We start from the raw sequence: 72,089 nt of genomic DNA, 5'->3' as shown, positions 1-72,089 counted from the left end.
CATGGTGCGTAGATGTTTGTTGGGTCGCCGGTCACACGACGAGATAGTTGAAATTTTGTGGAATAAGCGGAAAAAATGTATCAGATCTCCAAAACCAATCAATATTAACTTTGATTTTTTAAGAATCAAAATTAACTTCAATATGAATATATATATTTCTCAATGACTTCAATTGTGTTTAGTTTTCTTATTTATTGTTTTTAGTGTCAATAATAAATATATATATATATTTATTTATAAGATATATTGTCTAATATAGAGCTTATTTCCTTTCCTTGAAATAATTATAATATGGATAAGAGCTTCGTTTAATTCCTTTTCATTTTTTTCTTTAAAAAATTGTAATACGGTAATAAGAGCATTGTGATCATGAGAATGACATAATTAAATTTGAAAAACTTGCTAAATGTGGGTATCATGAATAGAGTTGAGCATATAATCGTTTAATTAGCCTAACCTAAACCCAAATTACTAATTTGGAATTATTTCGGTTTGAGTTATACTCGGGTTGGGTTTACTCAAATTACCGAAACAAAATAGATAGATTTGTGTTCTTTCACCAATTTTTATTCTTCACGACTCAAAATTCGTTTGGATTGTTGAGAAGATAGATACTCAAACTGGGTGAATTAACCAATCAACGACCTGATTTTGTTCTTCATCTATTGAGTTATTTTTTTATTTTATCAAATTTGTGTATGAGTTAAATAATAAGCTCACTGTTCACCATAATTATGAAGATACATTTTTCTTTACTATTTTTCTTAAAGTCACAATTTTAAAGAAATATTAAAAAAATATGAGTAAGTTGTATAGAATAATATAGATTGAAGTTTATTGTAAAATAGTTGAGGTATACAAGTTGAAACTAAATTTCCGAATATCCTGATGTCACAACAAAAATAATTAAGCATTTTAAAATACAATGAATCAACTACTTTTTAATTTTTAAATTAAGAGTAGTATACAAGCTCATATTTGAAATAAATATTCAAGCATTCATATAAAATATTTAAAAGTACAAACATTTAATAAGAGTGACCACCAAATATATATATTTACATTAATTTCCCAAAATTATTTAAAATTTATTTATAATACCAACCATAGGAGTAATCTTAAGAGCGAGCCATTCAAAAAAAAAATTATGAACATGGATAGTTATTTTTTAAATTAAATAAAAAATAATTTTATGGGCAATTCAATAGTTAATGCCCATAGGTGTAATGGGTTTGTATTATAAATATTATTGGATGAAAAAATAAGTTTTTTTTTGAAGCATATATAATCTGATTGAAATAGTCAAAATTTGGTATGTTAACATTATTTGAAGGCATGTAGGGAAATGACATAATCAAGATTAGCTGGATTATAAGAGGATCCCATATATGTATATATAAATGAAGGTATTGATATTAAATATCTTAATTTGAATATAGAAATAGAAATTAAATATCCCTAAAATTAAAAGAAAATATAGATAATTGTTCTTATCTAATCTGTTTGGATTCGTTATCTTCTCTCCTTATCATCTTTCAAATCCAACCACAAAGCTGTCTGTCTGGGTTTATGCAATATAAAGCAACATAATAATATTAATATTAATAATTATAAAATATAAATAAATTTAAAAAAAATGAGCTACACACAAATTAAACATCTTTTTAGGGCCATAAGTTTTGTACTAACAAAATGACAAATTCAACTAAACGTGTGATTGAATTTAACTCCCCCTTTCACTCTTTCTCTCTATCTCTTTCATTTTATATTATTATTAAAAATAATTAAATTTGATTTAAAAGGCAACCACGATCTATAAACTTTAGCTAGTTTCCCCAAAAACTTCAATAAATTAGTATTGATGCCATGTTAAAAAGAAAATTTCATCAAAATAAAATAATTCATATTAAAAATATATATATATTCTGATGTTGAAAGTAACATATGCATGCTTCCCGTCCGCTACCTGCTAATGTTTGTATTTTCTCTCTTATTTTGAATTTATTTATTCATTTACAGCTAATATTTATTAAAATATTATTTCCTTTTAGATCACGTCATGACCTCAATGTCAGGAGCAATATAAATATATATATATGCCCTTTTATTAAATGGACCATTTTAATATATATATATCAAAATAAATTTTAGGGTTAAAAAATTAATTAGATTATGATATATAGTTTAAAATTTAGTTTGTGATTAATAGGAAATTATAAATAAAACCTAATATATATAATTACAAATGTAATATAATGTTTTTTTTTTAATTTTTTAATGAATTTTAAAAAAATAACATAAATTTTAAATAGACTTTCTCTTTCCCGGTCCCATTTCCATGGAATACATTCCATTTAGACCAGTTATTTGTAATCTATTTTGTACATATAGTCAACATTCATTAAATTTATTTAAATATATCAACTTGCATATATACTTAATTTTCCTAAAAATTAATTGCAAGGTGCATCTTACAAAATATATTCATTTTTCTACAGGAATATATATATATATATATATATATATATATATATATATATATATTATAACTATGTTAGGATAATATTACCGTTCCTTTGATTTTATACGTAGGGTAAATTAGGGCTGCAAATGAGTCGAGTCGAGCTCGAATTTGCTTGAGCTCGAACTCGACTCGATTTAGTATTTATTAGCTCGACTTAAACTCGAGCTCGAACGAGTTTATAAATTTGAGCTCGAGCTTGACTCGATCATTTACCTATAAGCTCGGCTTGACTCGAAAAACTCGAACTCAAGCTCGAATTCAAGATCGAGTTCGAGCTCAAACTCAAGCTCGAGCTCGAATTAAAGCTCGAACTCAAACTAAAATATCAAACTTTCATACATATTCAACATTTAAAACATAATATTTAAAATTGAAAATATGAAAAAATTATAATTATTTAAAATTCCAAAATCATAATAATCCAAAAAACATTCAACCACAATTACTAGTCAAAATTCTAAAATATAAAATTCTAAAATTAAAGTACAATACAGTACTATATAAATTGTTTGAACATTCAATATATTAATATTTTTTAAGTCACGTTCTTCCAGCATAGCACAAGTACACCTACCTGCATTTAAGCTTAAAAATAATTAATATAAAAAATACATGTTAAAAAAAATAACTAAAATTTAACTTAATTTAAGCTTTAAGGGTAAATACGGACAAAAACAAATTCAACCTATTTTTTATTAAATATTATTATATATAACTAAATTATTTGGGTACAAATATAACAAGAATTTATTGACTTATTTATAAAAAGAATCTATTAATTTATTTATATATTACAATATATTATTAATATTATAAATTTATTTTTTCTCTCAGCATATTATATATAATATATACTAACCTTTTTTATCTCTTCATAATATATACAAAATATATACTAACATTTTTTTATCTTTTATTATATATAATATATTAATATTTCTTTATTATATATAATATAATATATAATATTGTTTACGCATAATAGTGTTTTTCTATATAGATCTATGATCAATATATATTAAAAAATATTTTTCTATATAGATCTATGAACACTATTAATATATAATAGTGTTTTTCTATATAGATCTATGAACAATTAATATATATAATAGTGTTTTTTCATATAGAGCTATGAACAATTAATATATATCATAGTGTTTTTCCATATAGATCTATGAACATGAACGATCTATATAAGCACAAATTTCTCATAATACTAAAAAAAATCAAAGTTATTTAAAAGTATGAGAAATAACTATAGTAGAAATGAAAATGCATTTTAATTTACCTGTAGGTTTCTTGTGAATTAATGAGAGAAATAGTGTAGATGAGAGATAACATAAAAAATGTATTAGCCTATTATAAATGAGTGAAAGTAATGATGAAGACGAAAGAAGAAGAAATAGTGAAGAAGGAAGAAGAAGAAATGGTGAAGATAGAGGAAGAACAAGAAGAAATGGTGAAGACGAGGAAGAAGAAGAAGAAACGGTGAAGACAGAAGAAAGAAAGAAAGAAAGAAGAAGATGAAGAGTCACTTATGAATGATACATTAGAAATTAGGGTTATTTTTATGATAATATAATATAATAATGTGGATTATGGCCTTCTATATGGGCTTTGAAAATAGAGAGAAAAAAAATTATTTTAAATTTTAAGTTTTTTTATATTAAATAAATAAATAAATATATTATATATTATCGGGCTCGAAAAAGCTCGACAAGCCGTCGAACAAGCATTATATGAGCTCGAGTTCGGCTCGAATATTAAACGAGTCGGCTCGAGCTCGGCTCGAACTCGATCAAAGTCAAGCTCAAGCCGAACTTTGATCGAGCGGCTTGCGAGCAGCTCACGAGCGGCTTGACTCATTTGCAACCCTAGGATAAATAGACTTAATTATTTTATTTGATTGTGATTCAAGTTTAGCCTTCCAATATTGAGGTGTCCTAAACAATTTTTTTAAAATATTTTTTTAGACTAACTAAATATAATAACTTTGTATTATTTTTAGCAAAAGTAATATAATTAAGTTAGTTAAATGACATGAACACATATAGTGATGTAGTGATATTATTATTATGTTCTCATTTTAGGTACAAGTGTGAGAGAGGCTAGACAAACCGCCTAGTTGGCCTTACCCTATGGCTGACACCTCTCGAATACATATATTTTTAGTACCTGAATTAATCTCTGTTTTTTAGGCAATTAAATTTTTTGTCACATAATTTATCATAAAATTTTACCATGTACCTAAAGAATTATTAAATTTAAAATCAGATAATTAATTAAAATGGAACTCATGTAAATGAACTTTGTGACAATATATAGATTATTTAAGATTTATATTAATAAATTTGGAAAAAAGCTATAATATCAGTTCCTTCTCCAGAGATAGTTGTTGTCGTGAATAAGGATGGGCTATATTTTAATTCTCAAAGCTTTTGATGCAAAAGAATTAAGGAAACTTAATGAAGTGTAGACCGAGTTAACACGATACTGAATAGTAATGGTCGGCTCCTCACTCCAATTTAAACCATTCTTATAGTGGAAGTCAAATTAAATTTTGTAGTCTCTTAAGCTAATTTTTTTTCTATTTAATCTATCATAATGAATTAATTTTAAAGTCTAGACATTGACTTCATTTGTGTTAAATTAACCATATGATATAATGTGCATGCACATGATAATGTGTGAATGGACACTTTACAAGTCATAGACATCTCGAATATAACGTATTCCTAATTAATTATTGATCAAACATAGAGGTTAAAGTAATTAATTAAACATACAGACAACGCCATACATATATAAATACAAATCTTCACTAATGGGGAGCATATATACAAATATACGTTACAATCTAGCTAATTACGAGCTAGACATGTGTAGTACTGTTTTTATTTTTTTGCTAATAATAGAATGCATTAAAATAATCACTAAACTTACCTAGTTAAATTTGTTATATAAAATATTTGAGTCAAAGTATAAGATAGGGAAAAAATAAAAGTATGATACGTAGAAAAAAAAGAAGTAACAATATATAAAATATAAATAAAGTATAAAAAAATTATAGTTTTCAAAATAATATATCAGAAAATAAGATATACTTTAGCTCAACATTTCTACTGTACAGTTTTGGTTGAAACACTTAATGACATTTAAAAAAAAAAATGATGAACTTAAAATAGGTCGGTCAATTTAATTTATAGCAATCTTATGAATTTTGTAAGATATATACGGTACATATAAATCATGTGGCATAATAATTAAATATATATTTTTTAATTTAGAAGTTAAGGTGTCTTCACACCACAACGCATAAATCTTGTGGGTAACATGTCGTAGTTAATTTCGGGATTAACTCATCCACGGAAATTGTAACGTTTAAATTGAAAAATATTATTTTGTATGACTAAAATAAAAATTAATAAAAGCATCTCAAATTTATTACTATACATTTTTTGTACAACAATGTTCATTGAGATAATAGATTTTATATTTTTAATTCAATCAAAATGCTTTAAAAATATAATTGAATACATATATTATGTATTTTTTATACAATTTATAGAACTTTTTATTTATTAATTTCCTATAAATTTTTATTTTTTAAGATCACAAAGTTTGTTTAATTTATGAAGTAGGTTAACCGTCGTTAACCCATTATAATTTCATATTTACATTCTTTTATTTTAATTAATGTACTTCTAGTGGTAAGAAATTAAATACTCACATTTATTTAGTTGACCTAATTAAGCTCTCACTTTCATTTTGTGAAGATTAATTAATGTGATTAACAAGTGTATTGATATTGTTGTGTTCAACATTGACAATTGTATTTTTATAAGACTAGCTAATTAATGTAATAGACAAGTGTACTTTCAGTGAGAATTAATTTATATTTTTGATTGATTTCATAATATGTATTGTTTTCAATAAAATAAATAATCACACATTGAGATTTAAAAAATATTAAATAAAATTTAAATTATGTGGGCAAGTAGAGGATATATAAGTGATGTATCCTCTTGGATTTTATGAGTTTTGACATTAAATTTAATTATTTGAATTGCATATAAAAATGTTAGGTTACATAGATAGATAAATACAGATAATAACTTAATAAAAAAAAAATACAATTACAAACTTAACATTGTTACACATGAAATAACGATAATTTTCTTAATATGTTACCTTAGTACTAATAATTAAAATGAATAACATGATAGTAATTAAGCCCCTTAGCATTGATCAACCATTGCTCCATTTAGCCTTTGGAAGCCTTTATATTTTAATTATTACTACTTAGAAATAACAAAGAACAAATTAAAGGGGTTGATAAATATTTTATTTTTTTTATTTAATAGTTTTAAAATGCTTTGTAAGTTTGAAATGAATTATTTATATATATTGTAAGATTATTTATATAAATTTAATTTATATTTGAGTAAATGGTTTAATTTTATATTAATATAACTTTCCATTTAATTAATAATAACTTTAGGTTAAAATGTCAATGAGAAAAATAAAAATAGTTTGTGCAATTGGTATATATGTCGTCGTGTATGGTTCATGCTGTACGTTTTTTTTAAAATCTATAGCTAGCATATATATTTATATATTAAATATATATAAAATAAAGGGTAGATGATATAATTAGAAAGAATGGCTTAAAGGTTTCACGAAAGGGCATGGTCATTTTCTTCTTGTATGTAAAATAGCCTTTTCCCTACCTCTATTAGCCGCCTCCACCCCCCAACTCGTGGCGCCTAGTTTGTTTCTCTCTAGCTAATATTAGCAGCAGACAAACAAACAAACCCTAGCTAGGTTTTCTTCCTTTGTTTTTGTATTAGTGTCACAACAAGCTAGGGGTCATCTCATCATCCAACTGTCTAAACAGACCAATTTATCTTAAACAACCGATTTGTAGATTTGTTTTTGATATCTATATTGCTTTCTAAACATAAATCCTTTTGAAATGATAAAAACCATATTAATTGTTGGTTTAAGGAGATCTGAGTTGGGCCATCAAACCCGATTGTTGTCGTGTGGTGGGCGATATGATTGGAGTCGGAATAATATTAGAGTTTTCAAAGAACAACTATCAAACCATTTCGGTCTTTAATTAGTTTACTTATACTTAATCTTTTATATAGTAGAGAACTTCGTATCGTATTAATTCAGAACAACTAGTACATTGCTCTCGAGTATTTTTTTTTTCAGCATATTTTATGTGTATTGAGCTTGTATTTTATTCTTTTGCTCAACAATTGTTTATTTATATTTTCATAATCTGGCACTTTGTAAAATTAAAATAAATAATAACATTGAATGTGTTTCTCGTTATGGTGGTGTTTTCGATAATTAATCAACATTTATGACCCGTGCTAATTACTTTATTTGTATTATTGGAAACACAATTTGTGATTATAATTTTGAAGGTGTTATATATATATATTGCACCAATGGTTAGTTGTTAATTTTTATACTAATTGATAATTAATTAGCTCAATTTCAAAAGGAAGGAATAACTATTATGAGATTTTAAATTCGATTATTACTAAAATCATATTGTTGAAGTCAATTGTTATGACGGTTAATGTTCATCATGTGTTAATTAATCTTTTTCATGGATTAGAGTAACTAACAAGATTAATAGATATTTACAAATAATTTATTCTATATTATGGACAATGACATTATCAATCATATATGTTGTCTATGCATATGTTATTGCTTTTCCATATATAAATTTGGCTTTTTATTTTATTTTGACTACTTTTTGAATTGAAATAGTAGGAAGTCTTATAACATACTTATATATAGTTTCTAAACATTAATTCGAAAATTTTGCCAAATTATTCTCAATTTGGAATGGTCCCTTAAGATTTTACAATTTCTCCATAATAGCCAAACTTATGCAAAATTAGTCCATTCACTATCTTAATATATATAAATATAAAGTTTCAACATTTAATATATATTTTTTTTTAAATTTGATTTTTAAAATTAAAATGACGTGATTTTGTGAAGCATATGTCTTTACGACTCTACTATATATTAATCCAATTCATACCAACATCAAATCACTTTTGTCTAGTTAGAGGCTATAATTATATATAGTTTCGAAGCAACAACACTATTTTGAGAGGAGAGGAGAGTTTCGTCGAAGACAGTCAATCCCTTTGAGACGAGTGTGAACAAGCTCCATCGATCGAACCAAGTAATAAGAAGCCTTAGCAAAATAGATTTTTTGGTGTTAAAGAAGATACCAAAACAATTGATATATATCATAATCAACATGTATATGTATGCATATGCCACCTTTGACATATATAACACACATATAAATATATAAATTTGCCTCTAAATCATTTCTAGCTTGAACTAGTAATGTTATAATAATGTCATTTATCCTTAATTACAACTTCATCTAATGTGGTAGTTGGAGATATCATATATTGTTAGAATATAAAATAATTTATTGAATTATATAGATTATATCTATTATATAGACATTACATTAAACTTATAAGGAAATTAATATAATATAATTAACTAATAATATTATCACAATTTATAATATTATGATAATATCTTACATATATATTATCTTATATTCTAACATCCCTCATCAAACTTAAGATGGAAAACGCTTGAACAACTTGAGGTTGAAAAAGAGATGTTGAAATATTGACGATATATTCTTCAAACTTCATAAACTATTAAGCTTCATCCAGTTACAGGGTGACAGTGTGTTGACTGATAAACCAGTGAAGATGTATAATCCCATGGACATTGAATGTTGGGGTGAAACAGCAACTGAATGAACTCCGAAGTTATTTGCGAGTCTCAAAATCCATCCAACGACGGGATGACAGTGTGTTGCATTAAAAAAACTAGCGAAGAAGGTAGAATCCCATGGGAATATAATACTGGGATGAAACAACACCTGTAAAATCCATTCTAACGAGAGAATAACAATGTATGACTAAATAACCAGTAAAGAAGCACATATGATTGGATTAACACCAATACAAATATGACATTAACTGGAATAAATCAACAACTGAAAACAAACTCAGAAAATATAATTATCGAAGAAAATAAGAACATCAAAATAATTATTTGAAAGAAAAAAATATTATTAAAAAGTATATAATAATAATAATGATTAGAGCACTCCATCAATGACTAAAGTAACCATTAATGGAGGCAGCGGAAGACTAAATTTTGTGCTCAAAAACAAAATTTTAGCTCTGATACCATGTTAGAATAAAAAGAAGGAAGATTTTATTAGAATGTTATATTGAATTATATAAGTTATGTCTATTATATAGACATTACATTATGCTTATAAGGAAATTAATATAATATAATATAATAATGATATAATATTAATAATATAATTAAATAATGATAATATTGTGAGAATATCTTACATATATATTATCTTATATTCTAACACATACTATTTCGGGTCGGTTCCGGGTTAGCCATGCCTCTGACTAAAATTTTTTTTCTGTCACTCTTTATTTGAAAATAAAAAATAACTCTAGATCCGGTAACTTTGTCTCTTTTACTATTAAAAAGAGGATAGACACAAACTCGAAAAAGCATCACCAACACAATCCGAGGATATGAGCAGCAACAATCCACCGAACATTGAGAGAATTATTCGGATCACAAAAATCCGAGATCAAAAATTCGATTCGACTAATTTATAAATAAGACGTCGAATCGAACAAAATATAACACCAACTCAAATCTGAATGGTGAAAAAAAAAGACATCATCCCAATTTAAAAAAATCTCCGAGAAGCCAAGAAAGAATATGTTTACAACTTCTCCATCATTTTTTAAACTAAAGATAAGAGAAGAAGACAATTTGCTCAGTTCCTTCTATCATCCCTTTTTTTTTCTCTATAACACATATTTCCCTATATATATATATATATATATATATATATATATATATATATATATATATATATTCTTAACATTTACACCAAATGAGAATCCATATGCATGTATAGTACTATTAATTTTATCACTAATAATTGTTAATTATAAGTATCTATATATTGATACTTTGTTATATTTAATTTATTTGTGCACTATATAACTAAATGTTTTAACTCTCTCATGCATATTTTATGTGATATATATAATGGAAGAAAATATTGACATATAATTAATTGTATATAGTATATACTTATTTAAAATCTTTGTTACTAATTATAATTATTGTTGACAATTTCCAAATATCACACCATGCGAGGTACAAGAGAACTCACATATGATGAGCTTAATTAACTTTGTAATCTTTAATTTGTAAATAAATGAAAAAACAAAACTGTTTAAAAAATAGACAAGAGTGAAATTAATAAGACTTGGGACCCATAAACTTTAAAATATGGTGGCTAGTGGCGCAGTCAATTCAACACATTATCGCAGTAACAAAAAAGTACTTTTATTTTTATATTTATTTTATAAAATAAAAATAAAAATAAAATAATATTGACTAGTGATTAAATGAGCTCCCCCTCGTTTGAGGGGGTTGATTGGCCATTGGAGTTTCGATGCGTCACTTTTCGCCCCTTCACATGCAATTCCAACGTTTCCTCATTCTTTCCTACCCATTTTTTTTTAAAAATAAAAAATAATAATATTTTTTTAAGGGTCCAAATTAAAACTCAAAAGCATGGCCCTTCCTTTCACTCTCATTCAATTTTCTCAGATCTATATCTCATTTTTTTATTTTTCTCATTTCATTTTATTTAATAGGTTGTTGCCAAATTGCCAGACCTAGGGTTTTTTTAATAATTAATTAATAATGTTAATTAATGAATCCGGAATATTCTGATACCACTTAAAACCATTTACGGCTCTTAATAAAGTAATTAATTAACAAACCTTGACCATCAAAAAGTTGTCTACATTAATGTAATATATATATATTTTACTTTAATAATTCTTCTAATTAATTTTTGTTCCAAATGGCCGGGTTAGTAGTTTTGTATCTAGTGTACTTAATTAATCCATTCAAAGATACACAAATATCTTTTGTTTTAAAAACACTTTTTTTTTTAAATAATTTTTAAGACAATGATTTATTCCATTAAGAAGGATAATATGACCTTCCGTTTTAGTGACTCCACTTTAGTTAATGTGTCTTATAATGAAAGTTGAAACAATAGAAGTTGGTGAATTGATCGGATTATAAAAAAAACTATATATTAAAAATCAAGTATCAATAGTTTGTTTTATTTCACAATCACCCATTTTAATGTTAAGGTGCCTTTTAAATGATCGATATCTTTACTATCACACATTTAAGTTTGTGAAAAAATTTAATATTTTATTTTGGATGAATCTTTTATTTGCTTTTATAACGCAGCCATTCAAATATTTAGAGTTTATGCTCTCTATTAGTATATAATCATTATTTTGCATTGGTTACATATATTTTTAATAATTCATTTTGTTGATTACATAAAGAAAAAACATATATCACAATAATACAACTTTAAGAACAAACATGAAACAAACCATAAGAAAGATATATATCGTGTAACAAATGAGAAGTATAAAAGAAAAGATTCCCTCGTTTAAACAAAGCATGATTCGCCCAAATTTCAAACAAAAATTCACATTTCCTTTCATTTTACTTTTCTATTTTCTTTAGTATAAGGTGTCCACAACATCTCAATCATAGTATTTTTAATCAAAATCGAAGTCTTCTCATTGTCAAGATATTAAAGAGGTCCATTCTTATGGCCACAATCTTTAAAATCATTATGTTAGAGTCATGCATTAAAAAAAAACCATCAATTCAGGTGATATGGAATCCCCACCCCAATATTGAACATCCCAAGAAAGGCATATACATTATTCTAAAAACCCTCACATAATTCATCCAAATTTCATTCTGAAAATTAATGAATCTTTGCCATCATTTTTTAAATAACATTACTTTTCAGACCAAGTTTAATTCTTTGGAAAAGGCTATCACAACATTTGACTATGCACTTCAATTGAACCAGCATCACTTTTGATCAAATTCCATTTGTATGTATATACATCCAATTTATAAAAAAGAGAGTAAAAAATAGCTTACCAGTCCTATACTACAAAGTCATTATAATATTATTATTTTCAATTTAACCCAATATATTAAATTTTTTGATTAGTCAATATTTTTGTTCTATGGTTCCTAGGTCGTTGGGTTTCTATAAAGTCTTACAATATGACTACCATTTTCTTAAATTTTAATATTAGTAATGGAATAAGACAATATTAATATTAATACTAATACCGTGATATTTTTAAGAGTGCGCCTACATGATGGATAATATTGACAAATTGGGGAATATGATATTTCACCAAATAATCAAATTATTAGCAATTTTTTCTCTTGTTAATTTCCTACCTCCTTTGATCAAATGGTTTTTTAGTTTTTTTTAATAATGTGTTTTATCATATCACTAATCTTTTCAATTTTTAAATCCCTTAATTTTTTAATTAAAATACTTTTAAAAACTTATTTTCTAATCAAATATTTGCTACTAGTTAGTTTGCATAGTCCTACATTTATTTCTTTTAAATGTTACTATCAATAAACCTGTCTGATGAGATATTTTTAAAGTTAGTTTATCATCAAGTTGACAGAGATTTTAAGAAACAAATGAAATATCTCATCGAGGTATATAGCTAACGATTTTTTGATGTGATAATGTTGGACGGTGATTTCAAATCTTATTTTAGTTGTTATTTATCTTTGATGCATTTGTTTATCTTATCGTCTTGTATATTATTTGCACTTTTTTTCCTCTTATTTTTTTCGATATTTCTTTTTTGCACTTCTTACACCTACAAACATATCTCGTTTTCGATATTTTTTTTTTCTTTTGATTTTTTTTCTTTTTCAAACAAATATGTAAAAAAAAGATATTCTTCAAAGATATCAGTTATTTATTGATAGCACAAAATAAGATTTTTTTATCGAACTCTCTCATTTTTTTACATTTAAAATAAACATAATATTTTTTTATTTAAAAAAATAAATAGATGTGTACCTTAGGAAGGGTTTAAGGGTCAAGATAAACTGTCCCAACCCCACAATCATTTCATCTGATCTGCCTCAACAAAAATTAAACAATTGAGTAGATTTTCTGTCTTTGGTTCAGTTTTTGAGTAACTTTCTCGAGTGGCCACATGCTAAGGATAGATTCGTTATTTATTTTTTATTATTAAGTTTTTGCTGATATTTTATATAATTTAATTAGTTTACGCGACAAATTGTAAAACCAACTATTTTCTATTTTAGGTAAAAGTTAAAACATCGATATGCACAATTAGTTAAACAATCATAACTTAAAATTCACATCATATTTAGATTAAATGGAATTGTTTTTACAAGTGGGGTGATAACAATACACCTTATTTTTTTTTGCAAGACTTAATGATCGATCTTATAATAAACAAACATGTAATATCAATATATGCAGTTATATTTGTGCTTATTGTGATTATTAATATCATTTTGTTGCTAAAAATTATTATTGAATAGATAAGAGATCGATGTTGCATTCATTTTTTATAGTTTGACATTTGAAACTTGTTAATATTGATTGAAGAGAAAGTTAATTAAAAATAATAATTTTGATGGATTAATTAAAGCTTTTTATCAAATACAATTATTAGCGCCTGACAAATATAAAATATCTTTAATAAGCACATGCAAATTTTAATTTTGGGGAATAGTATAAATTTTGAACCATTTAATAAGATATATACCATGTCCATTTTTGACCATACTAGTAATAATAATATATTGTTGGAACACACAACTATACTTTTTCCATATAAAACCTAATTTATCAAATAAAATATCTCTTATCTCGTTTGATCTTAGTATTACAATTTTGTTTTTGTTAAATTTCGGACTATGTTTTTAAATTCAGTATTTCCATATAATTTATAGTTTTTTTAATTTTTATTTTACTAAAATAATTCAAGTGTCAATTATTTTATATAAAAAAGCAAATCTCAAATTTAACTAAAAACGTAAAAATATTATTTTTTCTCAAAACACAAACTACAACTCTCCTTTGTGTGTGTTCTAGTCTCAAATGTTATTGTTTTCTTCCTTATGATAACAAGTATCCCATAAAACTATATATAACTTTAAATTCTATCTAGTATTTTAAACATTTCTTTATTTGAATTATATTTAAATAAGAAAATCATCATAATCTAAAAGTAAATATCATCTCCTCTTCTAGCCTAGCGGCAAAAAGAGTTGGATACCAACCCTAAGTTCCTGGGTTCGAGCCCGTGTACATAATTTATATAACCACGTTTTAAAGGAGACAAAAACACAATATAGTCTGAATCAAATTAAAGACAATTATACTAAATTATCTTTGATCACATTTTAATGGAATAACGTGAGAAAACAGTAATTTTAAATAGGCTCAATATTACATTATTTTCTAATTTGTATTATCATATAAAATATTAAAGTATTCTTTTTCTATGGTAATATTAAAATGAGAGTCGGTAATAAATACAAGTGGTATAGATTAGACTATAGAGTATAAGAAGAAGACAAGCCGCCAGCTTGTCCCACAGAAAGAGGAGAATTAAAAAAAAGAAAAGAAAAGGAAAAGTACATTTAAAAAAATGAGTGAGCCATAAAATTCGACAAAAAGAAATTAAAAAAGAAAAAGAAAAAAATAGATTTTTTTTATAGACATTTAGGATTGATGGATTCTATAAATGTCTGGTTTCCGGTTCAATGAAAAACAAGTTGTAGAGAGAGAAGAAGAAGAAGAAGTAAAAGATTGATTCTTTTTTCTCCATCCGCTTCCCTTCTCTGACTTACTTTCCACCCAATGGCGACCTCTGTCGAGAACCGGCAGTTACTCGGTCGTCTCGACCCGGGTTTAAACGGTGTCAGACCATTCATACCCGGTCACCGGTCTGATTCCCCTGTCCGAGGTTACCATTTTCAACCAAACCAAGATACTATTGTCACTTTACCGGTTCAAGCAACCAAGCCGCCGGTGGTGGTTTACGATGACTCGTCCTCCGACGATGAAGACGACGACAATAACTACACCGAATTGATTAAAAAGGGAAAGCTTGAAATCGAACCGTCGGTTCTCGATTCTCGCGATGAAGCAACCGCGGATAATTGGATCGAACGTAACCCATCTATGATCCGTTTAACCGGCAAACACCCTTTCAATTCCGAAGCCCCGTTAACCCGGTTAATGCACCACGGTTTCATCACCCCAGTCCCACTCCACTACGTCCGTAACCACGGTCCAGTTCCCAAGTTATCATGGGAAGACTGGACCGTGGAGGTAACCGGCCTGGTAAAAAGACCCGGCAAGTTCACCATGGACCAGCTGGTGAATGATTTCGCTAGTCGCGAGTTTCCGGCGTCACTCGTCTGCGCCGGGAACCGGAGGAAGGAACAGAACATGGTTAAGAAGACCATCGGATTCAATTGGGGTGCGGCCGGGATTTCCACGACGGTGTGGCGTGGGGTGCCCTTGAGACATGTCTTGAAACGGTGCGGCATATTGAGCCGGAGTAAAGGTGCGCTTAATGTGTGTTTTGAAGGGACCGAGGATTTACCCGGCGGCGGTGGATCTAAGTATGGTACGAGTATTACTAAAGAAATGGCGATGGATCCGTCCAGGGATATTATTTTGGCGTACATGCAAAATGGGGATAGGCTTTTGCCGGACCATGGGTACCCGGTTAGGATGATTATACCGGGTTTTATTGGGGGTAGAATGGTAAAATGGTTGAAGAGAATTATAGTTACTACTAAGGAGTCAGATAATTACTATCACTATAAGGATAACCGTGTTTTACCCTCCCATGTCGACGCAGAGCTTGCCAACTCTGAAGGTAAAAAAAAAATTATTTTCATTTTTTACCATCCATGTGGGTGATCTGGATTAATGCAATTTTTTTATTTAATTAATTAAATGGGTTTTGATTGTCTACAGCATGGTGGTACAAGCCTGAATACATCATCAACGAGCTGAACACCAATTCTGTTATAACCACACCTTGCCATGAAGAGGTCTTGCCAATCAATGCATGGACCACTCAGAAACCATACACCATGAGGGGCTACGCATATTCGGGTTAGTCGCGATAGAACTTATCTCAAAATTTACGTTTATTAACTCGTTTTATTCCTAATTTATTGGTTATAACTTATGAAACCACGTAGAATAGAGTAGTAGTCAAGACTTTTCAGAAGAATAAAATGATTAATATTATTGTACAAAAATAATTAAGCCATGGCCTGGCCTTATTGAATTTGTTAAATGATGGGATATATAGGAGGAGGAAAGAAGGTAACGAGGGTGGAGGTGACGATGGATGGAGGAGAGACATGGAACATTTGCGATCTAGACCACCCGGAAAAGCCGAACAAGTATGGAAGACACTGGTGCTGGTGTTTCTGGTCGCTGGAGGTGGAGGTTCTTGACCTTCTCGCCGCCAATGAAATCGCGGTCAGGGCTTGGGATGAAACGCTCAATACCCAACCCGAAAAGCTTATCTGGAACGTAATGGTATGTACTTGAAGCTAGCTTCATAAACAGCTATTTGATATGATCATGATTGAAAAGCTTAAGGGGGCTGATAAGTATTTGTAATGGGTGTTTTTAACAGGGGATGATGAACAATTGCTGGTTCAGGGTGAAGAAAAACGTGTGTCGTCCACACAGAGGTGAAATCGGGATTATCTTCGAGCACCCGACCCAGCCTGGTAACCAATCAGGAGGATGGATGGCCAGGGAACGCCACCTCGAAATGTCATCCGATGGCGTCCAACCAGCCGGTCTCAAAAAGAGTGTTTCATCTCCGTTCATGAACACTACTTCCAAAACATTCACAATCTCGGATGTCAAAAAACACTCATCAGCCGACTCCGCCTGGATCATCGTCCACGGCCACGTCTACGACTGCACCAAGTTCCTGAAAGACCACCCCGGAGGAAGTGACAGCATCTTAATAAACGCAGGAACAGACTGTTCGGAAGAATTCGACGCCATCCATTCCGACAAAGCTAAGAAAATGTTGGAAGACTATCGCATCGGTGAACTCATCACAACAGGCTACAACTCGTCAGACTCTGCCGCCTCCTCACCCAACAATTCCGTTCACGGCGCCACAAACTTCGCTTTAAGCTCCTATCACCTGTCACCCATCACTGAAATCGCGCCCGCACGTAACATAGCCCTGGCAAACCCCCGCGAGAAAATCAAATGCAAACTTGTCGAAAACACATCAATCTCACACGACGTTCGTAAATTCAAATTCGCCCTCCCGTCTAAAGATCAATTTCTTGGACTCGCAGTGGGAAAACACATATTCCTTTGTTGCCAAATCGAGGGAAAGCTCTGCATGCGAGCCTACACTCCATCAAGTGCTGTAGACGAAATAGGATTCTTTGAACTTGTCGTTAAGGTCTACTTCAAAGACGTTCATCCCAAGTTTCCCAACGGAGGATTAATGTCTCAACATTTGGATTCTCTCCCAATCGGCGCGTATCTAGACATCAAAGGTCCTGTAGGGCATATCGAATACACCGGAAAAGGAAACTTCACAGTCCACGGCAAACCTAGATTTGCTCGTAAACTTGCCATGCTAGCAGGTGGAACCGGAATTACACCGATGTATCAAATCATCCAGGCTATATTAAAGGACCCCGAGGACCCGACCGAGATGTATTTGATCTACGCAAACCGAAGTGAAGACGACATACTATTGTGGGATGAGTTGGATGAATTTGCGGAAAACCACCCTGATCGGCTCAAGGTTTGGTATGTGGTTCAGGACTCGGTTAAGGAAGGATGGAAATACAGTCTTGGATTCATCACGGAGGGTGTCATGAGGGAGCACATCCCGGGACCGTCGGACGAGACATTGGCTTTGACATGTGGTCCGCCGCCGATGATACAATTTGCGATTCAACCGAATTTGGAGAAGATGGGATATGATGTTAAGGAGTCTTTGTTGGTGTTTTAGAAGATGGATCAGGGGATATGATATTATTAAGAGGTTTTAATTAGTAATAAATAATTGTTATTATTTACTATATGATGATGAAATCATGTTCATCATTGATCTTGTGTTAAATTAATGTATGTGTTACTTTACTATGGATCGAGTTGAATTTGGAGGTTGTACATATAAATCATCCCTCCTTGTATTTCATTTTCTATAATTTATTTTTATTGGAATTTTTATGCACAATGTATATGAGAAGCTCTCTAGAGTAACACCCCCAAAGTTAACTTTCAACCTAAATAATTGTATTCACTATTACTTCAAAAACAACTTTCTTTGAGAAATTATAACCACACAAAATTTAAAATTGATAGTTAGATCATAGATGTACATTATTTAATGTCCTTACATAATAAATATGTATATATTGACTTTTACTAACAAATATTCTTAATCTAGTTTGTAACTCTTCTATGAAAACTCTTAATAACATGAAAAATAAAAAATCTTTTCTTTCATGGCTTGAACCATAACTTTTCATTTTTTAAATTAGAGGCCAACTCATTTTTTATTCACATAACTTAGTTTAGTTGTAAGTACATTATGTACCTTGTTCGGTGCGATATCATGTCAATATCGTTCCGAAGTTCGAGATATCTTAAGCGAAAAAATTGATATATTTTAAATTATATTGAATAATTGTATTATATTTATTAAAAATGATCTAATCAAGTTGTTTAAGTGTATGAATATTTTTTTTTTCTGTCATGTTGAGCATGTAGTCACATTTTTTAATCCGGATAATATTATGGGTTTTTATCAGTAGTTTGCTATTCATATTTTTCCACTGTGTTCATGATTTATTTGCGCAGTCTGTGTTTGTTTCTTTTTAATAGTAAAGAATATGAAGTCGTTGAAATTGATTTCTTCTATAGCTTATCTTGTATTATATGAATTATATAAATGATCAATTATTATTTAGTTGAATATTTAAGCTTACTAAACCTTGAAGCAAGAATAATTATTTGATAGAAATTTTTTCAATTTCAACATATATAGTTTGATTCTCATGTTTGGCTTGCTATTCTTGGCGGTTATCTTTGATAATATTTGGGAGAGAATATATTAAATTATTTTCCTAAGTTGCTGGACGTTGATATCATTATATATATATGATATATAGTTGAACAACTTAGACAATTGATACTAAAAATATAATTAATGATATCCACGTAATCTCATTATATGTAATGATATCACGTCCTATGATAGTTTTAATTTAGTGTGGGGAAAATGTCACTATATATATAATGTTATTCACGTTTAACAACCATAGGAAAATTCTTAATAATATTAATTTACCAAAAACTCAGTCAAATTGATCAAAGGTCATAAAAAATAAATCTATTTAGCTAAAGAACAACAAAATAAAATTCCTTAAGGTAATACAAGAATTTGTCCATTTTTTCAACATCTAAAGTTTAATGAAAATTTTCATATCAAATATATAAATTTTGTTTTAATAATTTAAAATTGTAATTTATTTCAGTTTATAATAAATTATACCACTACAATCTTTCAAAAAATATATAATTGAGAGTTATTTAATTAAAAACAAAAAAATATAAAATTAGTGGTCTAAATTTCACCAAATACACCTAAATCAAAATCTTTATTACTAACAAGCAAAAAATGAACAAAAAATTGTTAACAAGTTCGGGATCTCTAAAAAAGATGAACGAGTTTCACGATTGTTTTCACTGATTTTGCAGAGGAGTCCTCTCCAATTGTCATAGTAATAACATTGTGAGATAAATGTATAGGTCAAATATTTGTGATTTCTTTTGAACCAAATGATCTTACACATTTAAGAGAATTTTACTTGTAGTTAATTAAATTAAGGAAAACTGATAATTCTTATTAAGGCTCGTTGTTAGAGTTCAATTGGGAGGTAAAACTTTTTCTGGGCTCTTAATTGATAATGTTATACAAAATTAAATGACTTTAACGGTTTTAAACGGCGTAAACTTACGTAGAATTTTAGTTAAATAAATAAATGATTTATCCTAATTATAATTTAATTACCGAATTTCAGCGAACTAAAAATTTTGATTTTTGATTATCTAAAATTCGGTAGTAAAAATCATCAATTTATTGAAATGGGTAGTTAAATTAGTGACATAAATCTTTTATTTATTTATTAAAACGACGTTTGAAACTCAATTTTCTTCGCATAAGACTAATTTGTATATAAATGTTGAGTAAACAAATTATATAACAGACAATTATATATAATAATATGATAGTTGAAAGATACTTTAGTCATACAATTTGGGAATTAATGCTTAACGTGTTATGCACATTCCACTAGCCATATGGCCACACAAATAATATCAATTGAGGAAATATCCAACCACAAGCCGGAAACTAAATAGAGCCATTAATTAATTTCCAACCATCAAATGGTATATATATATAGTGAAAACATTATTACTTATCCTTTTCTTCTTCAATTGTTTAAATGCTCCTGTCACTCATGTTACCACGATGATCATCAATTTTCTTGACAAAAACCAGGGCACCTAATTTTAGTCTTAAAAAGGCCCCACAAGATAAGGTATCAATCCATCAGTTAAATTTGAATCCAATTACTAGAAATTGTCGGTCTCGTTTTCACCAATTAGGGCTCGAATTTTGAATTGGGATAGATGAGACTTAAACTATCATAATTTTAGTTATGCGAGGTTTTTCAAACGAATGAACTCATCCGTCTTCTTACTTTAACGCAATTATTTTTTCTTAACTAATTTACAACATTTATTAAAACAAATAGAATTTCTCTTTTTTTTGATTTATATTTCTCACACATCGAATATTTTTTAAAACATTCAAATCACATTTGATAATTTGACACATATGTATTTTGAAAAAAATACTAAATTTAAAATACAAATACATTCAAAATTGATAAGACGACACAAATTTACGTCGTTTCAAAATTCTATAAAAAAAAACTAAATATCAAATCTATATTTCGGATTTTCTCAAAATTCTTTAGTCACACAAACCATTTCCAACAAGTTATAATGTGTAGATCTTGAAACAATAATCCATTTAAAAATAATACGTCAAAAACATTTATAAATATCATCTCATTACAAACGTGTCAAACTAGTTAAAAAAATAAAAATGATATACTATAATAAGAAGACAAACGTTTTATTTTATTCTATAAAAAGTTAAATTGTTAAAATTTTAAGAGGTCGACATCATATGCCTCCATTCATAGTTCAATCTCAATTAATAAAAGTGACTCAACCCTAAATAACAATTAGGTCACTAAGTATATCCTTCAAATAACATGTAGTAAGTACCTATTATTGCAATTTGGCATATAAATATTTATTTATTTCATTAAAAAAACTCTTAAAATAAGGTGCTCCTAACTTTCTAACATGAATATATATATATGAAGAAGAATTTTAATTAATTTTACATTTAGAACATACTTGTTACCATTTTATAGTATCACCTAAAAATAAATGTTCACTAATAAAATTGGAAATTTAAATAATTAAAACAAAACTAAATGTTCGAGTCAACCATGCACCCCTAGAAAGAAGTCACTAAAGAGCTCAAAATTCAAAACACTGCACCCCTAGAAAGTGCATGCTCCGTCACCTTTGAAGGAAAAGATGGTCATATAAACTTCATGGAAAATAGGCATAGTCTATGTCCATATACAAATTTAATTAAATAAAATAGTTAGTTTCCAAATTTAATCATTGTAATATAGTTAATGCGTGACTAAAAATGGGACCAACAAATAAATAAAACAATATTGATACCACTCAAAGACACTATATAAGTGAAAGCACAACTTCACATTTAAACCAAGTTGTAACAATTCACATTTTCCATAAACTTCCTCTTGTCTAACCAACTTATCTCCCAATGGCTGCCTCGGTCGAGAACCGGAAGTTTAGTCTTCTCGATCAGGGTTTAAACGACGTTGTCATGAAACTCAAACCCGGTCCAGACCACCGGTCTGATTCTCCAAACCGAGGGTACCAATTCCAACCGACCAAACCGGTGGTTTTTGATGACTCGTCTTCCGACGAGGATGAACCGGAGAATGACTACACCGAGTTGATTAAAAAAGGCAACATGGAGATCGAGCCATCGGTTCTCGACTCACGCGACGAAGGAACCGCCGACAATTGGATCAAACGTAACCCATGCATGATCCGCTTAACCGGAAAACATCCCTTCAATTGTGAAGCTCCCTTAAACCGGCTCATGCACCACGGCTTCATCACTCCGGTCCCACTTCACTACGTCCGTAACCACGGTTCAGTTCCCAAGTTATCTTGGGACGACTGGACCGTGGAAGTGACAGGCCTAGTCAAACGACCAGGCCGATTCACCATGGATCAACTTACGAACGATTTTGTCAGTTGCGAGTTCCCAGCAACTCTTGTATGCGCTGGGAACCGCAGGAAGGAACAAAACTTGGTGAAGCAATCCATAGGGTTCAACTGGGGTGCGGCCGGGGTTTCCACCTCCGTGTGGCGCGGTGTGCCCCTAAGACTAGTCCTGAAACGATGCGGAATACTCAGCCGCGAGAAAGGCGCACTTAACGTGTGCTTCGAGGGTATCGAGGATCTCCCCGGAGGCGGTGGATCGAAGTACGCTACGAGTTTAACGATAGAATTGGCTATGGATCCGTCTAGGGATATAATACTCGCGTACATGCAAAACGGGGAGAGGCTGGCGCCGGATCACGGGTACCCGGTGAGAATGATAATTCCGGGTTTTATCGGAGGCAGAATGGTTAAATGGTTGAAGAGAATTATAGTTACTACTAAGGAGTCGGACAATTACTACCACTACCAGGACAACCGTGTCTTGCCGTCGCATGTTGACGCGGAGCTAGCCAACGCCGACGGTACTATTAACAGGCTCTTGAATTAATTCAAATTATTAGTTTGTTTTTAACGATAAGTATGTTTGCAGCATGGTGGTACAAACCGGAATACATTATAAATGACCTGAATATCAATTCTGTGATAACTACGCCTTGCCATGAAGAGATTTTGCCTATCAATGCGTGGTCCACTCAGAAGCCATACATCATGCGGGGCTATGCATATTCTGGTTAGTCATTTTCTCTTTTGGGTTGCTGTTATAAGTTTGATTTTAAGCTTGTAATTATGCAGGTGGAGGGAAGAAGGTGACGCGGGTGGAGGTGACGATGGACGGAGGAGCTACGTGGAACGTCTGCGATCTAGACCACCCAGAAAAACCAAACAAGTATGGAAAATATTGGTGTTGGTGCTTCTGGTCGCTGGAGGTGGAGGTTCTTGACCTTCTCGCCGCCAAGGAAATCGCGGTCAGGGCTTGGGACGAAACGCTCAACACGCAGCCTGAGAAGCTTATATGGAATCTCATGGTATGTTTGTATGTCATTCAATCATCCTTAACTTATCTACTTGAAAAATGAAACTAATAACGTTAACAATTATGCATGTGAACAGGGGATGATGAATAACTGTTGGTTTAAGGTGAAAACAAATGTTTGTCGTCCGCATAAAGGAGAGGTTGGTATCATTTTCGAGCACCCTACCCAACCGGCTAACCAACCTGGCGGATGGATGGCTCGGGAGCGACTCTCATCAAGCGTCGACGCAATCCCTACCGTGAAGAAGAGTGTTTCAACTCCCTTCATGAACACGACCTCCAAAACCTTCTCCATCTCCGAGGTCAATAAACACTCAACCCCTGACTCAGCATGGATCGTCGTCAACGGCCACGTTTATGATTGCACCAAGTTCCTGAAGGACCACCCTGGAGGAGCCGATAGTATCTTGATTAATGCTGGAACTGACTGCACTGAAGAATTTGACGCCATCCACTCCGATAAAGGAAAGAAAATGCTCGAAGATTATCGTATAGGAGAACTCATCACCGTTGGTTACAACTCAACCACCTCCTCTCCCAACGCCTCTGTCCACGACGGCTCTAACCTCCACTACCTAGCCCCGATCAAGGAAGTTGTCACATCTCGTAACATTGCCTTGGCTAACCCTCGCGAGAAAATCCAATGCAAACTCGTGGAAAAGACATCAATCTCCCACGACGTTCGCAAATTCAAATTTGCTCTCCCATTGGGGGATCAGTTCCTAGGTCTCCCCGTCGGGAAACACATCTTTGTGTGTAGCCAAATAGAAGGGAAACTCTGCATGCGAGCCTACACGCCATCGAGTCCCGTGGATGAGATTGGATTCTTCGAACTTGTCGTTAAAATATACTTCAAAGGAACTAATCCAAAGTTTCCAAATGGAGGGTTAATGTCTCAACATTTGGATTCACTTTCAATGGGAGCCATTGTGGACATCAAAGGTCCATTAGGTCATATCGAATACGTAGGTAAAGGGAGTTTCTCGGTTCATGGTAAACCTAAATTCGCTCGTAAGCTTGCCATGCTTGCGGGTGGGACTGGAATTACTCCAATGTATCAAATCATTCAAGCCATATTGAAAGATCCGGAGGACCGGACCGAGATGCACTTGATCTACGCGAATAGAACCGAGTGTGACATACTATTGTGGGACGAGTTGGAGCGTTATGTGGAGATGCACCCGGATCGGCTTAAGGTTTGGTATGTGGTTCATAACTCGGTTAGAGGAGATTGGAAATATAGTGTGGGGTTCATATCGGAGAGTATCATTAGGGAGCACATACCAGGGCCAAGTGATGAGACATTGGTGCTGGCGTGCGGGCCACCGCCCATGATACAGTTCGCAATACAACCGAGCCTTGAGAATCTAGGGTTCGATGTTAAGAAGTCCTTATTGGTGTTTTAGAGGAGCATGCATTGGCTATCCTCTAAGTAATAAGACATTATTATTAAGATGATAAAATAATGTTACCCTATGGGATGATAAAAATAACACTTTGTAAGATATATGTACTCAATTATCGTGTAACATTTTAAAAATAACTTGGTTATCACAATTGAAGTTCATAATGTATGCATCTTGAAAGTAGGTTACCGAAGTTGAAAGAAACATTCATGGATAGATTCATAGACCTAACAACCAAACATTTTGAAATAAAAACTATTACATAACGAGATGAGTTTCTCGAGAATATTTAGAATTAATGTCATTTGTCAAAAGAATGGAAGGATTTAAAGCACACCTCCACCAAAGTCAAGATGATGGAGCTTGTGATTACCCACCCTCGTAGGGCGGGCCTTGTTATCAAAGAGTAATATTCCTTTCGTTTCATATGATCCAACGAATATAATAAGGGTCGAGAATCATTACTTTTTTGTTTCGAAAAAGGGAGAAGTATTTATATGGTCTTTTAAGGTTTAGAATCCATACATTTGTGCAAAAGTTTTGTTTGAATTATAAAAAATTGAATTATTAGTTGAAAATAGTTAAAATGTATTAATATTTAATAAAAAAATATTTTAATTAATAAATTAATTAACTTGATAGTCGAAAGTATATGAGTAAAGATGATTAGTTATTTAATTGTGTAAATTGTCTCTTTGGTTTGCTCAAAATTTGAAATGTGTATAAACTCATTTAAAACATACACTAACATTATCGTTTTACCAATAATTTTATAGAAGATTAATTGAATACATATTTATCCCATCAAAGTAGTTTAATGATAAGAGTCGACTTAAAAAACCAAAATGTCACGTATTTGATTCCACTTGGAAGCGCGAGAGTCATAGCTGTGAGATGCATCTAATTCTTTTTTAATAAAAAAAAATCAATTGAATACACATTTATTAATAATATATAATTTATTAAAATAATTTAGTTAATATTAACTTTATATTAGAAAATAAAAAGAAGATAAAATAAATCTTTTCAAAATTACAATTATAATATTTTTAATCAATATAGTGCATTTTATTAAATGGTTGTTAATAAATATTGAGTTTTATTTTAAAAAATAATTAAATAGGATAATTAATTAGTCAAAAATTTTGTTTAAAAAATAAATATCTCACAAACATTAATTGAGGTGTGGTTTATAACTATGAAATTGTGCTAGCTTAGAGAACTAGGAATGAAATGACTGTATATCCGATACCAGGTTTGGGTCGGGTATTTTAAATTGGGATCAGACGGGCATAGGGAATGGAAATACTCGATCGGGTTCGAGATCAAGGACTATGTGGAGTGTGCAAAACCTGAAAATATATTAATATTAAAATAAAATATGTTTTTTATTAAGATTTAACGTGTCATTTCACATCTCAAATAATAAATAAATTATTTTTATCCACAATCTACGTCCACTTTATTTTTTTAAATATTTTAAGGTTATTTCTCTATCACAAAGCAGGGACGAGTCTCCCTCCAGAAGAATAGCCCCGCTCTCTAACCGACTGATCTCGTTGATCATATAACAGGGAGGGAACGTGTCACATTAGAAGGCTTTTAATAACACAACGTTATTTTTTTCTTCACTCTTCATTTTCAATATTTACGCTTTAATTTTTTTTTAGAACTTTATATCTTATTTTTTTTAAATTATAGTAACAATAAAGTTACTATCTTTTTCAACATGGATTAAGTAGGTAAGTAATTGGTTATGTTATATCTCTTTTTATCATTTTTAATATCTTTAAAATTATGTTTATTCTTCTTAAATCTACAATATTATTAGGTATTTAATCGGGCAATGTAGTATCCGTCGAGGATCGAATAATGGGATATCCGTCGATGATCGAATACCTGATGAATCAGGTGTATGAAAATAGAAATAAAGATACTCATCGAAATCAAAATCAAGCAGTAAACTAAAAATTGAGTTTGGGAAGGAAACTCCCATTGCCTAACTAATAAATTAAGCTTTATTGCATAGGCTGGGCTATTCTATCCTAGGCCAAATTCTAGTCTTTTTTTCTGAAAAGAAAAATAATTAGTCTTTTTCCATTACTTGCTTTTCCTAACTGATTTGATTGTTTTTTCAATAATTTTTACATAACCCACAAGAGTTCTTCATAATGCTTGCTATTAATTAATTAACCCATTAATATAGAATATTTAAAGCATTAAGTTGCATAAAGTTAGTCAATTACCTATTGTATTAGGGTGAAATATTACTGCTAGCTTGACCTTGTTTTTTCCCCCTTAAAAGTCAGCTAGATCTAGCTAAGGTTAGATCAGGATTCTTTCCCAATTGTATAGGAAAATATGATCCACTGAATTTTCTTTACTTACTACTACATTCATTTGTGTTGTCCCTTCAAATGAATTAAACCTAGCCCACCATCATGCTCAAGAACAGTTGAAATTATTATTATTATTATTATTATTGTAAATGGTGTAAAAGTCACCTTCCTATAATTGATTTTCCTCCTCCACCAAGGGCGGCCTAGTCAAGAAACCTTAATGTGACATATTAACATAGTATGAGCTTTGAATAAGAGTTAAACCCGAAACATACGGCAAAAATGTTTTAGTCAAAGTCGTTTGTGGAGCTATCTAGGAATAGGATTCTATGTTACGAGATCCCTGTTTCCCTCGGTAACTTAAAAAAAATTACTAATTTACCCTTTTATGAGAGAATCAGGAATCCTCGAAACAGGCAACTCACTCATCCGGGGGCGGATTTTAGTCTACATTGATAAAGATTAGAAATAATTTATACAATTTTGTTTAATAATTCAATAATTACTTATTATCTCATAAAAAATATGTCATTCTCTTAAATAACAGTTTTTTTTAGATATAATAGTTTGTTGCTGAATTAAACACATAATTTAATTGAATTAATTTACCATATAGGTGAAAAAATGGCATACACAATTATCTCATCGAATGAAATATGTTTTGCTCTCAATAAATTATTTTGAAATTCATTTATAATGAATGACTTATACATTGAATTATTTTGAAATTCATTTACAATTATTTTCTACAAGTAGATTGGGACCAATCCTTTTAAACACAAGGACAGTTTCGTCAACACACGTGAAATGGCAACATCATTACCAATTATTATAAAAGATTAAAATTTGTTATATTTTAACTATTTGTATAGATAATAAAGCGGTAAATAAAATATTAAAAATATCTTGAATATATATATATATATATATATATATATATATATATAATAGTGATTGAATTAGAAATCAAGACAAAATCATTAAATAGAAAGTAGACAACAACAATAAAAAAAGACAACAAATAAATGCAGAAATAAACAAAAACAGGCCATGGGTAGGACACAATGCTTATTTTATTTTATTTTATTTTAGTTTTTAACCAAATATATAATTTTTGTAAACATATCTTTCATATTCACGAGTAATAATATATATATAATTATGCTTAATTTTGAAAGTGCCCGGATTATCGGGTCGAGAGCTGTGGTTAATTTGGATATATATGTGAGAGTAAATGGATATTTGGGTCGAATTCTGGGTTGACCCGCCCATAAACTTAAAACGTTTAAAAATACAATTAAAAATGTTATAGGTATGTTTCAAACTCACAACCTAATAAAACAAGTACAACTCTTTAACCAATTAGACTAATAATAATTTATATTTTAATTTCAACACCAAATTTGATAAACGTGGGACGTTATAACAATATATTATTATCCGTGGGCATCGCACGGGGATCTTCCTAGTTTCTATTAAGAGTAAAAATTTTATAGTTCGTAAGGTAAGAATGAGTTTAAAAAAATCTTCCTTATCCAATCTATTCATTAACCAAAGTACTAAAATATTTTATTTTTTTTTAATTATTTTTTTTTATTTTATCATTATTTTTTTGGAAAAACAGCTTAAAGTTATTTTATTAAAAATTAAAAAAAAAAGAAAAAAAATACAAAAGTTTAAGATCAGATTTAGACAATTTCTAGATTTAACAATGAAACTAAAACTAAATTACAGAAGAAAAAATATGAGACAACATATTAAGTATGTAGCCCGCAAACACACTTAACCATTTAACCTAACGTAAAACTTGTCGTTTTACGGACTCAATTCAGAAACTTAAGGTTAATATCCACCTCTTATTATTATTTTACCATTATTAGCTATTAGCTTGTTCCATATGAGATAATAGTGAATTTTACCCAAAACTCAATTATCACCCAATCACTTTTTTTCATCGAATTATTATATTCATCAAACAAAATATTAAATTATTTTTTTTTAAAATATTTTATAATTTTATTATTAAACAAGATAAGAATATTTATATAATATATACTAAAAAAACCATTTTTTCAAATAATATCAAACTAAGTTTTTATATAAAATAAAAACTAGTTTTTATCCCAAAAAATCAACATCAAACAAACTCAAGATATTATTTTTACGTCCTCAAAATAATCATTGATCATTATTTTTTAAATAACTGAGTCTTTTTTGAAAAACGTCAATCCTAACCGGACCTAGTTGTGGCCCTGTCCCAGCTAGCCAAAGGCAGGCCATTTTTATGTTGATTGGCTTCTTGGAAAGGCCATCAAAACCTCTTGTCTCCGCACTCCCTTGACCCTTCAATATTTTCTATATATATATATAAAATTAAATAGAATTTATAAATAAATAAATATATAAAATTGTCATCAAATCCAAGAGAATCATTACATGTTATAAATCCCGCCCCCACATTGAGCTAAGCTAGCTAGAATCCTTATTTATTCAAATCAATTATATATTAATTGAATATACAAATATATGTTATAATTAGAGTGGTTTGTATCTCCTCTTCAATGTTAAATCACACTTAGATTCCACACATATTTGTTATATATAATAAATTAGATCAATGTTTTATCTCTTAAAAAAAATAGTGATAATGATACATCCGTACAAAGATATTTTAAATAAATATTGTTTATAACCGACTCCCACTACCACTAAAAATTCAATAGTACATACGACTTTTCTTATTATTTTGAAACAATTATAAAAAGAAATTTTACTAGTTTATAGTTGACGATAATACAATCACATTTTTTTTAAATATCTATGTCATATCTTGTAAAACAATTATATTGAAAAATTAAAGGATTTCATTTGATTTGCAGATATAATTTCTTTGATCTACCACAATATAGACAACAAAAGTTGTTACAATAGAACTTAATGGTCCTAAGTGACAAGGAACAATCTCCATCCATATTGAATAATATTTGGACAATAAATTAAGTCAAATTACGTGAATCAAATCCTCCTCCTCTACTTGATTTGTATATCTAAAAGAAAAAAATATGACCATCAATAATTCATGTATAAACACGGTGAAAATAAATCGTCGCTAAAGGTTAGTATCAATGACAATTTAATTTTACTGTCGTTTTACCTTACTTTTAAGGGTCTTAAGAGTCTATATGGGTGAGTGAAATTATAATTGGAATTGACAATTAAATTTTAATTCTAATTCCACTAAAATTGATATTGAATTACAATTTAATTTCAATTACACTAAAATTGACATTGAATTACAATTTAATTTTTATATTTTGAAAAACTATAAAATTGTAATTTAATTCTAATTCTTATGTTTAAAAAAAGAATATAATAAAATTAAGTGTTAATGTTCAATTCTTATTAAAAAAAATATGGGTTCAACATGTTAACTTACTAAGTTCAAAAATAAAATATTGGTTTGGCATGTTAACTTAATAAATTAAAAAAATAAAAATATTGATTTAACGTGTTAACTTCTTTAATTAAAAAATATATATATTAATTCAAAATATTAACATACTAAATTAAAAAAAAAAAAAATCGATTCAATATTTTAACCTTCTAAATTAAATATATATATATTAGTTGAACACATTAATCGGTAAATTGTAAAATAGTAATATATTTTGTTGGTAAAAAACATAGAAAAAATAAAAATTGAAATAAAATTCAGAATTAAAAACAAAATTGAAATTAAAAATTATAAAATTTAATTACTTTGAAGTCATTAAAACTCTATTTTCAATTCTTAAATAGTTTAACAAATTTAAGAATAGAATTAAACCTCAATCTCAATTTCAATTGTTACATACACCATAAACAAGTATTAACGATTGTATCTAAAACTGTCGTTATATGATTATTTTGTATTAAAAATCCCTTTGCCGTTGTTATATATATATATATATATATATATATATATATATATATATATATATATATATATATATATATATATGTGGATGGAATAATAAACAACACTCTTGAATCTTAAGAGTCCAATTATATGATCTCTCTTCCGGTTAGGCAGATTGTAATAATAAAATGAGAAATCAAATTAATTTGTTATTTGTGATTTGACTATTTAATATTCAATGTTGGCGGCAGCAAAATTGATCAATTTAGGCATTATTGTTATATTATTATTTCTTTCATTTACAAGCCAAGAGATAAATCACTATTATGATTTTATTTTTATTTTTCTTTTCCTTTTTTAAATTGATGATTATTATAAACTATGATAAATATTCAAACAAAATTCTCAATCACATGCAATGTTTAGTTTCCATCTCTTTGTAGGACTCATTTTAAATGAATAGTTTTGAAACGATTATATAAGTTTCATTTCAATATAATACTTTAAATTTGATAGGTGGATCGTGCTAACTTAAAAAAATATTTGAGATTATGCGAAATAGTATTGATATATCTCACCCAATTTGTTTGAACAATAAAAACAGTAGAGTTGTATTTATATAAGATGTCACCAATCTATTTTATAATTTTTCTTCATCTTTTATTATTTTAATATTTTATATATTAGAATATTTTTGTTAATGTTACAAGATATAAAATGTTAAGTTTATTTTATCTGTTAATTCATAACAATACAAATATTCACTCAAACACAATTGACAATAATGAAGCATATGAAGTGACATATAATTTGAATCAGCTTACCATAATGCTCATTTTTTCTTCTACACATGATTTTAATTCAAATATTTTACATAAAAGAATACTATTTGTAATGATTATTGATAATCGTTGCCCCAATGTAAATCTTCTATGTAATGGTGGAGCTAGAATTTTAAATCTATCAGGCTAAAATTTTTCACAAAATTTACTCGGACAATAATAATAATAATAATAATAATTAAACAACATCTACCTAAAACCATTTAGTTATATATATACAAAATATTTTGGACCACCCGGTTTATATCCCAGATAGCCCATAAAGTAGATCTGTCATTGCTCATATGGTTTCGGAGAAGATAAAAATAAGAAAAATATTTCAAATGTATGTGGAAATTGGGATGTCAATCTCATAAAATTATCTATGTCTCTCTAGTTGGCTATAACTGCTGAACAAAAAAAAAAATTGAGAATGGAAAAGAAACATTCTTACATCAAATTATGAACTTATTTTTTTTAAAAAGGTAAAATAATTTCAACTATTACAATAATAACGTGCTAAATTACATTACAGTGATAAAAACAACCAAACCATACATACAAAAATAAGAAAAAACAAAACAAACATAAACATAAACACGCAAAAAAATCATAACATACAAATCATAGGAAACCTCGAAGCTCCGTCTTGAAGTTGCTTTGAAGCTTCAAAACTTTTGTAAGATTTCTATGAGTATGTTAGGTGAGTTTAGCTATCAAATTATTCCATCTTTTTAGCATTTCTTCACATATCCATGTCACAAGAGAAAATGGTTAATTAATGTGATGCTCTAACTTGTAGCAAATTCATCAGTTGAATTGGATATAAGGTAGTGCTTATTTCAAAACTATATTTACAGTTTCTTTTATCAATTTATAATGAGAATCGAACCGTAACTTGTAATTTAAACTTTGAGGGAAAAAATGAAATATTACTGATGAGACTAATAGAAGTTACATGGATGTTTCTGATACATATTTACTTGCCTTATACATGGAATTGGATAATCTAATTCAAATTGAATAAGAAACCAAAAGTAGACTTTAAATCTACCTAAACAAACAATAAAATAACTAAATCATTACAAGCCAAGATCCAACCGCAACAAATAAGAGCAGCCGTTCAGCACATTCAAGAACAAACTGCCATAACTCCTTAATTTCTTCGTGAAGGAAAGTTTAGAGTTGATAAACAACAAGCAGGAGGAGATCAACGGCTTAATTTGGAGCCGTTTGTTTGTTTTGTTACAACAACACTACTCTTCAAAGCTGACCAACAATTTAATTAGCCGAGGAAATAGAAAGTGGCCGCCTCACAAATGGATGGTCCAGAAGCTGAGCGGCTGTAGGCCGAGAATCAGGTTTGATTTGTAGACATTTAAGAATGAAATCGCGTGCATCTTGAGAATGCAAATCAGGAATGGGCGGCAGTATTCCACCTCCTATCTTGAACATCGCCTGATACTGTTGTCAGGAGAGGAGAGGAAGAGCATCTTAATTATCGGTTGAGAAAAGTAAATTATCTATATATATTTCTACAATGATGTTCTTTTTGTCCCTTAAGGAAGTCGGATGTGAAATCAGGAAAGAACATTTATAAATCGCATTAAAAAAGAAAGCAGCTATTTGTTTACACAGTAACAACCTTTGCAAGTATATATGCTGATGGAGAGATACAATCAAATAAAGTGAATTAAATACAACTGCATATTTCCACTATGAATTCAGGAAAAAAAAAGTGACCTTTTCAAACTATTTAGGATCATAGACACCAAAGTTTATCACTAAAATCAGTTATATGTCTCATGTTACCATCTCTCAACCCAATTTGGACAGATTTAAAGCCAAAGTGGAAATTGCCTAGGGGTTGAAATGTAATTTTGTACTTCAATAAAAGACAATTCTTACTTTATTATACATAATTCAACTTTAGAATCAGTTTGCTTGGCAAACAGTTTTTGATTAAGAAGTTTCTACACCAACTTAAATATCAAGCCAACAAATGTAATGGTGAGCAAATGGGTTAATCTAATCAATTTTACTTGGCTCAATCCAATCCATATCTTCAAACCCAAAACTCAATTAAACCCTATCCATAAGTTTAAACAGATTGGATTGAACTATTTAGCCTATAGTTTAATACAGATCACGCATTTAACCATTGGGGCAATTACCGCCGTACTCAGTAGTCACACTGACTAGAAAATGGTTTGGAACTATATTTTGTAAGAAAAAAATGAAAATGAAATAAATATCTTAACAAATAAAAAGTAAATCTAGAGAGTATTAAAGATGGAGCTTTTTACAGAACAGTGAATCGTTAACCGTCAAAGTGCTGTCACAAGCCAACATATTTTAGTGTATGTACGGCACACTACGACCATGGTCTACAAAGCAACGTGTTGGGCCAACATTGTATTTGTGTTTGTATGGCCCCTTAAGGCCTAAACAAATGTAAGTGTGTTAACAGGAAACAATAGATAATAAACCTGATGACTCAAGAATATAGATGTGGTGCTATATTGTGTTTAACAAACCACCTAGTTCGTTGATAAGAAACTCCATATTCATGTTAAGACCATGTTAGTCTTGTTCCATGCAAATATGTTTCTTCACTGATAGGCAGTAATAACAGTGGTATGATCTTACACAAAGAACAAAATGCAAGGTGTACTCATTAATGAACTTCAAAAGGAGAAACATAAGGTATCTTGAATAGGTGCATACCGGTTCCATAGGATAGTAAGGAATCTGGCGGGTCAGCATTTCTAGGACAGTGCAGCCAAGACTCCATATATCAGCTGCAAGCCCATATCCTTGACTATTCCTCTTCACAACCTATGTGTTAAATAAGATAGTTAGATAGAAATCATTTTTCGAGAAAAAATTATATAGGAACTTTGATAATAAGACTTTGCCTTCATCATGTTTTACATTGTCACAATAAATGTTTTTTTTAAAGAAATTGTCACAATAAATGTTAACAATGACGTAAACATTGTTATCAGTAGGAGTATGCAATATTTTGATTAATACGTAAGCAGCGATAAAATTATGTTTCTTCCAAAAAAAGGAGAGTATGAGTGTGCAACAATAATCCTTAAAATTGCACATGCCAATGCAAAAATATAAATTAAACAAAAAGATATGAAGAGGAAAAAAAATCAGGAAAGAAATCACACAATTCTTAGATTTCTGTCCTATTCATACTCAATGTAGAAGCTTTTTATTAACAAAAATTCCCTTATATTCCAATGGCCTTTTTCATCTCATGCAATAAGTCACAGACATACATGAAATCAAACCAGCAATGCCCTCTCCATTAATCACCATAACCACTTTCTCCACATGCTAAAAAGATCTCATTTTCTCGACCAATATGGATGATAGGAAGTTCACATTTGGGTATGTTTTTACTCTTGGCGGGGGACCTATTTGTTGGAAATCAACCGTTTAGTCTATTGGCATTGCCAACAACTGAAAACCCCCCGACATAGATCTATTACAGAAGCGGCGGCAATAACTAAAGCTGTTAAAGAAGTCTTGTGGCTTAATGGGCTATTAAAGAAACTGGGTATTGAGCAAGGTGGTACAATGCTAGAACGGATTTATTTGGCAAAGAATTAGGTGTAACATGCTAGAACGAAGCATATTGATATGAGATATTAGAAGATTACAGAGATGATTACATCTGGTGAGATATTGGTACATAAGGTTCATACCAGTGAGAATGAAAAAGATATGTTGACAAACTCAGTTACTAACGATAAGTTCAAGCATTGCTTGGGCTTGTTAGATGCCTCGAGTTGCTACAGAAGCGCGGTAATCCAACCTAGTTGGAGAGTTTGAAACTCTATGGTTTACCTCCTAAGAAGGCTTAAATTTTGTGAAATAATGAAATACCTTTTCAGCAGTAGAGTTAAGCTCCAAAGATACTTAAAAAATTCAGTTACTTTAGCATCATTTCTGAGTTTGATTTCCTTTTTCATATAATCATGCAGAATATCCAATGAAGTCTAATTACACAGAGATCTTGGTCAAGTAGTACAAAGAATTCAAACAATACCAATGCATAATAATTTAAAACTGGCAGGAAGAGTTTTAGATAAGTCATGTCGACATGTTCTGACAAAAGTCAAGTCTACCAACATCAATAGACAAGCCATAGTTTAACACTCTGGTGATTTTAGGCACTGAGCTATATCACTTATATATGATGATGCCGTTTTGAGGGTTCAAAATTAATTAACTCATGGTAATGTGCCAGCAGCATAATGCAGTCAAAAGACATTAGTAAAGCATAATGCAGTCAAAAGACATTAGTAAAGCACTAACCTCTGGTGCCATCCAAAAAGGAGTTCCTTGGCAAGATTTAACATCATTCAACTTAGTTGCCTGCAATTAGGAACCAATCAGCATATGGTACAGATACAGAGGAAGAAAAGTAAGGCGATGCCTATTATGATTACTAGAAGCTATATGACAACAGAGTGAGAAAGAAGATAACCTTTGCTAATCCAAAATCAGCAAGCTTGACAGATCCATTAGCATCTACCAATATATTTGCACACTTTATATCCCTGAAAAGAGGAAGACAAATTCAGAAATTCATCTTCATTTTATTGAGTCTTCTAGTCCATACTTTTACATTCATCTCATATGGTTGTTACTTCTGAAGAAATGTAAAAACCGAAAGAAAAAAAAAAGGTGACACAACCCAGTAAAACATACTGTGAAAATAGTGTTGAACAAATTAGTAAAATTTATTGATGCAAGTCTCAAACAAAATCTATTGGTAGATCATAATATTCTCAATTAATATCAATTCAATCTGGTACAATGGATGAATTGTTCTATGAACAAAGTTCAGGTCACGTGTTCAAGACTTAGTATAGACATTATTTGTAGTTATTAAAATTCGCATACAAATATAGTGGTGTTAATACAAATTTTAAGATATCCAAATATATATATATACTCAACTAATCATTCTGATTGCAACAAAATTTTCAGGCCCTATCCCATTTACATTTGTATCCTGCTCCCTCTAGTAGGAATAGGATTCAGAAGATCACTTTAAAACAAAACTGTCCCTATCCCTGGGGATAAACCCGGGTCACAAAAAATATATGCCCACATATCAGAAGAAGCTTAATCAAATGGTAAAATGGAAAAGATCTAGAGAAATATTACTATATATATCACGAAACTGGAGCATGATTAAGTAATGAATATTTATTATTTAAATAAACTGTTGGACATAGCCTCTTCCCTAGCATTCTGAAATGCACTTTAGGTGCCATATGAAATCTGGAGTGAGGCATTACACATTGTAGTATATGGGGTAAGTTTCCTAACTCCTATCCTAATTGTCTCATTTGCAAAGAATCGAGGCTTCACTCACACAACTCATGTCTAATCCGCCTTGAAGGGTGTAAGAAGTAGAGAAAAGGGGAATTATTGTATTGAATGATATATTGAACTTGACTCGATTTTTGGTGTATCCTGGCAATCACACCTTTATACAAAATGTATATGGATCTGTATCCCAAAAATCATTGGCGGATTCCTTGTGAGACGTAGATCCAGATACATCACCATTACCAAAGTCAACATGTGCCTAGAAGAACGTGTCCATTTGTTTTTTGGAGACTCTTTCTCACGTTACGATCCACTCCAAGGCTAAAGATGGGTTCTCTTTAATTGGTTTCTACTTAATTGACTACCCTAACTTCCAGACTAGCATTATTTACCATTCAACCCTCCTGGGAGTTTCCTCGAGGTTTCCTTGGAAAGACGTCGGGAAAGCCAAAATTCCCTCAAATATTTATTTCCTTTCTTGGGAAGCCATCAATGGGGAAGCTAAAAGGAAGGCATTTCACATGGTTAACTGGTGTTGTTTGTGCGAAAGGAGTGAGGAGACAATCCACCACTAGGATCTTGCAAAAGACATTTGGACCTTTGGCAGAACATTCTCAACTTCCAATGGGTTATGCGGCCATACAAAGTTGCGGACTTTTGGGAGCAGTGGAATGACTTGGGGCACGGAAAAGACTATCAGTGATGATTGGAATTATATTTCCTTAATTATGTGGTGGACGATCCGGAAAGAAAGGAACATAAGAACTTTTCACGAAAAGTGATTTTGGTAAGAAGGGATCTAAGGCTTCCCCTTCTTCACGTGTTTACATCTATTACAAAAAGGAGGGTTTGCACTGGATGGGATTACTTCGACCTGATTGGAATCTAACTCAATTGTATTTTGTATTTTGCTTTCCTCTTTATAATCCTTGAATGCCCCGGGCGTTCTTTCTTTTTGAAAAGTTAATGAAATGTTGACATTTAAGAGTATAAATGTAATGTGTCACTAAATTTTGTTAGAGAACTGATCAACCATATGAAAACAAAATATCACAATAATTTTTCATTATCCAACAACAAGAGAAATCCAGCTCTTTTACCTGTGGACCACATTCTGTTCGTGAAGATACATCAAACCATGCAAAATCTGCCTAGTGTAAGAAGAGACTACGGGCAACCGAAGAGGATATTTATGATACAGTGTCAAAAGGGAGCCCATGGTTACAAGCTCTAGAAATATATAAAGATTTGATTCATCCTGCCAAAAAGGTCAAACAGAAAAGTGATCAGGATATATAAACTAATAAAGAGAAATAAACAAGCCTTCAACTAGATTTCCAAAAGATATGCTACAAAAATTAAATACCTCAACTTATAAATAGAAACAGGCAAGAAGAGTATATTATTATTTGTATAGATGGTTAATGTTACGACCAAAGCTCAAACACCATTTTCCACCCCAAAACTTCCTAAACCATTATGCCTGAATATTATTGTTTTTTTCTACTTATCAAAGATGACCATAATAATAGTTAGGGTAAGTTACAAAAAGTTCATGATAATAAAGAGGCGATAATAAATACAACAAATTATGCACCAGAATATAGAGCTAATGTAATACTAAATCTAAACCGATCTTTATGGTAAGTTTGTTAAGTTCTGATACTATGTTGACCTGGGGCAGAAAAAAATATGTAGTTGGTTGTGAAAAAATCTGTCAGATGCTGCCTTGCTGTTAAATCTGCAGTTTAGGGAAATTTATAACATTGGAGAGTATTGGGTAGTTTATAGGTTTTTCCTTATTTTTGATGGATTTGTGATTGCAAGGGATGCATAAGGGTGGTTTTGTGTGTGGATTAGGGTTTGACGTATGAATGGTTTTTAGTGAAATAGTTCGTAAATAGGCATACACCATAACTGAATTCATCCTAGGACGTAAAGAAGAGAAACGTGTAGTGATTTATAACCATCAGCCAGCAAAAAGTTGAGAGAAACTATTACCCTGTCTGTTCCATAGTACTGAACAATGTTTTCATGTTCAAACTGGCTTAGAAGGGCAATCTCCTGAAATACACAAATGAAAGGATTAGAATATGGAAGAGCTACAAGAAATCATTTTCCTATCACAAGTGATAAGAGAAGGAAAACAATAACCCTTATAAGCCAAAGAAAAAACCCGAAAAAGAACCTGTTCAAGTTGTGAAATGCATTGTTTTCCTATATCTCCTTGATCAAGCAAAGAGACTTCCTTTACAGCAAAAAAGAAACCATCTCTACAAAAAACAGAATAAAACATGCATCAATCAAATATACATAGCACATAAATAATATTTTAATCATGCAAAGGTAGTATAGAGTGGGTTGATATTTAGCCTTGTATCTATGCTCAGAAAGTTATGGTCTATGAATTTTTTGTTATGGGAGCAACAAGTGAACCACAACACAACTAGGTGAAGGCACTATTGGATGATGAAATCATCATCTAGCCCAACATTTTTTTCCCTTTTTATTCTGCCGACAGTGTTCCTAACTGGATACTAATCCTCGTGTTCCAGTCATCCTTTTTCTTCTTATGTAAAACTGAAGGATTCTGATACTAATTCCTCTCACGAAAATATCAATTTCTGCCTACACATTTTTCACAGAGATCTCGATAGCAAGCTTGTATAATTTCAAAATAGGAAGAATCAAAACTAGTTGTCAGTATAGGATTCTCAGTCGCCCCAAAATAGTAGAGAAAACCATTCGTTTTAACCGGATTTGTAACCAACCAAGATCACTCTTTAGTTAAGTTCAGCAAGTTTGATCAATTGATAATCTACTTATTCGATAATCCAAAGGACATTTACTGCACCAGTAAAATTTCCCACGGTTAAGTAAAAGAGCAGATCTAGGAATGCAAGAAAAATCAAGAGATGCCCAGATGCAAAGGTAGATTAAAAAATGATACTAATATGAAGAGCTAAAAGAAGATGAATGATCAATGATGCAGAAGAGAACTTGATGAGATAAAAAATGATATTTGCAAGTTGAAAGATACTTGCACTTGCACTAGTAAAGGGAAAACTAAATAGTGTACTTACTCTGCTATTCCAACATACACTGAACCGAATGATCCACGACCTAGAACAGTTTCTCCTTTATCCCAGCGTCTGATAGTTCGTTTGATTCTTAAATTAGGTGAAATGTTGTTTGACATAGGTTCCGTGGTAGTACTAGAACAATCATCGTCATTTGAAGTGGTAAAGGAGCATGACGCTGAGAGAACATTTCTCCCTGCAAACCCCGTATCGTTTGCTTCTCTCTGCTGGATAATCTCTCTGTCCACTTCCTCATCTGAATCCAACACCCCTCTTGAATTTGACGAACAAATATCGCCATCTGGAGCGAATGAGTTCAACAAATCCCAAGTTGAGCAGTCAGTATCCATCTTTGGTAGTGAAATTACTGGTGGAGGAGCAAGTAGAGGCGGCCGAATACCCTTAATTCCTCCTCCTCCTCCATTGCCGCCGCCAACAGAAACAGGAATAGTTGTCATATCACTGACTATTACGGTGTCAGCTATCATACCAACTCCGGCGACAATAGCATTATCGGATTTCTTCTTGTCTGTGGGTTCATCTACTTCAGTCGTAGAGGACACCGGGAGAACATCTGAAGAGGAACGCATCTTCCTAGCCTCCCAAGCATCAGCTGGTATAGCGAAATCTTCAAACCCTGACAAACCAATCTTCTGAAATATTGCATCAATGCCTTCATTTCCATCAATCCTGAAGCTAGTCTCGTCATTTACAGGATACAAATCGAGAGATCGAGTTCGAAGAGAAACAGATTGGTCCGGGAAGGGAGTTGTCGGCTCGTAATTGATATTATTATTCGCATAACGACGGTCGAGCCGCCTTGGTTTGTTCTTCGATTCCATATCCCTTCTCTTCTTCTTATTATTCTTCTTCTTCTCCTCCTCCTCTTCCTTATGAACGAAAAAACGTGATAGATGATGCATATCGCAGTCGATCCATCAAATTTGAAGTTCTCTTTAGCAGGTTTGCTCACATAAATGAGGCGAAATCATTGAATAATGAATGATAAAGTAATAGCTTAAGCTTCTTCTCTCTTGGCGATGGCTTGCGTTTGATCGTGTAAGACACGGAAGAAGAGATGAAAGGCGTTCTGTGTAAGATTCTCCATGTACAGAAGACGACTAGTAAAAGGGGGCATGGCAGGAGAGAAGAAACGCGGTGGAAAGCGCTGAAAAATGGTGGACCACCAAATATATAGGGACTTGTTTACAAATTATTTCATTTTAGGTTTCTTCTTCAAATTGAGAGAATAGTCTAAATAATTTGATTTTTTTTTTAAATAACTTTTATATTTAAATATTGAGCAACGATGAAAAAGCGAAAAAATTGGTGTTGAACGATGTCGAAAATATGTAGTAATAAGGTGATTGGACTAGGGCTACAAATGAGTCGAGTCGAGCTCGAACTTGTTTGAGCTCGAACTCGACTCAATTAAGTATTTATTAGCTCGACTCGAACTCGAGTTCGAAGAGTTTATAAATTTGAGCTCGAGCTTGACTTGACTATCTATTTATAAGTTCGACTTGATTCGAAAATCTCGAACTCAAGCTCGAGCTCTAATTCAAGCTCGACTCAAACCAAACTTTATTTTCAATATGAAAATATTAAATTTTTATACATATTCAACTTTTAAAACATAATATTTTAAAATGAAAATATAAAAAAATCATAACTATTTAAAATTCCAAAAACATGATAATCCAAAACACGACTATCATTGGACTTAAATCTAATAAAGGAGAACAAATTTGTTTTCCTACAACACCAAATTTTACAATGACTATCAGTTAATTTTAACCTAGTCAAAATCAAACTTATTTTCACTTATTTTTATTTATTTTACTTTGTTTTTATTTTATTTTTCTAAATAACTATCCTATTATAATTTCATTTTAATTCTTATTTTTTTGGAATCTTATTAACTAATGCTCATGGAATAGTGTAAATAGATTAAGGACTTGTTTAATGTAGTGGTTATCAGGATTTTTTATAATTTTTTCTTATGATTGATTATTTTTATTTTATTTTTGTTAAAGTCAAAAATATACTTTATTTTTTTAAAATGAATTAATTTTATATAATTAAATAAAGGGTAATTTTAATATTAAAATATATAAAATGAGTAAACATTAAATTTTTTTTATCTATTTTATCTCTTTCTCCCGCTTATTATTATTTTCTCTATCCAGTCTCTCTTTTTATATTGATTGGTGTAATAAATTATATATCAACAAAATTATGGCTAGTTTGACTAAATGTGTTTTTATCATATACTCAATTTATTAATTCAATCATCTAATTAATCACTTTATCTATTAAAATATTAAAATTATCTTTATTTTTTTTAATATAAATTAATTATTAAATAAAAAAATAGTAAACGCGAGGTAATTTAGTCGCACAAAAAAAATAAAAATTAATTTTTTATTATTTTAATCAATATTTTATTTTTTTTAAATAAACCCAAAACCCACTGTTATAAAATTTTATATTATTTTGAAAATATGTACGAAATAATAAAAAAAGTAAAAGCTGCATGGCACATCAATCTTATCCAATTTAGGGATCGATTTGAGTAACAAAAGTACTCGCATTAATAAATGTGAGGTTATTCTATGAATATTTAATTTATAATAGTTTTGCGGCAATATGTATGCACAATTTCATAAAGATACCTATAATTGATATGGAAAATTTTTGTGAATAATCTATATTAATTGTGGGGATGATCATTCAATTAGTTTTGTGACGATATTTGATGTAATATAAAAAATTTAGCTACGACGTATCTTGAATTTGCTTCAATTGTTATATTTAGAAATGTCACCGTTAAAAACATTTTGATCTTTGGTCTATTGGTTTTAATGGCCAAATTAGTTACAAAAGAAGATTAAACATTACACAGAGTTCATCTCATAATAGAGTTAATATTGGTAGTAACAAGTGTCCTAATCTAAATAAGACGTTATGCATTGATAAAATATTGCTACAAAATTATTCGTTAAGATGATTTTATATAAATTTTGTTGGGAGAAACTTTGAGAGTAAAAATTTCATCAAATATCTCGTTTTTTCAATGAAGAGTTATTCACGGTAGAATTTTTACGGATGATATATGAATGAAAAAATATTGTATTATGGTTAATCATATGTGTTACGAGACGGTTGAATCAGAAACTCACTTACTTTACATTATTGATGAGTGACTAGTATCTGTAGTTTTTTGTGGAGTATTATTGAGATTTATTGGGTGATGTCCATGTCTTTAAGTAATTATTGGGTAGTTGATATGACAACTTACATATTTAAGTTACCTACCAACTATTTTTTGGGTGGACTATTAAAGAGAAATTATTGAACTTTTAATAATTATAATCGTCTTATGCGTATCATTTATAATATTATTATTACAACGTTTTATGAGTTTCGTTCCGAAAATTCGGTAGAGTCCGTCGGAGAGTTAATATTTTTTTTAGAACTTGCAAACTCAATAACCTACAACGTTTTATATTTTATTTTTTTAGAATCATGTTTTATTTTTTACTTAAACGATTTTTTTAATTTTTAATATAAGTAGAACATTTCAAAAGAAGAAGTTACATTTACTGAAATAAGAATGGAGACTTTTAAAATATTTCATTATAATATATCAAATAAAATTATGTTCTTTAAATAAGTTTTGACAACAAAGTATTGGAGAAGCCAACAACCTTAATTAATTAATTGATAATTCATGTATAAATTAAATGTATCAATTGTAATAGTTTGTGTCTTAATCATATATATATATACATTGAGAAAAACTCATATATTATAAACTTTCATAATTGATATTATTATAACGTTTTATGAGTTTCCTTGAACTTTCATTTTTTTTAAATTATATTATTTATAATTATTAAAAAAATAATTTATTATTAATATATATTTTTTAAACTAATTTATATTTTAAAAAACAGTTGCAATAAAAAAAAGTATTTTATATATAAAAAATCAATTAAATAAAGTAAAATGATCAAAAATAAAATATAAAATTGATAAAAATAAATTGTGACATTAAATGAAATTTTATATATTTCAATAACAAAAATTTTTCCCTACAATTTTAACAAAAACTTGTTAGTGATATACTTTATTTTTTAAATAAAATTTATACACATATTTAGATATAAGCCGTGATAAGAACAACGAAGTTGAGAACGAAATCAAGACACTTGTTCTGTTACTTAGGTGGGAGAGAAAAAAATATCATACTAAAAAATAATAATAAATTTTAAAAATGGGCATATTTGGGAAAATGACCATATTCAGGAAAATTGACATGTTCAAGAAATTGTCATGTTCGAGAAATGACTATGTGATAATGTTTGGGAAAATGGACATGTTCAGAAAAATGACCTTGTTATGTTGAAAAAGATTCATAAAAAAAGTCCCGAAAATAGCCATGTTCGGGAAATGACAATGTTTGGAAAAATAGTCATGTTGGGGGAAATGGACATATTCGAAAAAATAGACATATTCGGGTTGAAAAAAGTTCATAAAAAATTTCGAACATGACCAATTTTTTTTTAACATAGCATTTTTTTTTTGTATACATTTTTTTAATCATTAATTATATGTATATTTAAATAAAATGGTGAATTTATTATTTCTACATTATTTTCATTTAATCAAAGAGACCCATAAAAATTACTTGTATAAACATGAACAAAAATAAAAAAGCATGTAATTTTGGTTTTATTGCATATTTTAATCTCATTCCCAAATTAATTAATATATTTTTTATTTATTAAGAGGTTATTTATGGCTGCAATTAATGAACAGTGACTTGGTCTTGACGACATGTCATTGCGAACTCAGCACTATGCCAAGTCAAGATACATATTAAGTTTTCAGGTATAATTTGAATATATCATCAAACCTTAGATGTCGTTTTAACATTTCACCCAAATTAAATAAATGAACGAAAAAAAAGAAAAGAGAATAAATAAAAAGTAAATAAAATTGATTGAACCGCATCAACAATCAAATATAGATCACTTCCGCGCGTGAGATTCAACCAACGGACTGATGGGTTCGATTGACGCTCCTTCAGTTACAGAGAACGGTTCAAGCGCTGTCACCGGAGGCGCTAAAAACCAGTCTGCTTCAGATGGACCGCCGGCGGCAGCGGATCCAGCCGGATCTCTACGGGGACCATCAGCTGAGACCGACTCTTCTAGAAAGAGAAAGGCCGGTGCGCTTCCCTTGGAGGTAGGCACTCGCGTCTCGTGTCGATGGAGAGACGGAAAGTATCATCCGGTTAAGGTTATTGAACGGCGCAAGCTGCAAATCTGTGATTCCAACGACTATGAGTATTACGTACACTATACTGAATGTAATCACCTCTCTATCTTCTCTGTTCTGATTCTGAAATTTCACTGCTAGGGTTAGGGTTAGGGTTAGGGTTTGTCTTACTGTTTAATTTTGAAACAAGGATTTGGCTGTCTCTTAAGAAATGTTGCGTATATGTACTTGGTAATAAGGCTTGGATTCAACATACAAAAATATGAGATTCTGGCTGGGGTTTAATAATTGTTAGCCTCTTTAACTTGAACTAGTTTTTGAGGCGAGGGATACTAGTAAATAGTAGGAATGGCTATAAACTTGTAGTTTGAAGCAGTTATGTTGAATTAGAATTAAAGTTTCCACTCCTCATCTATGATTTCTCTCTTATTCTCATAATTTCTTTTATCTTCTCAATCATAAATGTATCATTGTGATTCTATTAAGAATTCTTATAATAAAGATCTAGTATGTTGTGTCTCGTCGCTGGTGACGATAGAATAGTGTCCTCGTTGTCTAGGATGATAGTGTGTCAATACACAGAACATGGATCCCACATAAGAAATCTGGGATTCTGATGTGGGGTTTAATGATCTTTTGGTTCTTCAACTCTAGCATCTAACTTTTGAGGTGTGTTTTTTCTAAGGTTATTACAAGTTTTTCTTTAAATAGCGTTCAATTCTATCGCCTTTGGATCCTTCATATGAATTCTATCCATATGGAGCATGTAGTGATCCTATTTTGTTGTCATGTCATATCTGATTGTTAAATTAATAAAGTAATATAATCAAAGAGATGAGATTTTATTTCTGAGATTGTCTCATATGTTTCATTTTAATGGTCTTGTTTGTTTTCTTGGACAGTCAATAGGAGGCTTGATGAATGGGTTAAACTGGAACAGCTTGATCTTGGATCGGTGGAGACTGTTGTTGACGAAAAGGTGGAAGACAAGGTATTTTATTGACCTTTGAATCTGGATTAGTTTACTAGTTATTTGCTTCTTTACATAGCCAATGGGCACCCCACTATTTCTGAAGGAAGGTAAACACATTTTTTTTGGTTTACTGACCATTTTCATCAAATAATGAGATCTTTTTATGCATCCTTATCAAGTGAATCAAAAGTATCCGTAATGATCATGTCCAGCTGATAAATTTTCCTAGAAAAACAGCTTTTTGATACTGGTCAATGCATCAACCGGATTCGTTGGTTAAGCACCATGCTTTTGAGTCATTCTTGAAAGTACCGATGACAAGAATTATAGTAATTATAGGTTGACTGTCAGAATCTAATAGGTTAGATTCACTTGGTATCAGCCTCTAAATTGTACTTCAAAATAGTGGTTGTTATAGAATTCTGTAGCTAAAGTAGAAGAGACAAACACAACCACCCCAAAATAATGAAATTGAATCCAAGTTGTTTATGTTGATTGAAACTATTGGTGAACTATGAAAGTAGTTATACAAATTACAGAATTTAAATGCAATGTTTATGTCAACAAAAGTATTCGTGCTAGTGAGTGTACTATTCATTTGCCGGGGAAGCTGAAAAGGATGAAACTTTATGTTGACGGATAAATAACATGTTTAGAATCATTATTTAAATGTTTAGGTTTGATCTCACTTCATGGCTTGTTTTTCTTTTTTGTAAGGATAGCAATTATTGGTTCTTTACATGATTTGAGTTTTTCAGATAACAAGCTTGAAGATGACACGCCACCAGAAACGTAAGATAGATGAGACACATGTAGAGGTACATACTAACCGTCTTTTCTATTCATTCTTTATTTTCATTTCGTTTTATTAGTTATATTACATTCAAAATTAGGCTCATATGAATCCACAGTCTAGAATCCTCTGTTAGGAGTATTTGATGGTCAAGGTATTTGACATAGATGTGTTGGGAGTAAATAGATGATGTACAAGAGAGACCTCAAATTAACATTTACTTTTTGGTTTTCACTCTGCTTATAGGCACTGGTATTTACTATTGTAACTTTCTTTAGGTGATGATTCATGTTGGTTGAATTCTTCCCAGTATTATTGCTAAATAGTGATGTTTTGGCATCAGATAGAATGTTGTGATTTTTTTTAATTGTTTACTGCTTCACTTATAGGGATATGGCAATCACAAACTATTTGTTGTTCATTGTGGCTAATTACTAATGCCATGTCTATATATACTTGTCATATGTTTTACAAGCATTTTCAGCAGCTAAAATCTTATGCATAATGTTGATCGTGATTTGATTTAAATAGTGGTTTTCTCGCATAAGCAATGGGCACAGTGACTTACTAATTAGTTTGTTAAACAAAGTGGGGATACCTGTGGTGGTCTTGATTGTACTTTATGTAGCCTGCTTTCTAGTGACTGTACTTAGTGTCAACTTTTTTTTGTGGGGGTTGTACTTGATAATTTTCCTTTTGGACTAAAGTATTTCCAAATGATAGGGCCATGAGGAGCTTGATGCTGCCAGTTTGCGGGAACATGAAGAATTCACAAAAGTTAAAAACATAGGCACCATAGAACTTGGGAGATATGAAATAGAGACATGGTACTTCTCTCCATTTCCACCAGAATACAATGATTGTTTGAAGCTGTACTTCTGTGAGTTTTGTCTGACATTCATGAAGAGAAAAGAACAGCTTCAGAGGCATATGGTGAGGTTTGCGCCCAAATTATTATATTCTACATTCTTTCTTCATGACATAGCTTGCTTCAAATTATCAATGCCTACTCACATCAATTCTTATACTCAAATTATTATATTTTTCTAGAATTTGCTGTACAAGTAAGTTTTACCTGAAATATGCAAACTACCTCGTATGCTGAAATATGTATATGCATATCCATAGGCAAAGAGATTTACGAAGCGTAGAAGCTTAATGTTTTGTTGTTTTGTGACTGACTTGACATTATTGAATATTTTGTCATTCTATTAAATGAGTGATTGTAATTGTATTGTCGATATTATATTAGTAAGATGTGGTGGTTACCCAATTTGAAATAAGTGTTGTGTTGTCAGCTAATTATCTGCACATTACCAACTAGCGGCAACATAATACCTCAGTTTGGTAGAATTTAGACTTCTAAGTTTATGATGAGAATCGAGAGCTGAGGAGTTCAATTAAAATATTGAAAGACTCCTAGGAATGAGGATGAGACCAATGAGCTACCACAGTGTTGACATTTCTTTGGAAAGAACATTTATCTTTTCTGTGTGATGGATATCTCTATCATCCTTTTTGGGAACCTAATTATTCATGATGTCTATCATCTTAACTGAACACGGAGTTCTTTTTGTTGGTCAATGACTTGATTGAGGTCTTTCCGTTTTTTTATTAAAAAAATATATACAGTTGTATGCAACATGTGTATAAAAAAACAAAACAAAAAAACATGTATGTATAACTATAGAACTTTTACGGTGCTTTCAGAAGTCAGGAGTCGTCTTTGTGACATCTTTATTAATAAAAACTTTAATGAAGGAGCTTTCTTTTAATTTGAATTCTACCAACTATCTTAGCTTAGATTCTTGCACATTATCGTTATGTGTATGGTGGTCTTATTTGAAGCTTGCTTTTATGTTGAGCAAGAACAGTTTTAATGAGATCTATCTTTGTTTATTGACTTTCATTGTTTCTAATGTAGAGAAAATGTGATCTCAAGCATCCTCCAGGTGATGAGATATATCGAAGTGGCACATTGTCCATGTTTGAGGTGAGCTTGTTTTTAGATATTTCACATTTTTTTAGTTACTTTTTGAAAAAAATAATAGTAACAGTAAATTTGGTTTCATTGTCTAATATAGAAGTAGTAATGAATCATTCTAAGCTCTTAAACTTGGTTAACCCTAAACCTTATGTGTGCAGTCTTCCTGTTCATCATTGAAATATTCCTCATTCTGATAATTGCATACTTCTGTTCCAATTTTATTTTCATTCCATCTGCTTGGATACCATATCTGAACATGGCATTATTGGCAGGTTGATGGCAAAAAGAACAAGGTCTATGGCCAAAATCTTTGCTACTTGGCAAAATTGTTTCTAGACCACAAGACTCTCTATTATGATGTTGATCTTTTCCTTTTCTATGTACTTTGTGAATGTGATGATCGAGGATGTCACATGGTTGGCTATTTCTCAAAGGTAATCAATCAGTAAACCCAGTTCTTAGCTGTACATTCTGTGCCTGAAAGAAGTTTTTAGATTTATTTAATTGTACTTCCCAATAATTGTTTTTGCAGGAAAAGCATTCAGAGGAATCATACAACCTGGCATGCATTCTCACACTTCCTCCCTACCAGAGGAAAGGTTATGGGAAGTTCCTAATTGCATTCTGTAAGCTCCATTGGCTCAATTCCTCATTTGCAAACTTTTTCTGTTTTGTTATCTGTTATGTATGAACATGATCCATCCTTTTGTATACTATCTTTTTTTATTTATTGGAAAAGTGGCATAATACCTAATTATTAGCCAAATAGTGGATTTGTTATCTCACTATTGCAGCTTATCATCCTCAGATGGATTGATTATATATGTTCGGTTTTCTCTTCTTTTTGTTTTCCTGCACAGCTTATGAACTATCGAAGAAGGAAAGTAAGGTTGGAACGCCTGAGAGACCTCTTTCCGACCTTGGATTATTAAGCTATAGAGGATACTGGACTAGGGTTCTTCTTGATATTCTCAAAAAGCACAAGGGAAATATCTCAATCAAGGTATGTATCTTCTTCACCTGCACCATATCCATGTTTCTCTAACAGCAAGGAAATACTGATTTGATCATTGTATCTGAAGAAGTTGATTTTCTTGGATCCTCATAATTTATGATGCATCTAATAATGTATTGTTTGTTACTACTACTACTACAGGAGCTGAGTGATATGACAGCTATAAAAGCTGATGACATCTTAGCGACCCTTCAAGGGCTGGAACTGATTCAGTACCGTAAAGGGCAGCACGTAATATGTGCGGATCCAAAAATATTGGAACGCCATCTTAAAGCTGCAGGAAGAGGTGGGCTTGATGTTGATGTGAGCAAATTGATATGGACTCCTTACAAAGAACAAAGTTGAGTGAGCTTCTTGTTAGAAGAAAGAAACCCATGTATATTTTCTTTACCTTTAGCTCTTCTTCTTCTTCTACTAACCTTATTTACTACATTTGGGTTCTAGATATACCGTCTTGATCCTTGTAACTAACAAAATGCTTAACTCAACAGCTTAGGATTGATTTGTTTAGTCCTTTTTCTCTCTGCAATTTCTTTCTTCGTTTGGAATGAATGAAAATCGAATTATGTTTTGTTTACTACCCCCAACAATAAAAACAAAAGTAGGTGATTTGTAACTACACATTTTTGGTTAATTTATTGATTGCATGCATATGAATGAATGAATGGCCACTCTAGCTAGGGTTATAATGTCCTTGTCTTCTAACCATGATAATATATTGTTTGTTGTGTTCTTTTTATTATATTAAATTAGTTTGTTGATTTTCCCTTGTTTTTATCCCTTACCTGTTTGCGGGCGGTGTAAATGCTTTCAACCCAACCAACCAATTTCAAAATCAAATTCCATCAGCTGACCACTAATTTGGAGTTATGCTTGACCATACATTTTGATAATTTCAAATAATAAGGATTTCAAACTTTGGGGTTATTGCCAAACATTGAAAAGATGTCATTGCTTTAGATATATACTTGCCTTTGTTATTAGAATTAGCCCATTTTTGTTACAAAAGTTGACTTGCACCTTCTCCACATCCTTTTCCAAATATAGTCCACATTTTTTTTAATTTGTGTCAACTATCTTTAAAAATATTATATTATTGTCCAAAACAAGTCAATCTATACAAGTTTATTTTAAAAAAATACAGTTATATATAATTAAATATAAATTAATTTAAAAGACAATAAAAAAAAGTTATAATCATAAAATTAATTACATTAGTTCATTTGTTAATATATATATTTTTATATAGATTGTTGTAGGGTTAAAGGCCCATAACCAGTCCCTTCTAATTAATATACAAATTATAAATTTGTGACCATAATTCATTTGATTAATTTTTATAATTGAGTTTGAACTTTGAAGGCTTGGGTTGGGTTATTTGATTATTTCAAAATAACCATTCATCTATTTTATTTTATATAAAATTTAAATACAAAATATTATTGTAAATAATATATTTTTCATTTAACAACATTTTCAAATAACAGAAGATCAAACAAGCTATCAATGTTACTCAAGATTTTATATGAAATAAAATATTATTATTATTATTATTATTTATTTGGCATGAACAAAAGAATTTAGAATTTTGCATATAATTAATTGATTAGCCTGTAATTTCCAAACTCTTTAATTCAAGTCCATTAGATCTTCTCTTCCACAGATTAACCTCTTCTCGCCCGTCTTCTCTTGTTGTCCGAACCTTCTTAACCACCACCGGCAACGGCGGATCCATTTGAGCCACATTTACCGGCGCCGGCGGTGGCCGACAGCTATTCTTATTCTTATTCCTATTACCCCGCCGGCAATTCGACCGGACTTCTCTACAACTTTGAACAACTCTCTCTCCATTAGTTTCCACATTCGTAGATGACTGTTTATGGCCTGTAAAAATCCGTTTCAGCTTATGATACTTGATGTTGGTGGCGACGTTGGAGGTGGCGGCGACGGTGGCGGCGGTGGCGGAAGAGATTAATCGGCGGTGGGGAGTGGGGAATGCATAGATTTTATTAAGGGTTCGGTTGAGTTGACTCATACAACCGAATTTGGTTGCAGGGGAAGAAGGGTCGACGGTGGATTGACGTTGGTGCTGCCATTTGGAATGGGGGATATGAACGTTCTTGACTGATGATCCAGAACAGAGGATTGGCATGAATGTCGTTCGATTTGGGTCTGGCGGATGAATTTGGTTCCGGTTGTGAACATGGCCGACCGTCGACGGTTTCATTTGTGTTTAGATTTCAGAAATCTCGGCTCTTTTGTTGTCTGTTCATACACTCTGTTTTCTTTTGTATGTGTGACTGTGTGAGAGAGAAAATGTGAGGTGCAGTAATTTTTTAACAAGAGGAAAAGAGAGTTTACGTAATAGTCTTTTATAGGAGAGATGGAAATAAAGGATTTGTTTGTTTGATTTTTGATTATTTTATTTTAATAATCTTGTTTCATATATATATATATATATATAAATATATTATTTTAAATTAGTGAATTTAAGGAAAAATAATATTAGAGATATAAATGAGTTTGATTTAGAAATTTTCTATGAATTAGATAATGTATTATAGAAATTAGGAGTATGACACATTTTTACTTTGTGTGATGGGCTTCTGCCTATAAATCCTTATATAAAAATAAAAAGTGCAAATTGTATGGTAATTTATTTGTGATTCCAAAACAAAGAAAGGATTGTGTTATATTTCAAATAATAGAATTATGTTAGAAAAATATGAATTATTCTACTTTAATTATTAAATATTATTTTATATTTAAATTTTATAAAAAAGAAGGTTAATTTGTATTTATAAGAAAATGTATAATTGAATGATTATATTTTTAAGGTAAAATTGAACCAAATAATAATAATTATAATAGATGACAATAGTTATAAAGATAATATTTAAAGGAACATAATAAAACCAAAATAAAAAAAAATAAATATCATGAACCACTTCTTTGCAATGGGTTTACAATATTGTTTTGAAGTTAAAACATCTTTATTTAAAATTGTGATTTTGTTGTATTTTCTTTTATTTGTTTCTCAATACTTTTTTATAATATCTTGGTAATCTTTATTATTCTCTAAATCACAATGTAATGTCATATTAAAATTGACTTAGTTATTTATAGAAATAGTTTAAATTATTATGTGTCCTCATTTTTTTTAATGTTTTGGTATTTACTTATATATATTAATTAATATTGAAATAATGAATTTTATACATAATGTGAGATGATTTATATTTTTAACAAATTTAATTAATTAATAATGACATATATAAATAATTTGAGTCATTTAAAAAAAATAAAGTAAATCCTTTGATACTATTTTATGATTTTTATTTTTAAAAAAATATTGCAATTTCTAATTTTTGATACTATGATTCATTACTTTTATCTTAAATAGTTTTGAATGACAAAATAAATTATTGATTTTTAAATAAACATTTATAACTTGAGTTACTAAGTTAAAATTTCAACTTACAAATTTTATCTTATAATTAAAGAAGTAATAATTAATTATTTATAAATAATCTAAAACAAGACCAGGATGATTAACAAACAAGGCCCCGTTTGTTTAATTGACTTGTCTTATAAATAATATTATTAATAGTCTCTCTCAATGTTTGGTCAAAACTAAATTAAATGCTTCATAAACATCTACTTTATTATAATACTTATGTACATTAAAATATTCTTTATAAAAATAATAAAATTATTAATTTTTAAATATAATGTTGATAAATATACAGTATTAATTAGATTGAAGACTGAATTAATTAATAGGGTTAAGACTTTTGACAACTTTATATTATTAAGGTAACTTTTTATTACTCCTAAGTTGAAACACACGTCTCGATGTATATATAATAACTTAATAAGCATGCCCAACCATAAATCATTACCGTGTGATATTTTTTAATTCAAATTTTGATATCATTTACAAATTGTGGCCAAATATATACATTTTTTTTAAAAAATAATGAGTTTTCTTTTCTTACAAAATTAAATTTACAGTTCAATATTATTAAAAAAAATAAAAAAAATTCATAAAAAAAACATATATCTTGTTTATGTTCTTATTTTAAATGACACAAATTGATTGATTTTTTATATTTTATAAAATTATAATGCTTCTTAAAGAATACTCCTTAAAAAGGTAAAATGGCAAATGAATGCTTGTAGTTAAAGTGAAACTTTATTGATGTACTAAATATATTAATAATCTATTTATTTGTGAATTAAGAAATTTAAACATATTTAAGACCTTTTTTTTAAATATCATTTATAAAAGAAAATAAATAGTAGGAAAAGTGCTAATAGATAGACGACCATTTAACTATCTTTAAATTTCTCAAAGAGGGTGACTTATTTGAGTGGAGACTTAGTTCTAATTTTAGCATATTTAAGTGTTAATATAAATAATTGTATAATTTAAAAAAAAAGTCTAAGTAAATTATTTTTCTAAAAGTTATATAATTAAACAATTTTGTTATCAATAAACTAGTTTTTTTTTTGTTTGTTTACAAACAAGCTTAAATCACACACAAGCTCATGTATATTCTTCATTTTGTAATTCATATATAATAAATTATTGAGAACTCATTAGAATATTTAAAGTGAAAAAAGTAGGCTCAATTCTTACTAAAATCAACATAATTTAGTGGAAAAAATGTTATATTTTATTTATATTAAAAATAGTTTTAAGTTCTCTCTTAGAGATTGTTTCATATTGGATTATTTGGACTATTTTAATTTTTTTAAATTTTAAAAAAAGTTATCACATTAATATCTATATATAATGATGTTTAATTTTTAAAATGTCTGAATTGTCGGGTCGAGAGCTATGGTTAATTTGGATATATATATATATGAGAGTAATGGATACTTGGGTCGGATTGTGGGTTGAGCCGCCCATATATACTTAAAACGATTAATAATAAAATTTAAAATGCTATATGTTTGTTTCGAACTTGTAACATAACAAAATAAGTACAACCCTTTAACCAATTAGGCTAATAGCACTTTATATTTTAAATTCAACACCAAATTTGATGAACTCGAGACATTTTAACAATATAAGTTCAACTTTTTAATTAACTAATATATAATATGAATCAAATATTTGATTAACCATGAAAGTGTAATTTCAAAAGATGAGAGTTTTATTTAAAAAACATGTGAGAAGATAAGTTATTTTACCGAAGTAAATAAAATGTGGAATGAAAGCGTTCTATTTTTATTCGTTATTTATTAAGATTTTAAACATTAAATACATATTATTATTAAATTTATTTTAATTATATTTTAAAATTTCCTAGTTATTTTAATAATCAAATAGCTTAATTTATTAATAAAAATACTAAAACACATTACTTCATTTTTATTAATTTTAAATATATATTCAAAAATGAAAAAATTAACCCAATTTTAAATATATATACTAAAACAATTTACTTCATTTAAATATTTTAAACAAAACTTAAATAACCCAATTTCACATTCAACAAATGAAAAAATTAAACAAATCTTAAAAAAACTCAAGATCATCTTGATATCACTCTCAGAGAGCTTTCTCTTTTTCTTACACTCTTTTTTCCTTGACAATAAATTTAGATTTGATTTAAACTGATTAAAATATTTGTTTGAATTCTACAATATATGCTGAGTTTATTGTTTAACATTGTTGAATGGACTCAATATTTTTTGTTTTTTCTTTGTATGATATACATTATTCTTCTTATTATATTATGTTAATGAAAAAAGTTAGAATACCAAAGAAAATAAGTTTAAAAAAATCTAAAAAACGTTTTCTCATTAAAAGCATTTTGACTTAGACCATGTTTACTTGGGTAAACATTAATTGGATGGTACAAGTTTTATCCTACAAACTTTTATATTCATTTTTTAAATATAAAATTTTATATTCATGTAAGAATCTATAATTATATAAGTTGTTTTGTTGAATAAATTATTACATCAACACTAATTATCTTATAAAGATAATACTGTTAAGAGGGTACAAAATTTGTAGCACCCTTAGGCCTATACTTGTTACAAGCTTATAATTCTTCATTTTATTTTTTATTTTCTCACTAACTCTCCCCTTCCTTTTTTTCGATTTCTTAGAATATTATAAAAAATTACTAAATGGATTAAAAAGAAGCAATTTTTTTTTATTAATTTATATATTAACAATACTATTTAATAATAAAATAAACATAAACATAACTTCAAATATTAATCAATACCAATAATAAAATAACTTATATATATTAATATAAATAATAAATGTATACTTCTTATATACTATTTGTCAAACACAAAATAATAAAATTTATAAACTTATACCTTATAACTTAAGGCAGCATCTTTTTAATAGTAGTTATTTTTATTTATTTTGTTCTATTATTTTTACTAATTTACATTTTTATTATTAATTATAAAATAAATAATATTATTTAAAATAATTAAATAACTTCATTTTTACGAAATAATTAAAATACATATTTTTAATCACTTTTTATATATTAAATAAAAATCTCATCAATTATATAAATTACAATAGTTAAAATTATTATAAATAATAACAAAATAAAAATAACAATGTTAAACTTTTAATACTTCACTATTCTTAATTTTAATTTGTTTATTTATAAAAATAGTAAATGGAGATATGTTTTATTTAATGTTCTAAATATAATAATATAAATAGAAAGTTAAGAGTTATGAAGTATTGAAAGCTTAGGCCCATGAATCCATGATAGTCAAACTCCAACAAATTGTGATCCACATAAAATTCAAATTCTGTTTATTTTTTAATTCTTTACAAAATAGAATTGGGATCATAACCCAAAACACATTAGTTAGGTGCACATATAATCTCAACAAATTATACTTTTTTAAATAGTTGAAAAGAAAAACTCATCCAAAATAAATCAACAAAATCTAATTAAAAATTAAATAATTTTAACAAAAATATTAATAATAAAATATGAGAAATGATAGCGATAAAGTTGTAGGGAATGATGTGTCATTTTTATAATAAATTTAAAATTTGAAAATTTTCTTTATTAAATTTTCATTCCACTAAAAATATGACACATAGTTCCATACACATTTCTGATTAATACTTTTCCCGCTCACTCTCATTTCTAGTCAAATATAAAAATCAATCTAAACGATAAAAATATGAAATTATTCTAATATGCTGTTTTGTTTATCTTTAACAAGTTTTGCGGTGTGCTGACCAATCACACAAGTTTTCTACAGTCATTAAAGAGATTGTCGGACCAACTATGGTTACGATCCTACAATGGCCTGACCAACCTCGACTAAAAATATTTCTACAAGGGGCCATCTAAGATCTAAATTCGCTGTCAGTAAGTGTAATCGGTCGTTGTAATCGGTCAAGAGGAAAATGAGATTATATTTAAAATAGAAAGAAAAAATAATATTTTTAAGCCATATATTTCAGAAATTTAAACATGTTTTTATTTATTTATTATGTTCTTAAATACATAACTCTGGCTGTATCAAATTTTGTTATGTTACTCATAAATTGTATGTATGTTTGATTCAATTTTCCATTTATTTTTATTTTTCTAGGTTCTTATTAGTATTCATGTTAAAATCAAATAATAAATAAATATAAATAGTAAAATCAAGAGACTAACCTAATCCCGGAAGCTTCAACATATATGTCGAGAAATCAAGAATATTGAAATAATTCTCTCCTTTACATGTCCCTTTTTTCACAGGGAAAACAAAATTTATTTTGTTCTTATTTTTATTGGTTGGACGCGACTTTCTTTTCATTTCTATCCTTAAAAACATTGGAGAGCTTTGTTCAACGTTTTTAGATACTTATCATTTCTTACATTTTGTAGCACTAAAATGTTTATAAATGTCTGGCCAAGAATCTTGCATCAATATCTAGTTTTGAACATATTTAAGTGAGAAAGGATAGAATAATGATAGAAAGGAAATTATATTTTTTTATATACGTAAATATTACATCAACAATATTTATATACATTATATTCATTGAAAGATTAAAATAATAAATGACAACACTAATGATATATGATTGGCAGACCCTTGATAGATGTTGACGTTTTCTTAGGAATGAATGAGACTTTATGTTTTCTAGTCTGCTTGGAATGTAAAAGGGCATCCTTATCTTTAATAGCTTCCATATCTTTAATAATTTAGGTAGTTTGTTTATAATATTTTTCTTTCATGGTCTTGCTTAAAAAAATATCTATCAAATTTAATATTATATATTGTCGTTCTTTTACATTTACACTTTTGAAGTGGTTTTAGTCCTATAGCTCCAGATCAGAATCTCATTGATGAGATGCTACCCTTACTAGTACTTGAATCCAATTACTAATTAATCCATGACAATTTTTAAATTTCTTTCTCTCACAATTAACCTATATACTAACTATAATTGAGAATTTAAAGGAAAAAATAATATATTAAATTATTTCATTTTTTTTACGAAAAATCTTAGCTATAATTCATGTTTGAATCTATACTGACATGCATACAAAAAACATTCCCTAAAGTATATATGAGTTTCAATTTAATGAGAAATAACATTAAATTATAATTCAATTCTTATATTTGTAAAAACTCTAAAATTATAAATCAATTCTAATTCTTATGTTTGAAAAAGAATATAATAAAAATAATTTTAATATATATTATTTATTTTATAAAAATATTGGTTTGATACAACTAATTAGGATTTAGGATAGCTGATGTGTCAAGAGTTTGTTTAAGTTTCGATTCTCATTAAAATAAAATAAAATAACGATACGATATTTTAACCCCTTAAATTTAAAAAAGAATTTATTGATTAACCACGTTAATTGTCTTTTAACTAATAAGATATTTTGTTTTGAAAAACATAGAAAAAATAAATTTAATATTACAATTTCTAGCTAAAAGGAATCGAGGTTGAATTTATTTGGAATCCTAATTCAAATTTAATTCTTAATTTTAAATAATCTATTAAACTTCAAAATTGAAATTAAATTCCCAAATTCCAATTCTATAATTACTAAACAATTATAATTCATCTCTCAACAATCTGAATGGTCCTCTTTGAGATAATTTTTTATTGGTAGTTGAACATAATTTAATATAATGATATTTGTGTTACCATCCTAAACAATAATAAATATATATATATATATATATATATATATATTTATTTTTATATTTTTTAAAAGTTCTAAAATAAAAATTCATATGGAATTTTAATATATTACACTATAATATAAATGGTGTTAGTGTAGATTTTGTGGACTGATTAGTTCACTGATCAATTTTTTTTATAACTCAAGACAAATTAAAACAACTCTCCTCAATGAGTCCTTAAGCTTTAAAGAGGTTCAAATTAAACCTTGAAGTTTCATAACATATTTCGACCCATAAACAAAATAAATATAACCACTTTTCACATTGAAATGTTAACCTTTCCAAAATGGCATGTATCTTCTATTTCTACACTTTTCAATTATTTTTATCAATAAAAATCCAAATATATATGGAAACCCAACAAAATCTAAATTGTATTTATTGGATAAACTGACAAATCAAGAAAAATGATGGAAATTAATGTTTTATTATCAATGCCAGTCATTAATTCTTAGCTCTAAATCCCCATTATCTTTTGGTTAAACAATCTTTAGGTAAGCTTATTAATACTGGAATTATTAAGATGTCTTTTACCATATATGTTCAATTGATCCATTGAAAGAACTAATATTATTTTAGGAGAAATGAATTAACATTAGAATTAAACAAATTAATCTTTTTTCGTTTGTGTGTCAATAACATTCATCAAGTAATGATATTTGTAGAGACTAGAGTAAAATTGTAACTCTTTTAACTCAAGTACTAAGGAAATTACTTTGTCACCACAACTCAAACTTAAAAGGTATTTATGAATACTAGCATTTAGCCCGTGCATTTGCACGAGTAATAATATAAAAACCGTGAAAAAAAATTACGGATAACATTTTTTATTTCATTTTTAACCGTTTTAAGTTTATGGGTGAGTCAACCCACAATCCGACCCAATTATCCATTTACTCAACATCATTATATATTAGTTAGTTAAAAAGTTGAACTTATATTAATATTAAAACGTACCGCGTTTATCAAATTTGGTGTTGAATTTAAAATATAAAGTCTTTATAGCCTAGTTGGTTAAGAAGTTGTACTTGTTTTGTTAGGTTGTAAGTTCGAAACATACCTCTAGCATTTTTAATTTTATTTTTAACCGTTTTAAATTTAAAAACGGGTCAACCCACAATCCGACCCAAGTATCAAATTAACCACAGCTCTCGACCCGGCAATTCGGACACTTTAAAAATTAAGCATCATTATATATATATAGATATCTATAGTCTATTTACCTCACTCTTATAATGAGTTTATAGTTATTTCTCGATAGGTAACATCACAACAATTATTGAAAATCCTCTAATTAGCTTATTATTAAAATTAAATAAATTGGATTATAATCAAAATTAAGAAAATAATAAAAATAGTATAGAGTTAGTGTAAAACTTATGAAGCAGATATATTAACTTGATAATCAAATCTTATATTGCATTATAATTAATATCTTTCATATAATATAATAGAAAAATGTTTACAAAGTTTGTTCACATGAACTAGTATTCAAATTAATCAAGATTTTTGGGCAACTAACCTAATTGCGGTCAAAGTACAATTCACCAATATGTTCCCATCTTTAGGCTAATTATGCTTATATATTTTGATATGGGTTAGGATTATATAATTCAATTGTGTTTTAGTAATTTTATCCCGTGATTTGAATCATAATGAATCAATAAACGTTTAAATGTGTTGTTTATTTAATAAAAATAATTATATACTTGCAAAAATTCATGTTTTGTTTTATTTAAATAAAAACTGTGTTTACTTTTGAAACAATTTCTTATAAATATATATATATATATATATATATAAAAGAGGAAAAACACATCGATTCATATATATATAATAGTGATGGAATCCAAATCTATTCTAAGCCAAATCCATATTTGTAAAGATAATTAGAGCAAACAAACTATTTATGAAAGAAAATCACATCATATTATTTATAAAGTTATTTGTTTAATTTATGATTTTTTTATTTTATTTTTGTAAATGGTTCAAATTGTAACTCTACCATTGATTTATGAGTTCTCACTTTTATAATTTTATTTTAATAATAATTATATTCTGATAACTATCAAACCTATTATAATATATTTTTGAAACAATTATATATATATATATATATATATATATATATATATATATATATAATAAAAATTTAAAATTAGTATTTTGTCATGATTTAAAGTGATTTAATTTAAAAAAAAATAATAATTTGTTGAATTTTTTTAGATAATCAAGATATAATAATAAAAACAAATTATCAAAAAAAATTTAACAAACATTATTGGTTATGATTTTTGATTTTTTTTAAACAAATAAAGTTATTTATTTTGTATCGAATTTTTTAATAAAATATTAAGGTAATGGTAACTAATTTATTAATACAAACTTTAATAATAAAAGAATGATTCAAACAAATTAAAAATAAGATAACTATATGTTCTTATATATATATATATATAATTGAAAGGTTTTGTGTTGGCTATATTCATGGAGAAAAATACTTTTTTTTAGATTAGGTCTCTTAAAAATTAACATGTCCCTTTAATTACGTAATGGAGGTTTGAAAAGATAAATTAACAGATTTAGTTACTTAATTTATATATAAATTAAAAAAAATTAATCACCTTAAATTACCCATAATTATTCAGATAGACATCCAACATAAAATTCAAAATGTTCCAAAAAATAAATAAAATAAAAAATTAACAAAATAAAATAATTATTTTAAAACAATTAAAATATTTATACGTGGTTCTGTTAATTACAATTATTTATATTAACAAAAAACCTTAAAATCAGGGTTTTTTAACTTGAAAATAAAAATCTAACAAGTAATATTTCAAGAATCAGACTTTGTCAAATTTAAAACATTATAAGAAACAATCCACTACAATTGAGCTGAAGTACTAGTTCATCTTCTTGGCTCTACAATGGTCCGATGAACATTAATATCATTCTCTTCTTCTCTGTGAAACCCTAATAATGGCTAATCATCATCCGGTTGTAGTCGATTCCAAGGTATGGAAAGCATGCGTTGGTTCTTTTTCAATTCCATCCGTTGGTGAATCTGTATACTACTTCCCCGAAGGTCATGCAGAGCAGTTACGATCAATTCCTGTTTTTTCTCCGGCGGTTTATGATAAACCCTTAATTCTATGTCGTGTTACCGGCATTAGGTTTCTTGCCAATTCTGTAACAGACGAATTGTTCGCTAGCATTCGATTAGTACCCATTTCCGGCTCCGATGAAAGTTTGAAAATTGAAGGTGCAATCGAGAACAAAGTCGAGGAGAGGATTGAAACATTCAGCAAGAAACTGACGACGTCTGACGCAAATAACGGGGGAGGGTTTTCAGTGCCTAAGCTTTGCGCTCAATTGATACTTCCGGAGTTGAATCTTCATGAAAGAAATCCGGTGCAGTTTCTTCGGTTTAAGGATGTTGTGGGTCGTGAATGGGTTTTTCGTCATGTCTATAGAGGTAGTCCTCCCCGACATTTACTGACGACCGGTTGGAGCATATTTGTTGATGCTAAGAAACTGGTGCCAGGTGATTCTATTGTGTTGATGAAGAATACAAGTACAGATCAGTATTATGTTGGGATTCGTAGAGTGAGGGAGATTCATAGTCTTGATCAGGCTGAAAATCAGGAAGGTGGTAATGATGAAGGTGTGATTTCGAAAGAGTTGGTTGTGGAGGCAGCAGAGTTAGCTGCGGCGAACAAGCCTTTTCAGGTAAGTTATTATCCGATGGCTGGTCGGTCTGAATTTGTGGTCAATTCTAAATTGGTTCAGAAATCTTGCTTCTTTAATTGGGCTGATGGAGTTAGAGTGAAGATGGCTATTCAGAGTGATGATTCATCTTCCAAGAAGGGATGGTATCAAGGCACTGTAAATTCACAATTGGTTCAAGCTCCTGATCTTGATCCTAATCCTAATCCTAATCCTAATCCTAATCCTAATCCTAATCCTAATCCTAATCCTAATCCATGGCGTGTAACTTCTCCATGGAAAATGCTTTTGGTATGTACGTATGAATGAATGAATCAATGATTGAATATATGAAGGGTTTCTTTTTTTTTAATCGCGAGGTGTCTGTTTGCAGGTTGAATGGGACCGTGTAGAAAACATGAACAATAGAGTAAGCCCATGGCAAGTGGAATGCGAGCACTATATGCCTCCAACAGAACTGTTTTATGCTTCTACTTCTGCTTCTTTTGAGAAAGCAGCAAGTTCTAAAAGAAGAATAATAAATTTCTTTCCTATCAGGACAGGACCATTAAACAACAATGCTAATGTTTCTGCTGCCGCTTCTATCCATTACTCTATTCATGCTCGTAATTACGGCATGCAGGGAGCCAGGCAACAAGATCACCACCACTTATACGATCAAATACCCATTTTTCCTAACTTTATGCACCACCAACCCGGATTACTACTATCTTCTGACTCGAGCCTTGCACCATCCACATCTAATTCTCACTCAGGAAAAATCATTTCACTCGAGAGTCAAAACAACAACAACAGAAATCACACTTCTGAATCACCACCTACGGTTAGCGAATATTCAGAAAAGGATAATGTTGATAATTATTCTTCAATCAAATTGTTTGGTAAGAACATCTGTGTCAAGGATCCCCCTTCTTCTACTATGGATTAGAAAATGCATGCCTGAGTGAAGTAAAACTCATCTAAAGGTTAGTATCATGTTGTTCCATTTTCACTTCCAATTCTCGGTTTTGCTCCAATTGGAGAATGTAAATGATCCATTTGAAAATAATTTTTGGATTTGGGTATGAATCAAGGTAACAAATCTAGTCAATCTAACAAAATTATGTTTCTATATATATAATTGATAGAATTAGATTGTTTTGTAAATAAATTTATTGATATCCTAGATTTAGAAAGGGTTTCAAATCAGATGGGTGGATCCATATTGTTTGTGTACAGAAGTATGAAAAATATATATTTTTAGTAATTTGTAGATGTGTAACAATATTGAAAGTCTAAATTTTTAATTTTGATTGTTCTTTGTTGCAGGTACTACTTTCACTTGTGTTTGAGGAATAATATTATGCATGCAGTGTTAGCATTTATTTTATTTAATTTTGGGAAAAAGCATTTATTTATTTTTGGGTTTTCTTCATAGAACTTGCAATTTTGCTGGTATGAAGATTTTTTGTTTGATTGTTTCTAATATGAGTATGACTCATCAGATTCTTGAAATTTATTTCTTTGATATTTCGTAAAATCAATGCATGTTCTTTCTTAGGTAATGTTTTTTTATGTTATTACAAAAAAAAAATTATATGGTAACAATAAATATACAAGGATAATTAAAGTAAGAAAATTATTGTTTAAAGATCAAAATGTTTTGTATCTTTATGATAATCATTGATTTTAGTGAATTTATTTGTAAGATTTTTTTTTATTTGATTAAAATATATGATTTTGTGAGATTATATGTGCATATGATTAATAAAATTGTGCTTGTGTTATGATTCAAATTTAAATTCTCACTCAAACGTTCTAAGTAAACTGATAAAACAAATTAGATAGGTTTGAATGAATTTGAATTTCATCTTTATTATGTGAAGGAGATGTTTTTCTCTTTCTTTCATATATACTTCAATCAACAAATTCTTGCAAATTTTAATAATAATAAAAAATTGTTTGAAAACTAGATTAGTATATATTTGACAATTATGTAACACTATTTTTATTAAAATAAAATAAAATAAAAACATGGATATTTTTATTAAATAAACAATTCATTATAAATAATATGACTTATTTAAAATGACATGAGTACTATTGTTTAAACATTCATGTGCTTATATCATTCACAATATTTCCCAAAAATGACATCATGATTGTTAAATGCACGGTCATCATTAAAAATACGGAGCAAAAGATTATAAAAACCTTCAAAATCATAATTGAATTATATTATCTTATTTCCTATTGATCCTTACCTTGTACACTAATTTTGTTATTTATTATTTAGATATGAAACATGATGAGTTCTAAGAGTTATGTGATAGATATTATATATCATGTAATATATGATTGTCTAACTAATATGTTATGCTTATTGAGTTTTAAACTAGCTATCTCCACGGTATTTTTATTATTTTTTTGTTAAATTTGATTAACATATTTGTCTGTTTTAGGAATCTTGTTTATGTGTTAGAAAGAATAAAGATATTACATTTAGGATCAACTGACTTCTGTAAAATTTAAAAGTGTCACGTTTTAAGTTGAAATAAAGTCGATAAGTTTCCTAAATTATTATTATTTACTTAATTCACCGATTAAATATTTTTACTAAATTTAAAATTCAAATAACATGTGTTTTCATCAACCAATTTTAAATCAAAATAGCCCAGCATCAAAAAAAATTCCAATTGTAATTGAAACAAGAAACTGTAAGTACACTTAAAAAATCTTAAACTTATCTAATCTATTTGGATGATTTGTGTTGATATTAAATTGATGGGTTAGGCCCAATGATGAAGTGTCCAAGCTCAATCCTTCTTAAAAAATCTTAAACTTATCTAATCTATTTGGATGATTTGTGTTGATATTAAATTGATGGGTTAGGCACAATGATGAAGTGTCCGCTCAATCTTTCACATGTCATCATTTCGGTGGAAGTGCACGATCAAACGATGAGGAAGCGTCTAAAGACTTAAGATTTTAAGGGAGTTGTGACAAGTTGCTTCTATAAATAGATAAACAATTCACATAAGTGAAAAGTTAAGAGAAGTGTGAGTGATATATAAAGATTAAGTGTGTAATTCAAACGTTTAATTGTGATAGTGGTTTAGGCTACTACAATCCTTCGAGGATTGTAGTACGAGGTTCCTTCATTGAAGAAAACCTCTACTTCGATTTGCTCTTGCAGTCGGAAAACAATTGTTTTCTCTATCTCTGATCGTCGTGAACACCATCGTTGGGTGTTCACGCGAGGATTTGTTCTTTAAGGTTCAGGCTATTGCAATCCCTCATGGATTGGAGTACGAGGTTCCTTCATTGGAAAAAACCCCTACTTCGATTTGCTCTCGCAGTCAAGAGGCGATTATTTTCTCTATCTCTGATCGTCGTGAACATCATCGTTGGGTGTTCACATGAGATTTGTTCTTTAAGGTTTAGGCTACTACAAACCCTCATAGATTGTAGTACGAGGTTCTTTAATTGAAGAAAACCCCTGCTTCGATTTGTTCTTGTAGTCGGGAGACATTTGTTTTTTATATTTCTTCGTTATTATGGTTACCATCGTTTTGATGTTCACGCTTTATTTTCTCTATTTTCTTGTTATCATGTACGCCATCGCTGAGGTATTCATATATAAAAAAAACTCGTTTTGAGGATCACGCTACTACAATCCCTCGAGGATTGTAGTACGAATGTGCCTTTTGTTTTATCAATCCATGCTTTTATGTCTCTCACAATCAGGAGGCGATTGTTTATCTATGGTCATCGTGAATACCATTGTTAAGATGTTCACATGGGGAAATTTCTTTTGAATATAGTAAGCTACGACGATGCTGCGTGGATTGTGGCATGCTATCATCTCATTCAAGGTTATTTTAGCCTCGATGATTTTAGTCTTCTGAAGGAAAAGACTTATCTCGTCTTGTTGAGGAATACCTCCGAAAAGGTATGTCGTTTCAGAAGTTATGTGGTTCCGAAAGGTTTTGAGGTGCGACTATTTTTGTCAACTTATGAACCTTTAAGATGATTTTCCAAGTCGTAGATTTCCCCGATCAGAACATACGACGAAGGTCTGTTATTTGATTGTTGAACTAACGGCCTACGAGTTTTGTTACCGTGTTTCACTTTGATTTACAGGTTACTACTCGTGAAATTCCACCTTATGAGAATTCACACAAGATTGACTATATGAATAAAGACAACTCATGACCATCTATTGTTAGATCGGATCATGACAGTATGTTTTCCTTTCTAAAATTTTTATTTAAGATTTTGTATAAAAATGTGTTCTAACATCTACTCTTCTCTTACAAGTACACCACAAGGATCGTTGCACGGCTTATGTCTCTGGTTTCTTCGAATGTGTAAAGGTTAAACGAGAAAATTGATGAAGGACAATACGTTGTCAGATTGTATCTTTCTTTTCTTTCTCTTTTTTTCAATTTGGGTTAGAAAATGTGGTGTCTATTGTTCATACTTAGACACACGTTTTATGAAATCAATAGTCTTTTCTCCAAACTCTGTCCAAGAGGGACATTCTATAAACACCCCATTTTTACACACTAAGTATCCAATTAATAATTTGGTCTAATATAACACCCGTGCTTGTTTATTGAACCGAAAAAACAAAAACATAAAAATGTCTTTTGAAAACCAACTCGGAAAGGTCTAAAAACAATGATCCAAACTTTAAACTTTAAAAATAATCGAGTCATGTGTTCCCTCTTATCTCAAAATGACCGACACAAAAAATCGTGAATTTTGAGTATAATATTTTTGTTTACAATTGCGTGTAGAATATATTCAAAAAGATAAGAAATCAAAAGAACGAGCCAAATCGGCGCGTCAACTCGCAAACCACTCGAGTCAACCCGGGTCAAATGAGAGTCAAATGTGGGTCAACCAACTGGGGTAGGGGTTTGAATGCTCATTTGAAATTTGAATTTTGATAAAATTGGGGGATTATTTGAAAAAAAAGGATTTACCCCCAAAAGAAAAGATGAACTTAACCCTTTTTGAGTATCTTGAGTTTGGATGGATTTGAAATTCAAATATTCACTCTGGCTTCAATACATGATTAAATCCGATCATTTTGGATGTTTTGGAAAGGGGGATGAGCCTTCTACAAGGACTATTTCATCTCAATTTCATGTTTGGGTCTCTTAGCTAGATGAAATATCGACGTGAAGAGAATGTGTTTAAATGAAGATCATTCTCGACACTCCTTCACTTAAAAACTCATAACTTGAGTTGTAGTTGGTGGATTTGAGTGATTCAACTTGTGTTAGGAATCTAATTCATGCATATTTCGAATGGCGTCGATCCCAAACCATGGATCGATATTTAGAACACTTTCCGAGTCGATTCAAATGAACCCATGCTCTAGGTTTGAACCCTATGGACTAACTGAAGGTAGACTATACTTTAAAAATTCATATCATTAAATTCACTTGGCCATTTTGGGTGAATGAGATATCATTGAAAGACTTTTGAGTTACATTTCTAATGATACCATGTAAGCCTCGTGGTTCTTCGTGTAACTCACTCTATGTCGCCCGTAGCAAAGATGGTACATGTGGTGATCGGTTCCAGTATAGTTGTTTTCCTAGGCGGTACGACTTCTATTTATTGACGCTCAACACATGAAAGTATAAGCAAGACTCAGTCCTTTCAATTCCTAATCGCTCATCCCGTGAGGATCCCCGAATCGAAAGTTGTGGATGTTTGAAGTTTCATATGTAGAAACCGCGAGGATGCTGAAGATTAAATAAAAAAATGAACTTTAAAAAATCATAACTTGGGATAGGGGGCATCATTTGAGCTGATTCCAAAAGATGCTTCAAGGTCGTTGGGTTTTGAGTCCACCATAAAAATTTCAGACTCATTGGGTAAAAACTCGGCTGAGTTGACTCATTAAAGCAGAGGTTACTAAAGGGGAACAAAGAAACGAGTTTCAAAATAATAATAAAAAAGGGGGAAAGAAAGATTTCACTTTTTAATAATATCCAGTGTGATAATTAAAAAGCTAAGGCAACCGTCATTTAAAAGCTCAATTTCACGTTGGGATCCCTTAGCTAGATGAAATATTGACGTGAAGAGAATGTGTTTAAATGAAGATCAATCTGGATACCCATTCACTTAAAAATTCATAACTTGTGTTGTAGTTGGTGGATTTGAATGATTCAACTTGGGTTGGGAATCTAATCCATGCGTCTTTCGAATGGCGCCAATCCCGAACCATGGATCGACATTTAGAACACTTTCTGAGTCGATTCAAGTGAACCCATGCTCCAGATTTGAACCCTAGGGGCTAACTGAAGGTAGGCTACACTTTCATTCAATTCACTTGGAAATTTTTGTTGAATGAACTATCATTGGAAAGACTTTTGAGTTAGATTCCAAATGATACCATGTAAGCCTTGTGGTTCGCCCGTAGCAAAGATGGTACACGTGGTGACCGGTTCCAGTACAGTTGTTTTCCCGTGCGGTACGACTTCTATTTGTTGTCGTTCAAAACATGAAAGTTATAGGCAAGACTTAGTCCTTTCCAATTCCTACTCGCTCATCCCATGAGGATTCCCAAATCGAAAGTTGTGGGTATTTGAAGTTTCAGATGTAGAAATCGCGAGGATGCTGAAGATTAAATAATAAAAAATGAACTTTAAAAAAAATCATAACTTGGGATAGGGGGCACCATTTAAGCTAATTCCAAAAGATGGTTTAAGGTCGTTGGGTTTTGAGTCCACTAGGGTCAAAACCTCGGCTGAATTGACTCATTAAAGTCGAGGTTACTAAGGGGAACAAAGAAATGTGTTTCAAAATAATAGAAAAAGGGGGAAAAAAATAATTTCACTTTTTAATAATGACCAGCGTACCCTGGCTAATTAAAAAGCTAGAGTTCGGGTAGAAAAAATTATTTGATCTCGTTTTTCAGTTGAAGAAGAGCTTTAGTAATTCTAGCTTAAGCCCACGTTCTTTAGTTTGTCGTGAGCACGTGAGAAAGGTAAGGCATGGGGTCGATAATTTCCAGATCGCACAAACTGCCCTTAAAGATAGGGTAAATTTTAGGAAGAAACGAAACGAGATGAAAAAAAAACGCGTACAGTTGCCGATCACGAATCAGTATTTGATGTCGTCTATAAATTCAGCAAAATCAGGTCAGATCAGACTTACATAGACAAGGTTCCGTATTCAATTGTGATTGGGTCTGTGATGTACTCAATGGTATGTACCAGACTAAACTTTTTTTTTGGAATTAAAGGAAAACTAGCATGACACCCCACAGCCATGACCACCCGCTTAAACTTAAAACATTTTCAGATGAAATCGAACCCGTGAAAAATGTGGTCACAAAGGGGTTAGCACATAGCCCACAAACATACTTAATCATTTATCAGGTCAGACTTTGCACATGGGATTAGTGTCTTGAGCAGGTTTATGGCGAGTTCAGGCCGTGAACATTGGCTCGCAATGAAGTGGTTACTAAGATACATAACATCAACTACTAATGTGGGGATATGTTACAAAAAAGAAGTGGTGCAAAGTGTAATTGATTACATGGACTCAGACTATGCGGGAGATAAAGACTCAAGGAAATCAACTTCGGTTTTCTATTTTTTGGTGAATGGTAACTGTATCAGTTGAAAAAGTCAGTTGCAATCTGTAGTGGCTTATCAACAACAAAAACCAAATATATCACAACAACTGAAGTTGTAAAGGAAACAATGTGAATGTAGGGTCTGCTACAAGAACTGAAGGTGTTCGAAGGACCTGCAACAATGTTAGATAGTCAAGTTGCACTACACTTGTGCAAGAATAATGTATTCCATGACAGAACAAAACATGTGGATATCAATTACCTTTTAATTCGAGAGAATATAACATAAGGGGTGGTTTCAATTAGGAAGGTTGAAACAAAAAATAACACGGATGATGTTGGAACCAATGTACTACTTCTGAGTAAATTCAGACAATGTTTGACTTTTCTTAAAGTTCCAGAGACGTAGTGCAATGAAGACTTCGAGTAATGAAGTGATGAACATATTTGATTTCACTAGAACATAAGAATGACTGATCAACCTAATGTGGAGATGCTTAATATTGAGTTGATGAGTCATCTCTAATTTAAATAAGATAATTATAGACTCTTATATATATAATTGAAAACTTTTATTTTGGTTAT

At 29.9% G+C, this 72,089-nt stretch overlaps 6 protein-coding genes across 6 annotated transcripts; 4 read left to right on the top strand and 2 right to left on the bottom strand.

Annotated features, from left to right (window-relative positions):
* The first annotated feature begins 15,318 nt into the window (after positions 1–15,318).
* On the top strand, positions 15,319–18,813 carry LOC124945990 (nitrate reductase [NADH]-like). Its single transcript, XM_047486534.1, has 4 exons — positions 15,319–16,449; positions 16,551–16,691; positions 16,894–17,126; positions 17,227–18,813. The coding sequence occupies exons 1-4, from the start codon at positions 15,420–15,422 to the stop codon at positions 18,583–18,585; spliced, it is 2,763 nt and encodes a 920-aa protein (XP_047342490.1). The 5' UTR covers positions 15,319–15,419; the 3' UTR covers positions 18,586–18,813.
* A 3,663-nt stretch (positions 18,814–22,476) lies between these two features.
* Positions 22,477–25,533, top strand: LOC124945465 (nitrate reductase [NADH]-like). Its single transcript, XM_047485910.1, has 4 exons — positions 22,477–23,515; positions 23,584–23,724; positions 23,787–24,019; positions 24,105–25,533. The coding sequence occupies exons 1-4, from the start codon at positions 22,522–22,524 to the stop codon at positions 25,431–25,433; spliced, it is 2,697 nt and encodes an 898-aa protein (XP_047341866.1). The 5' UTR covers positions 22,477–22,521; the 3' UTR covers positions 25,434–25,533.
* Positions 25,534–33,402: 7,869 nt separating this feature from the next.
* On the bottom strand, positions 33,403–42,007 carry LOC124945094 (mitogen-activated protein kinase kinase kinase 1-like). The gene is made up of 7 exons (XM_047485465.1): positions 40,936–42,007; positions 40,041–40,125; positions 39,854–39,916; positions 38,953–39,110; positions 36,999–37,071; positions 35,219–36,886; positions 33,403–33,955 (listed from the first exon to the last, which is right to left on the bottom strand). The coding sequence occupies exons 1-6, from the start codon at positions 41,853–41,855 to the stop codon at positions 36,782–36,784; spliced, it is 1,404 nt and encodes a 467-aa protein (XP_047341421.1). The 5' UTR covers positions 41,856–42,007; the 3' UTR covers positions 33,403–33,955; positions 35,219–36,781.
* Positions 42,008–45,953: 3,946 nt separating this feature from the next.
* On the top strand, positions 45,954–51,637 carry LOC124945923 (histone acetyltransferase of the MYST family 1-like). Its single transcript, XM_047486448.1, has 9 exons — positions 45,954–46,309; positions 47,121–47,209; positions 47,950–48,009; positions 48,708–48,917; positions 49,909–49,977; positions 50,244–50,405; positions 50,504–50,597; positions 50,832–50,974; positions 51,128–51,637. Exons 1-9 carry the CDS (start codon positions 46,003–46,005, stop codon positions 51,329–51,331), a joined length of 1,338 nt encoding a protein of 445 aa, XP_047342404.1. The 5' UTR covers positions 45,954–46,002; the 3' UTR covers positions 51,332–51,637.
* A 955-nt stretch (positions 51,638–52,592) lies between these two features.
* On the bottom strand, positions 52,593–53,138 carry LOC124909929. The gene has a single exon (XM_047450557.1). The coding sequence runs from the start codon at positions 53,136–53,138 to the stop codon at positions 52,593–52,595; it is 546 nt and encodes a 181-aa protein (XP_047306513.1).
* A 10,037-nt stretch (positions 53,139–63,175) lies between these two features.
* On the top strand, positions 63,176–64,850 carry LOC124909928 (auxin response factor 10-like). Its single transcript, XM_047450556.1, has 3 exons — positions 63,176–63,925; positions 63,986–64,213; positions 64,296–64,850. Exons 1-3 carry the CDS (start codon positions 63,176–63,178, stop codon positions 64,848–64,850), a joined length of 1,533 nt encoding a protein of 510 aa, XP_047306512.1.
* Positions 64,851–72,089: the final 7,239 nt, after the last annotated feature.

This window comes from Impatiens glandulifera, chromosome 7 (assembly GCF_907164915.1).
Source record: "Impatiens glandulifera chromosome 7, dImpGla2.1, whole genome shotgun sequence".
Lineage (NCBI taxonomy): Eukaryota > Viridiplantae > Streptophyta > Magnoliopsida > Ericales > Balsaminaceae > Impatiens > Impatiens glandulifera.
This window is presented reverse-complemented; position numbering and strand designations above follow the sequence as displayed.

Bases quoted from the DNA above. Each gene is read 5' to 3' on its own strand.
- LOC124945990 (XM_047486534.1), top strand. From the start codon at position 15,420: ATGGCGACCTCTGTCGAGAACCGGCAGTTACTCGGTCGTCTCGACCCG. The intron at 16,450-16,550 runs GTAAAAAAAAAA...GATTGTCTACAG, and splicing joins AGAGCTTGCCAACTCTGAAG to CATGGTGGTACAAGCCTGAA. The intron at 16,692-16,893 runs GTTAGTCGCGAT...TGGGATATATAG, and splicing joins GAGGGGCTACGCATATTCGG to GAGGAGGAAAGAAGGTAACG.
- LOC124945465 (XM_047485910.1), top strand. From the start codon at position 22,522: ATGGCTGCCTCGGTCGAGAACCGGAAGTTTAGTCTTCTCGATCAGGGT. The intron at 23,725-23,786 runs GTTAGTCATTTT...GTAATTATGCAG, and splicing joins GCGGGGCTATGCATATTCTG to GTGGAGGGAAGAAGGTGACG. The intron at 24,020-24,104 runs GTATGTTTGTAT...GCATGTGAACAG, and splicing joins AGCTTATATGGAATCTCATG to GGGATGATGAATAACTGTTG.
- LOC124945094 (XM_047485465.1), bottom strand. From the start codon at position 41,855: ATGCATCATCTATCACGTTTTTTCGTTCATAAGGAAGAGGAGGAGGAG. The intron at 40,126-40,935 runs GTAAGTACACTA...TGTTTTTTGTAG, and splicing joins GTGTATGTTGGAATAGCAGA to AGATGGTTTCTTTTTTGCTG. The intron at 39,917-40,040 runs GTTCTTTTTCGG...TGTGTATTTCAG, and splicing joins GCATTTCACAACTTGAACAG to GAGATTGCCCTTCTAAGCCA.
- LOC124945923 (XM_047486448.1), top strand. From the start codon at position 46,003: ATGGGTTCGATTGACGCTCCTTCAGTTACAGAGAACGGTTCAAGCGCT. The intron at 48,010-48,707 runs GTACATACTAAC...TCCAAATGATAG, and splicing joins TAGATGAGACACATGTAGAG to GGCCATGAGGAGCTTGATGC. The intron at 50,598-50,831 runs GTAAGCTCCATT...TTTCCTGCACAG, and splicing joins GAAGTTCCTAATTGCATTCT to CTTATGAACTATCGAAGAAG.
- LOC124909929 (XM_047450557.1), bottom strand. From the start codon at position 53,138: ATGCCAATCCTCTGTTCTGGATCATCAGTCAAGAACGTTCATATCCCC.
- LOC124909928 (XM_047450556.1), top strand. From the start codon at position 63,176: ATGGCTAATCATCATCCGGTTGTAGTCGATTCCAAGGTATGGAAAGCA. The intron at 63,926-63,985 runs GTAAGTTATTAT...AAATTGGTTCAG, and splicing joins CGGCGAACAAGCCTTTTCAG to AAATCTTGCTTCTTTAATTG. The intron at 64,214-64,295 runs GTATGTACGTAT...GTCTGTTTGCAG, and splicing joins CTCCATGGAAAATGCTTTTG to GTTGAATGGGACCGTGTAGA.